A 72089-nucleotide genomic window follows, 5' to 3' on the forward strand; every position below is an offset into this window, starting at 1 on the left:
AATGTAGCCGTTCCAGCATCATCTTACTAAGGTGATTAGAGGGAAAATGGGAACAACCTAAAAGTCACAACTGAATAGTTCCTTTCTACCTTCCACATGTATGTAATCATTAAGAGATCAAAAAAGTGCTTTTATATACCTGAAGGGCCAGGGCACATGGGTTAAGGCCCTGGGCCATGGAGGTGCTTCTTAGTTAGAATCCTAGCTGACTAGCCTCTTTATCCGACTGAGCTTCCATTTCCTCATCTGTCAAACAGAGATAAAAGTGACAACTACCTCAAAGGGTGATTGTCATGATTAAATGTAAAAGCCTATTTAAAGTGCTTAGGGCAGTGTCTGGCTTATTGTACGTGCTCAAATAATATTAGTGATGATGATTGGCCCTGTTATGAATTCCAAGCACAAAGCCAGGGGCACATGGTGAGCATCCCATAAAGATGGCATGGATCCCTTGATTTGAGGATGAATCAGGACACTTGACTCTAGTCCTGTCTCACTAAGCATGGTGGGAACACAGTCACTTTGCTTCTCTGTGCTTCCATTTTGCTCCTCTATGAAATGGGGATACACTGTCCCTCTGACACAGAACACCAATGTTTGAAAATGCCTAGAAAAGTATGAAGCAGCATAGAAATATAAGGTGTTGTATTTCTATTACTCTCACATCTGTGATAAAGCCAACTATCTTCTGCCAAGCTAAGAAAGTTCTGCCATAGCTAAGAATTCTTGCTCTAATTTGCCTTCATCACCTAGGTCTGAATGTTTCAGCCCCCTCCTCCATTGACTGATGACCCTTACAGCAAAGGTACAGGTCCACAAGTTCAAGAACGTATCTAAATATATGCAGAATTTCTAAGCATATTATCCCTTCACTCTTTTTGTTTCTCAGGCACATCAGAAATGATCCAAATATTTGGAATCATGAAATGGGTGATAAAGATAGAAATGGCTTTGCAGACTGTAAGCTGCCTAGGATCAGGGACTGGGACTCTCTTGTTCCTCACAATGCCCCAGCTCCCCGCAGGGCCCTTTGGAACACAGGAGACAACCAGTAACCTTGTGGTGGATGAGTGACCATGGCAGAAATCAAGACTATCCACCCCACAGCCATTCCCAGTTTCACCCATGCTAACGGATCCTAGTCAATATGCATAGCCTAGAGAATGAATAATGATTGATTAATATAAGTCATCTTAGCAGTTGCATTCCCCTTTGCCAAGGTCTGGGTATGTGACCCAGTTTGGACAATCAAACATAGGAAATTCTTTTAGTAATGTCCCTTTTTGATAAAGCATCATATTAGAGGAAAAGCCCCATTGGCCACCTGCTTCCTTTCTTCCTACTTGGCTTTTCTCTTTTTTTTTTTTTTTTTTTTTTTTGAGACAGGATCTTGCTCTGTTGCCCAGGCTGGAGTGCAGTGGTGCAATCAGCTCAATACAGCCTCGAAATCCTGGGCTCAAGGAATACTTCTGCCTTAGCCTCCTGAGTAGCTAAGTGAGCAGGTACATGCCACCACCAACAGCTAATTTTTTAAAAAAAATTTTTTGTAGAGATGGGTCTTGCTATGTTGCCAGGGCTCTTTCTTTCTACTTGGGATGCTTTTGTGGGAGGGCATATCAGAGCTGTGGCAGCCATCCTGCGACCATGAAGAAAGTGCCAATGAAGACACAGAGACCTGATTAATACCTCATTCTCGTGAAGCTGCTGAACCAACCCTACAACACTCCTAAGTCCTGACTCTAGTTATGTGAAATGGTTCAAAGTCTTTGCTAATTAAATCATTATTTTTTCGTATTCTCTTACTTGCAAAAGAATACAGTCCTACTGAGACAATGAATGACTGCTTGTTCCCTACAGAAGATCTCCCATTTATCTAAGTACTAAAGAAAATATAGTTGCCTTTGTACCAAGTTCCTTATTGTGCAACAAAGATTACCACTTAACCAATCTCCCACGTTTCTCTTACAATCTTGGTGTCAAGACATCTTTCTGATGTCTTCTGAAGAGATTCATAGTGCCACCCTGACCCTAAGGACATTCCTCCTCTGATTGTCTTTTGTCTTTTCTCATTATCACTTTCCATAGACTAAATATTATATCTTGGTTTGTAACTACTTTAGTGGGCCTCTTCCATAGTAATTGGTCATTATCTTTATGCCTCAGATCTTCTTGAGCAATATTGATGATTTCCATATGCAAAATCACGTGGGGGTAGTAGAACCACATAAACTTAGGCCAAGCTTTGTTCTGACTAATTAGAAACATTACTTTCTGGTGCAAAGCTACCCCCTCTTTAGGGCTGAAGTTTGCAAACATTGCTATATATTCAAATCACCTGAAGTGCTTTAAAAACTGATGCCCATGTCTCCTCATTGTGAATCAAATCAGGACTTCAGATGGGAGCCAGGCATCAGTATTTTTTAAAATGTTTTAATTATTTTTTTATTTTATTATTTTATTTTTTGAGATGGAGTTTCGCTCTTGTCACCCAGGCTGGAGTACAATGGCGTGATCCCGGCTCACTGCAACCTCCACATCTCAGGTTCAAGTGATTTTTCCTGCCTCAGCCTCCTGAGTACCTGGGATTACAGGCGCTTACCACCATGCGTAGCTAATTTTTGTATTTTTAGTAGAGATGGGGTTTCGCCATGTTGGCCAGGCTGGTCTCAAACTCCTGACCTCAGGTGATCCACCCTCCTCGGCCTCCCAAAGTGCTGGGATTACAGGCGTGGGCCACGGCACCTTGCCTAAATTTATTTTTAATTGACAATAATTGTGTATATTTATGGGGTACAAGGTGATGTTTTGATCTATGGATCAGGCATCAGTATTTTTTAAGTTTCCCCATGTGGTTCCAGTGTGCAGCTGAGTTTGAAAATCAATGCTTTAGACTAGGACTTCTCAAACTTTTATGTGCACATGCGTGACCTAGAGATCCTAGATGTTACAAGGTGAATTCTGATTCGGAGGGTCTAGGGTAGGGCCTCGGATTCTGCATTTCTAACATGCTCCCAGGTGATGACAAAACTGCTGGTCTGAATCTCACTTTGAATACAAGGGTCTAGATATAAAATGTAGATCTAGTAGTAGTCTATTCTAACAGCGGATCTGAACAAACTAAATTCCATTTGGGTTCAACTGCAAAGTCACAGGAAAAGTGATCACTGCAATAAAGGCAAGAGCAGGGGCTGTGAGAGAACTGAGAGGATGGTTGTTTTTGATCTCTAGTTTATAGACTTAGGTTGACCAACCATCCAAGAGAAGCCATCTTTGCAAAATTATAACGGTGAGAGAAATCTGACACAGTCGACCCCATAGTTTCTACAGTCCCTTATTGCTCAGGAGTTACATAGCCAGAGATCACAAGATTTGTGACTTCCCCAGTTGCTCGTATAGGTAACATCACTATTGTAGAACCTAAGATTGGTTTTTTGAAATATTTTTTCAACTGATCCCACCCAGACTTGTGACTCATGATTCACCCAGTCCTGTGGCCCCACCCAGAGTTGGACTCAGCACACAAGGAAGTTTTCCACACCCCTATGATTTCATCCCCAACTAATCAGCAGCACCCTTTCTCTAGCCCCCTGCTCTCCAAACTGTCCATAAAAACTCTAACCTTCAAGCCTTTGGGGAGATTGATTTGAATAATAACTCTATTTCCTATTCTATTTCTGGCGTCATGTCCATTAAACTTTTTCTCTACTGCAATGCCGTGTTCTCAATGAACTGGTTTTTCTGTGCAGATGGCACAGGAAGAACCTATTGGGTGATTACACTAGTTTGCACAGGACTTAGGGGTTCCTGGCATGTGGGACTTTGAGTTTTAAAACCAAGAAAGCCCAGAGCAAATTGAGACAAGTTGGTCACCATAGTTATGGTGCTGCTAGGAGAGCAGCAGAGCAGCCAAGCTGTGCACTTTTTGCATTCTGATTCCTCTTCCTGGGGGCAGCAGCCCACTATAAAGCCAGGGGTGTGCTAAGAGAGATGGCTCACGGAAAAGAAACGCTAAATTGCATGGCCACACCAACAAGAACTTAATTACATGACTCTAGAAGGGCAATAACAGGGCAGATTCTGTGAAAACTCCAGAATCTTGGCCACAGAGACAAGTCTAGAAAACACAGTTTAGTGCTTTGCTCTAGCACTGGTTAACTGTGGGGCCTGGGCAACTCATGCCCCCTTTCTGAGCCTCAGTTTCCTTGGCTGAAAATGGGAGTGAAACTGACGGATGTGTGCGGGTCTTTGCTGTGCTCCCACCCCATTATTTCACATACAGTATGGATAATGCATATAACTGCACAATAGCCCCTTTTCAGCACAAGCAGCAAATCCACCTTCTGTTTTGCGAGCAGCCATTTCCAGTGCTCCCCAAACTCCCTCTGGATAGCATTAGCATTCATCTTATTTGGGAACACTTCCCTTCACTGTCCTTTGATGCTCAGAGAGCTGAGAACTCACAGTGCTTTTTTTTAAGGCTGTAACATATTTACAAATCTAAATGAAGCTCTATTTCCAGACCCAGTCTTTCGATTTTGAGTGGCTTCCTCCTTCTGCTCTCACCTCCACCCAGGGAGACCACTTCTCAACTTCCTGTTTTCTTTAGAGACACAAAGAGTCTCCCCAGCCACCCATTGCTGGATTCCTGTTAACCTTTCATTAAGCCTGCTGACAGCTGGCTTCGGCTCTTCATGAGTTAGTTCAACACATTCCCATTTAAATGTGTCCCACCTGGCTTCATTAAGGTTCCTGCCAGGTTCTCCCTTTACAGCTTCCTCTGCAAATGCAAATCAGATTCTGAGTAAATAATATGGGGACAAGGGAAGATTGAGCTATAATGGGGTTGTAACTGGAAAGCCATTGATATAGTCAGGTTGTTGTGGATCTGAGGACACCGAAATCCATTTGAGTCCAATGCAGGTCAATGTTACAGAGTAATATGCATGAAGTCTGGAATTGGAGCCCTCACTGTGAAGTACAGGGTAGTGGTTAGTGTGTGGAGCCCTTCAAGCCTGGTTCAAAACCTGGCTCTGCTACAGGAGATTGGATGACGTGACCTTGAGCAAGTTCCTTCACCTGCCTGTGCTTCTGTTTTCTTAGTTCCAAAGCCAAAATAATATACCTGCTTTATTGAGCTGCTGTCAGGAATCAATGAGATAATTGCCTTGAAACAGTTAATAGAGTACCCAGAATATAGTAGGTGCTCATTACAAATTGATAGTATCTCTTGTGTTTAGCCTAGAAAGGTCATGGTGAGGAATTAGGTTGCTTTAAATTGAGCTTGCATGTGGCCCAGGATGGCTTTGAATGTGGCCCAACACAAATTGGTAAACTTTCTTAAACATGAGATTTTTTTGCGATTTTTTTAGCTCATTCGTTATAATTAGTGTTCGTGTATTTTATATGTGGCCCAAGATAATTCTTTTTCTTCCAGTGTGGCCCAGGGAAGCCAAAAGATTGGAAACTCCTGCTTTAAATTGTGAGGTTTGATTGTGGATCCACCATATAATCATTAGCTGTAAGAACCACATACTGCATCAAATTCCTTCCTTATGGAAATGGAAAAACAACATTGATTCCATTCTATTGCATTACCTTTTTGTTTGTTTGTTTGTTTGTTTTTTGAGACAGACAGAGTCTTAATCCATTTCCCAGGCTGGAGTGCAATGGCACGATCTCGGCTCACTGCAACCTCCTCCTCCCAGATTCAACCGATTCTCCTGCGTCAGCCTCCCGAGTAGCTGGAATTACAGGCACCCGCCATCAAGCTTAGCTAATTTTTGTATTTAGGGTAGAGACAGGGTTTCGCCATGTTGGCCAGGCTGGTCTCAAACTCCTGGCCTCAAGTGATGTGCCACCTCGGCCTCCCAAGGTGCTGGGATTACAGGTGTGAGCCACCACACCCAGCCTAGTCTATTGCATTTCCCATGTGTGTATTGTGTCATTCAGATGTGAAGCTCCTTAAAAGAAGCAATTCTCTCTCCTGGGCCCCACATACAATAGATACCAAAAAGTTATTTATAGATGCTAACAATTCATCCTGATTACACAAAGAGGGAATGAGAGGAGCAACTACATCCACAGCCTCCTCTGATCAAGGAGTCTCAGTATAAGAATTATATATTTATTTTAATTCATCTTTTACTAAAATCCACCCCTTACCCCAGTCTCAAACTGGCTACCTTGTTTTAGCCCACAGCCATGTTTTGCTTGCCCAGGAAATTATTTTAACTAATTTTAAATTTTAATGCCCTTAAGTGGACATACACACACTCCGATTTATCACGGGCCACGTCATCTCCCTTTGACTCCCTCAACTGTATCAGCTGCCTGGCCTCTAAATTCATCAGAGTTTGCCACCTATGCCCCAGGCAGAACTAAGTATGCTGCTTCTAGGTAGGTCTAGGGGCCAAGGATGAAAAGGGCTGGAAGACAGGAGACAGGAGACCCATACCTGTATTGAAAGAGGGTATCTCTGCCACAGCATGGAGAACAGAGGAAAAGGAGTAAAGTCAGAGATTATAATTAGGAAGATACTGCAGGAATCTAGGCAGAAAGTGATATCAGCTTAAAGGAGATGAAGCAGCAGGACGTTTGCCCCCGGTACTGGAAGCTCCTGACCCTCTGTCTGGCCAAGCCCACCACCACACAGCCCTGGTAAAGGGAGATTCTTTTCTTGAACGCTTTATCTGTTAGGAATTACTACGGTGCAACATTTCTCAAACTCTAACGCACATCAGAATCATCTGGAGGATCTGTTAAAACACAGTTTGCTAGACTTTACCCCCAGAGTTTCTGATTCTGGAGGTATGGGGTGAAGGACATGAATTTGCATTTCTATCAAGTACCAGTGACGCGGGGGCTGCTGGTCTGAAGTGCATAGTTTGAGAGCCACCGGGCTAGACCAGCATTTTTCAGAACTTGGTTCCACATTAGAACCACTTTGGGACATTTTTCAAAAATTCAGATGCCCAAGTCATACCCTGGACCAATTACAGAAAGAATCTCTTAAAGGGTAGGACTCAGGAATTGGCATTTAAAAAGCTCCCCATTTGATTGTTCAGCTAACATTGAGAACTACTAGGACAGAGGCTCCTGGAGGCCATTACGAGCTCTAAAATACTATGATTGCTCATGTCAGTGTGTCTTAGTCGGTACAAGGAGTTTCAGAAATATATTTGGGAATCAATTGAAAATACCCCTTTGCAAAACAGAAAAGTAATATTCATTGAGTTTACATGTTCTGTTTAGGAAGTGTCTGTTGTCTTCTTTTTCTAGTCAGACCCAAGTTGGTAGTGACATTGATAATGGTGGTGGTTTTGGAAGGTGGGTAGGGAGCATGAGCTAAGTTAGGGTTGGGTGTATCATTACCTCCCAAGATATTATAACCTGACTACATACACAAAACCATCTAGCCCCACTCCATTTTCCAGATGGGGAAATTCAGGCCCTGAACCTGGCTCTAGACCCACTTCCCCAACGTTTCTAAATAAATGTTTGAGTTTAGCACACTAGACAAAGTCACTTTAAGTATCTTAAGCTGACATCAAAGCCAAGTTGACCAAAAAAAAAAAAAAAAAATTAAAAAAAAAAAAAAAGGGCCAGGCACAGTGGCTCACACCTGAAATCCCAGAACTTTGGGAGGCCAAGGCAGGCAGATCACCTAAGGTCAGGAGTTCGAGACCAGCCTGGCCAACATGGCAAAACCCATCTCTACTAAAAATATAAAAAATTAGCCAGGTGTGGTGGTGGGCACCTGTAATCCCAGCTGCTTGGGAGGCTGAGGCAGGAGAATCGTTTGAACCCACCAGGCAGAGGTTGCAGTGAGCCAAGATCATGCAATTGCACTCCAGCCTGGGCAACCAGAGCAAAACTCCATCTGGAAAAGACAAGAAAAGAAAAAAGAGAAAAGAAAAGAAACAGCTGCCAATCTGCTGCTCATTGTTTTCATCATTGGCGCCAATCATTCTGCCCAACCACAACTGAACAAGTCAGAAGTCAGGCTGCCCTGGGCCAGTTTTTCCAAGTACCCAGGTGAGGGGGATTTTTACTAACTGTTGGATCAGTGTTGTGTGAACTAATAGGACAAAAAAATCTGTATGCTTCACCAGTCAGGTAATTAGACTGACTTTTTTCTCTCTTAAATGTAATGTCAAGAGAGTTGAAATCCAAAGATGGCTACCTTTAGAGAACCACGTACTTATTCCATTAATGTTGCTATTGCTCTAAACATGCTGGGAAGTCCTTCACAGAAATGTCTTTCAGATCTGGTTTACTTTCCACATTTCTATCCAGCCAGAAGCCCCTCTCACTCAGGCACACATATTTTTTATTCATTCATTCAACAACTGTTTGCTTTAATCTCTCTCCCATGGCTCCTCGTGTTAGTAGTTATTAAAGTTTTAAAATAAACCTGTTGTTACTGAGGAGCACATTTCCCTGAATTATATTTAGAGAAACTTATTTGGATTGCCTTGCTTTCACATCCACGCACTGCCCCTGGTTGAATATCCCTGTCATTCACCACATTTTATTCCCACGGACTCTTCCCTGTTTCCAAAATTAAATTCCCCAAGCAAGAATTAGGATGTGACACTATGGTCACCTCTAAAGACACTCAAATGTGAAAAGAAAATAATAGAAAATTTAGGAGTTTTAGAAGTGAGTCAATGTTGGCCAAGTGCAGTGGCTCAAGCCTGTAATCCCAGCACTTTGGGAGGCCGAGGCAGGCAGATTACCTGAGGTCAGCAGCTGGAGACCCACCTGGCCAATACAGTGAAACCCCATCTCTACTAAAAATACAAAAATTGGTGGGCGTGGTGGCATGCACCTGTAAGCCCAGCTGCTCAGTCAGGAGGCTGAGGCAGGAGAATCGCTTGAACCCGGGAGGCGGAGGTTGCAGTGAGCCGAGATTGTCCATTGCACTCCAGCCTGGGCAACAGAGCAAGACTCCGTCTCAAGAAAAAAAAATAAAGAAGTGAGTCACAGTTACAGTGTGATTCCATGTCATTTCCTGCATTGTTAATGAACCATAGGCTCTGTGCTGCTCATATCATACCTGCAGTGAGACAATGAACTCTGAAAGCCGGGCATAAAAGGAGAGATACAAATACATATGAGATGAAGGCAATTAGGGTAACAAAAGAACCAGAAATTGCATCCCAGAAGCAAGGAAATTTGGAGAAACATGAGATTCTCCTTCCAATACCTGAAGAGTTAGCAGCTCTCCAGTACTTCCCAGCATGCTTAGAGCAATAGCAACATTAATGGAATAAGCACATGTTTCTCCAAAGGTAACCATCTTTTGGATTTCTACGCTCTTGACATTACCTTTAAGAGAAAGAAAAAAAAATCAGTCTTATTGACTGATGGAGCCTATAGATTTTTTGTCCTGTTAGTTCACACAACACTGATCCAGCAGTTAATAAAGAAGAGATGTTCTGTATAGGTATAAGGAGCTCAACTAGGACCTATAGGCAGATGTCATCCAGAGACAGATTTTGCTTTAAATATTTCTTAATCTCACAACTGCTCTGAGATTGAATGGACTCCCTTGGGTGTGGTAAGGAGTTCACCATCACCGAAAGTGTTTAAGTGTACTGTGAAAGATCACTTAGCAGTGATTCTACAGAGATGATTAGAGCATGGACAGAGAAGTTGTGGTCTCTAAAGTACCCTTCATTCATGAAACTAAAACAAGACTGGATCAATGACATCCATGGAATAAGTGAGTCTTTTTTATGAAACAAAGAAACCTACTAAGACTTAATGTGACACTGGAGTGTCATGCCCCCATCCTCAATCTAACACGCTACTGCATTGTTAGAGGGTAAAAAGGCCGTCTTCGTCTTCCCTTCCATGCTGCACGTCATTGAGGACATTTTTACTATCTCCAATGCAGTCTAGCCTGTAAACAGAAAAGAGGGGCTCATAATGGGAAACACAAGACTAGAAAACAAAACAAAAGACAGATGCTGCTAAGTTACAATGCAATTACCCTTAAAGTTCAAAGGGCTCACAGTTCATTTAGTCTAAGCTCCACGTTTTACAGATGGGAAAACAGGCTGCAGGGGAAAAACAGTTTCTGCCAATCCATTATAATGAGATAAAAAACATTCTTAGCAAAATATAAAATCATGATTTCAATACATTTATTTACCAAAAGGTCTCTAAGTGTGACCTTGAAAGGCCACCTTGCCGGTGTCAATTTTCCTTCTTGTTAATACATATTGTGGTATTAATGCAACTAATCAGTGAATGCAATTAATTAGGCAAGGCCTTCATTAATAATTTACATCTTTTTAAAAAATTTCTTTTCCAAAAGCTATAGAATAGGGCAAATAGCTAAAATCCCTTACTAGAGAATCTTCAAATACTGTTTTTAAAAAGGCCCCAAAACAAGCTGCTCCCATGGTCTAACTGGGCAGAGGAACCAACTCCCAGGAATAATATTCTGCATGCTTTTTTCATTTTCCATATTGCCAACTCTCCTCAATAAACTCTAGTTTAACAATGGCCTCTTAAACTAACTTACCCACAGGTGAACAAAAAATTTCAGAGTAAAGTGCCATATCACCTTCTTTCTTTTGCATGCTATACTTCTATTAATCCCACCTGCCTTGGTACTGGCATTTTGCTCAGACAGAGTGTTAACCAAGACATAGGTTAATGCGAGCTAAATCTGCACAACTTTTTCACTTCTAATGTCACATCTTTCCAACTCTACGTTTAATCGTAACACAAGCTCAAGTCATTAAACCACTGAGTAGTAGCTAATCATTTGTAACAGCTTGTACAATCATTACAACACCCATTCATGCAAGATAAATTACCTTGTGTGTTTCTGCGAACAATAGGTTTCCATGAATTTCCCTGAAAAGACAAGGCCACAGTGTGAGCAGAGTGGCTGCGGTGCATAGAACATGCAAAATGCTGGGGGAATTCCAGTGCTGCCTCCCAAAGGGCAGACATGGGCCAAAGGTGAGAACCAGTGGCTGGCTTTGGCAGAAAAAGCCATTCCCTTTCCCAGGTCAAACACTTGCTATTTTAACCACAGTTAGTGCTCATCAATTACAAAGTTGTTCCAACATTCTGGGCAATGGTGTTAAGCTATTTCATTCTGAGTCATCTGCCTATCCAGAATTCAAGTACTCACTTGGGTTTCAAAACACTTCTTTATGAGACATACTCAGAATTTTCCAAAACTGTAATCATGCCTTTGTATGAAGGCTAACAGCAGAATTCCAGTAAATTTTAAATTTCCTTTTGCACCTGGGGCAGGTGTTGAAATATACAAGTTTCACTATTATTCAAATCAGCTGAGATGGTTACTAGTCTCATCTCCTGACGTACTGCCCTGAAACAGCTTTTGTTAATGAGTACAGAACAATTTATCCCCATTTTACAACAGTACCAGGTGCCATGTGCCTATAATTTGCATGAAAACCATAAGCTGTTTCATGGCTGTTTTTGTACCATTTTAAAACTTTTGGGGGCAGGGGGCGGGGGTGGGATGGAGGTGCCAGGTCATGGAGCAGCTTGCGAATTTAATGAAAATTACAGACCTTGTCCCCTGAAAAATGCAGGCATGAACACATAAACACTTTTGCATGTGATTTCAAAGGATTCACATTACCCTTGAAGTCCATCTGTGGCCCCCAGGTTAAGAAAGCTTGCTTTTAGGGAACATATAAGAAAACCAGGATCAGGCCAGGCATGGTGGCTCATGTCTGCAATCCCAGAGCTTCGGGAGGCCAAAGTGGGTGGATCACCTGGGGTCAGGAGTTTGAGTCCAACCTAGCCCACATGGTGAAACCCCCTCTCTACTAAAAATACGAAAATTAGCCCTGTGTGATGGCGTGAAACTGCGGTCTCAGCTACTCAGGAGGCTGAGGCAGGAGAATCACTTGAACCCAGGAGGCGGAGGTGCAGTGAGCTGAGATCGCGCCACTGTACTCCAGCCTGGGCAACAGAATGAGACTCCGTCTCAAAAAAAAAAAAAGAAGAAGAAAACCAGGATTGTTCATGGTCTTTGTCCTGCAACAATCCTAGCCAAAAGAAGAGACAAGCTAGGGTTTTCTCAGCCAAAGAACAGAGAAAATGAACAAAGTAGGAAATAGTACTTTCCTCTTAAGGCAGTAATAGGGATAAAATGAATAAGGCACGTCAAGAGTATACCATCGCTCGATCTCGATCTCTCTCTCTCTCTCTCCCTCTCCCTCTCCCTCTCCCTCTCCCTCTCCCTCTCCCTCTCCCTCTCCCTCTCCCTCTCCCTCTCCCTCTCCCTCTCCCTCTCCCTCTCCCTTCTTCGGTCTCCCTCTCCCTCTCCTTTCTTCGGTCTCCCTCTCCTTTTTTTGGTCTCCCACTATTATCGAAGCTGGACTGTACTGCCATGATCTCGGCTTGCTGCAACCTCCCTGCCTCGGGCTCCTGTGACTCTCCTGCCTCGGCCTGCCGAGTGCCTGGGATTGCAGGCGCGCGCCGCCACGCCTGAATGGTTTTTGTATTTTTGGTGGAGACGAGGTTTCGCCGTGTTGACCGGGCTGGTCTCCAGCTCCTGGCCTCGAGTGATCTGCCTGCCTCGGCCTCCCGAGGTGCTGGGATTGCAGACGGAGTCTCGCTAACTCAGTGCTCAATGGTGCTCAGGCTGGAGTGCAGTGGTGTGATCTCGGCTCGCTGCAACCTCCACCTACCAGCCTCCTGCCTTGGCCTCTTAAAGTGCTAAGATTACAGCCTCTGCCCCGCCGCCACCCTGTCTAGGAAGTGAGGAGCATCTCTGCCTGGCCACCCATCGTCTGGGATGTGAGGAGCCCCTCTGCCCGGCCGCCCTATCTGGGAAGTGAGGAGCGCCTCTGCCCGGCCGCCCATCATCTGGGATGTGAGGAGCGCCTCTGCCCGGCTGCCACCCCGTCTGGGAGGAAGTGAGGAGCGCCTCTGCCCGGCTGCCCCGTCTGGGAGATGAGGAGCACCTCTGCCCGGCCGCCCCGTATGGGAGGTGAGGAGCGCCTCTGCCTGGCCGCCACCCCGTCTGGGAGGAAGTGAGGAGTGCCTCTGCCCGGTTGCCCCATCTGGGAAGTGAGGAGCGCCTCTGCCTGGCCGCCACCCCGTCTGAGAAGTGAGGAGCGCCTCTGCCCGGCTGCCACCCCATATGGGAAGTGAGGAGCGCCTCTGCCCAGCCGCCCCTTCTGGGAGGTGAGGAGTGCCTCTGCCCAGCTGCCCCGTCTGGGAGGTGAGGAGTGCCTCTGCCCGGCTGCCACCCCGTCTGGGAGGAAGTGAGGAGCGCCTCTGCCCGGCTGCCCCGTCTGGGAGATGAGGAGCACCTCTGCCCGGCCGCCCCGTATGGGAGGTGAGGAGTGCCTCTGCCTGGCCGCCACCCCATCTGGGAGGAAGTGAGGAGTGCCTCTGCCCGGTTGCCCCATCTGGGAAGTGAGGAGCGCCTCTGCCTGGCCGCCACCCCGTCTGAGAAGTGAGGAGCGCCTCTGCCCGGCTGCCACCCCATATGGGAAGTGAGGAGCGCCTCTGCCCAGCCGCCCCTTCTGGGAGGTGAGGAGCGCCTCTGCCCAGCTGCCCCGTCTGGGAGGTGAGGAGTGCCTCTGCCCGGCCGCCCCATCTGGGAGGTGAGGAGCGCCTCTGCCTGGCCGCCACCCCGTCTGGGAGGAAGTGAGGAGCACCTCTGCCCAGCTGCCCCATCTGGGAAGTGAGGAGCGCCTCTGCCAGGCTGCCACCCACTATGGGAAGTGAGGAGCGCCTCTGCCCAGCCGCCCACTCTGGGAAGTGAGGAGCGCCTCTGCCCGGCCGCCCACTCTGGGAGGTGAGGAGTGCCTCTGCCCGGCCGCCCCGTCTGGGAAGGGAGGAGCGCCTCTGCCCGGCCGCCCCGTCTGGGAGGTGAGGAGGGCTTCTGCCTGGCCGCTCCGTCTGGGAAGGGAGGAGCGCCTCTGCCCGGCCACCCCGTCTGGGAGGTGAGGAGCGCCTCTGCCCGGCCGCCACCCCATCTGGGAGGAAGTGAGGAGCGCCTCTGCCCGGCCGCCCCGTCTGGGAAGTGAGGAGCACCTCTGCCTGGCCGCCACCCCGTCTGGGAGGAAGTGAGGAGCGCCTCTGCCCGGCTGCCCCATCTGGGAAGTGAGGAGCGCCTCTGCCTGGCCGCCCCGTCTGGGAGGAAGTGAGGAGCACCTCTGCCCAGCTGCCCCATCTGGGAAGTGAGGAGCGCCTCTGCCCGGCTGCCACCCACTATGGGAAGTGAGGAGCGCCTCTGCCCAGCCGCCCACTCTGGGAAGTGAGGGGCGCCTCTGCCCGGCCGCCCACTCTGGGAAGTGAGGAGCGCCTCTGCCCGGCCGCCCACTCTGGGAGGTGAGGAGGGCCTCTGCCTGGCCACTCCGTCTGGGAAGGGAGGAGCGCCTCTGCCCGGCCGCCCCGTCTGGGAGGTGAGGAGCGCCTCTGCCCGGCCGCCACCCCATCTGGGAGGAAGTGAGGAGCACCTCTGCCCGGCCGCCCCGTCTGGGAGGTGAGGAGCACCTCTGCCTGGCCGCCACCCCGTCTGGGAGGAAGTGAGGAGCGCCTCTGCCTGGCTGCCCCATCTGGGAAGTGAGGAGCGCCTCTGCCCAGCCGCCACACCGTCTGGGAAGTGAGGAGCGCCTCTGCCTGGCCACCCCGTCTAGGACGTGAGGAGCGCCTCTGCCCGGCCGCCCAGTCTGGGAAGTGAGGAGCGCCTCTGCCCGGCCGCCCTGTCTGGGAAGTGAGGAGCGCCTCTGCCCGGCCGCCCTGTCTGGGAGGTGAGGAGCGCCTCTGCCTGGCCGCCACCCCGTCTGGGAGGAAGTGAGGAGCGCCTCTGCCCGGGCGGCCCCGTCTGGGAAGCGAGGAGCGCCTCTGCCCGGGCGGCTCCGTCGGGGAAGTGAGGAGCGCCTCTGCCCGGCCGCCCCGTCTGGGAGGAGAGGAGCGCCTCTGCCCGGCTGCCCTGTCTGGGAGGTGTACCCAACAGCTCCGAAGAGACAGCGACCATCGGGAGCGGGCCATGAGGATGATGGCGGTTTTGTTGAAGAGACGGGGGGGAAGTGTGGGGAAAGGAAGGAGAGATCAGATTGTTGCTGTGTCTGTGTAGAAAGGGGTGGGCATAGGAGACTCCATTTTGTTCTGACTAGGAGAAGTTCTTCTGCCTTGGGATGCTGTTGATCTCCGGCCTTTCCCCCAGCCCCGTGCTCTCTGAAACATGTGCTGTGTCAACTCAGGGTTAAATGGATTAAGGGCGGTGCAAGATGTGCTTTGTTAAACAGGTGCTTGAAGGCAGCATGCTCTTTAAGAGTCATCACCACTCCCTAATCTCAAGTACCCAGGGGCACAAACACTGCAGAAGGCCGCAGGGTCCTCTGCCTAGGAAAACCAGAGACCTTTGTTCATGTGTTTATCTCCTGACCTTCTCTCCACTATCATCCTATGACCCTCCCATATCCCCCTCTCCGAGAAACACCCAAGAATCATCAATAAATACTTCATAAATTAAAAAAAAAAAAAAAAAAAAAAAAAAAAAAAAAGAGTATACCATCAGGACTGGCACAGAAATGTCCAATAAATGAAGGTGCTCTTCTGCTTTTTTTCCTTTTCCAAAATGTAAATACACAGGTTAATATACAGAACCATTAGCTGCTTGTGGAGAATGAGCTTACCTGTTACCTCCCTGGCTGGGATGGGAACAATGGCAGAACTGAGCCTCTTTGGGGAGGGATAAAGGGGAAGGAAGTGGAGACAACTCCAGATCCTCCTGCAGTCGCCAGGGTTCTGAAGTGCTCCATCACCTGGCCCTCCCTCCTTACCTCTCAGGAGAAATGCCACGAGCAATGCCAAGAGCACAAATCCCAAGGAGGGGGCGATGATCATCAGTAGTTGGGAGATGGGCATTTCATTCTTCATGGACATGGGCATTCTGTCCATCTGATGGGACACAGGCAAGGAGATAGGCCCAGTCACTGCTAGATGCCAGCCTCACAAGATGACATCCCAGCCCAATAGCACCTTACAACCACCAGCAGTTTCACTACATTTCATCACGTTTTGTCAAAAATCTCTGAAAACCTAAAACACGTGACCCATATCCCAAAATTTTCCAAAGTGTTAGACATCAGGCATAAGGAGCTGTGGGGCTCAGGGGTCTGAGGATAAAATATAACTGTTGTGAGCTGTGTTCTCCATGGTCAAATCTCTTTCCTAGCAACTGCTCAAATCCTTTGAGCTCTCCCTAGCCCTGTGCCACTCTTTCCATGGCTGACTTAGGCTTCTAGAGAAAACAGGATGAAAGAGAAAATGAAACTTAATTTCACATTTTCTACAGCAGTCGTTCTCAAAGTCTAGATGGGGAACGCATGAGATCAAAATGATTTTCGTGGGACATTTTTTGCTATTTTCACTATCATTCTGTCATGAGATGTACAGTACACTTTCCCAGAGGCTATGTGATGTGTGATGTCATTGCTCTCACTTACACAGAATATGGAAACAGAGATGAGAATCCCTCTGTCTCCTATTAAGCCAGATATTAATGAGATTTGCAAAAAGTGTAAAACAATGCCATATTTCTCACTAATTTTTTCATTCATTTTTCTCACTAATATTTTTTTCAAAATAGAGTTAGTTGCCATAAAACATGTTATGTTAGCACAAAGTTAGTTTGTTGTTATTTTTAAATAAGTTAATTTTTTTAAATGTTTAAAATACAGACACCTGTATAACAAACTTGCACATGTACCCCTGAACCTAAAGGAAAAGTTTAAACTTTTTTCTTTTTTTTAATTTTTAAAAAATGAGATGCTGTCTCGCTATGTTGCCCAGGCTGGGCTCAAGCTCCTGCCATGGCCTTCCAAATTGCTGGGATTAAAAAAATTTTTTTTTTTTTCTTTGAGATGGAGTCTCACTCTGTCAGCCAGGCTGGAGCGCAGTGGTGCGATCTCAGCTCACTGCAACCTCTGTCTCCCGAGCTGAAGTAATTCTCCTGCCTCAACCTCCCAAGTAGCTGGGGTTACAGGCATGCACATCCAAGCCCGGCTAATTTTTGTGTTTTTAGTAGAGATGGGTTTCCACCATGTTGGCTAGGCTGGTCTCAAACTCCTGACCTCAAGTGATCTGCCCACTTCGGCCTCCCAAAGTGCTGGGATTATAGGCATGAGCCACTGCACCTGGCCTAAAAAAATTTTTTAATAGTAAAAATGTCTCGGTTTTTTCTGCTCAGCAGTCTAGAGAATCAAAAACAAAACAAAGTCTCAGTTTTAAGAAACTGATTTTTTTCCTTTTGTAGAGACAAGGTCTCGCTCTTGCCCAGGCTGGAGTGCAGTGGCAATGATTACAGCTCACTGCAACCTTGAATTCCCGGGTTCAAGCAATCCTCCCACCTCAGCCTCCTGAGTAGCTGGGACTACAGGCATGTGTCACGATGCCTGGCTATTTTTTTTTTTTTAATTTTGTGTAGAGACAGAGTCTCACTATTTTGCCCAGGCTGGTCTTGAACTCCTGGGCTCAAGCAATCCTCCTCCCTCAGCTTCCCAAAGTGGGATTACAGGAGTGTGCCACAAGACCCAGGCTGTTATTTTGTTTGAGACAGGGTCTCTCTCTGTTGCCTACGCTGTAGTGCAGTGGAACAAACAAGGCTCACTGCAGCCTCAACCTCCTGGACTCAAGTGATCCTCCCACCCCAGCCTCCCAAAGTAGCCAGGATTACAGGTACATGATACCACACTCTGCTATTTTTTTTTTAATTTTTATTTTTGTAGAGACAGGGGTCTCACCATATTGCCCAGGCTAGAAACTGAGTTTCAAAAGTATAAAAAGACCTTGTGAAAGCCCCCACTGCCAGTAACATGTTCAAGGTGGTTTAGAGGCCATGGGGCTGGCCAGCCTGAGCCTACTCACCTTCAGAGTCTATGCGGCACCAAAAAAGGACTCCCCTCCCCAAAATCCCATGAAGATTTATGAACTTTTACTCTACTAAGTTCTCGAGGGCTAACCTAAACATGCAGATGACTCAAGGACCCAGCTTAGGAAAGCGTCTCTCAGCTTTGACATTATCAAGAGCTATATAAAAGTTGGTGTCAGGAAAGGTACTCCTAAACGAAGCCCAAGATGTAAAGTTTGGTTCAGTGTGGGTGAGACAGCTATGAATATCTCCAAAATGCACCTGCTGGATTTTTTCCAGGACTGGGTGTTATTGGTTTTGCTGGCCTTGTTGGACTTCTTTTGGCTAGAGGTTCAAAAATAAAGAAGCAGGCATTTCTACCTGGTTTCATGGGATTAGCAGCCTCTATCCATTATCCACAACAAGCCATTGAGTTTGTGCAGGTCAGAAAGGAGATATTATATGACCAGGGTTTATGAGGATACATAGTCGTGGAAGATTTTTGGAAGGAGAACTTTCTAAAGCCAGGAAATGTGACGAATTCATCTGAAAATAAATAGAAAATTCCATGCTCTACACATTTTAATCAGTTACAGGTAAGCAACAGAAACTTCATATGGTCAATCATTATTTTTACAGAAAAATAGCAGAGAAGTCAGTATTGAATATATTAAACTGGCTTTCTTCTTCAGGAAAAACTATACTAGGTCTCTGTTGTCTTGGGTGATGCCATCCTACAAGCAAACGAATCTGAAATCCTTTCACTTTGAGATAAGGCACAAGCCTTAAAACTCCCTGTACTCATGTTGCTATTTACAGACATGATTAAAATCCAAGTTAAAAAAAAAAAAAGAGAGAGAGAGAGAGTGTAGGCCAGGCATGTTGGCTCACACCTGTAATCCTGGCACTTTGGGAGGCCAAGAAGGGTGGATCACTTGAGGCTAGGAACTCAAGACCAGCCTGGCCAACATAATGAAACCCCATCTCTATTAAAAATATAAAAAATTAACCGGGCATGGTGGCATGTGCCTGTAATCCCAGCTACTCAGGAGGCTGAGGCAGGAGAATCGCTTGAACCCAGGAGGCGGAGGTTGCAGTGAGTCAAGATTGCGCCACTGCACTCCAGCCTGGGCAAGAGTGAGACTTTGTCTCAAAAAAAAAATTGAGAGCTGCTGCTCTGCAGGCAGGCATTGAGGCATCTTGCTGGGGCTATACCATCTCCATTGACCAACATATGCTCTCTCCCTCTCTCCCTGTTCCATTCTCTAACACACAGAATCCCAGAGATAGTGGGCACAGCAACCAGGACAGGACAACAGACAGTATCTGAGAGAGACAAGGGGAAGAAGAAAGAGGGGATGGGGAAACTTATCCTTTACAGACTTCTGTACTGCCTGAAGCTTTCACTTAAAATGGCTGGAATCACTTTTGTAATAATAAAAATAGTACCCTCAGAAAATAAGAGAAATATTGATGGCAGGTGTTGATTCTGCAGTATGTCATGAATTCTGGGTCACGCAGAAGGAACACACCATGATCTTGCATGTTTTTTGTATTTTTTTTTTTTCTTTTCAAAGCATTGGCACATGCAGAAGTAACAATCAAGGTTATTTCTGCCAAGAGTACAAGTCTATAAATTCTTGGGCTGTTTCATAATCATTGCAATGAATTTTGCCACTTAGCAACATCCTGCTTTTCCTAGCCCATCTCTGCAAACTTCTGTGGATTTTTTGTTTGTTTGTTTTTTGTTTTGTTTTGTTTTAAGAGACACAGGCTCACTCTGCCACGAGGCTGGAGTGCAATGGCACCATCTCGGGTCACTGCAACCTCCGCCTCCTGGGTTCAAGCAATTCTCATGCCTCAGCCTTCTGGGTAGCTGGGACTACAGGCATGTGCCACCACACCTGGCTAATTTTTGCATTTTTGATAGAGATGGGGTTTTGCCGTGTTGGCCAGGGTGATCTCAAATTTCTGGCATCAAGTGATCCGCCCACCTTGGCCTCCCAAAGTGCTGGGATTATAGGCCTGAGCCACCGTGCCTGGCCACTACTGTGGATTTTTACTATTTAAGTGATATACTTCAAATACTTCACAGATTTGTTTACCTGTCCTGTTTCTGTTGTTTTGTTTTGCTCAGGAACTGCTGTATCAGATGCTGGGAAGGAAAAGAGAAGAAAATGGTTATATGTCTGGTTGGGAAATAAAACATCACATCCTGAAATAGGTAATTAAGAGCCCATCTGGAATTGCAGCTGATGTGTTTAATTATTTAATCCCGTGTTTTTTGTATAATCTATTTATGCATATTTGTTTTGATATGGTTTTAATGTAAATTGTATCTGCTGTACAACGTTATCCCTGGGAACATCTCCATTTTACAGATGAGAAGAGTCAGGCATTGGGCCAGTAGGCAATTGGCTCTAATTTTTCTGTAGGCTTCAGCAATTCATTCAGGATTTTTATCCGGCAAGAAAATTTGTCAGTTTTCTAGTTAACAAATATTTACTGAGCACCTATTACAGGCCATGCAGTGTGATAGCTATACCTTGGACCTCATAGAATTTACAACTTAGTGCAGAAAACGAAATGTAAAAATGTAATGTAAATAGTTGAAAACATAATTAGTTACGAGTACACAATTCTGGGAAAAATACAGTATAAAGGACATATCATGAGGGTGCCAGGCTTGTTCTGGAGGGTCAAGGAAAACTTCCTTGAGAATGGGAGTTTATGCTGAGAGGTGGAGTCATGTATTTATAATCTATAGTTGAGTTACAAGGGAACCATACTGAGAATCTACCAAATGCTAAGCACTGTTCCAGGCACTAAGAATATTGTGAGACTGCGGCATGGCCCCTACCCTCAAGAAATTTCAGTCCATTAGAGAAGAGAGACCGAAAGATGATTTCAGCCTAACAAGCCAAAGGTAGTGATGGAGCACACACAGGCTGCTGGAAGGGCAGGTAGAGGGAGAAGCATTGAGCTCAACATTGTAGTTCATTGAAAGTTTTATTAGAATAAAGTTTCATGAGGACAGAGTCCCTGTCTGCTTGTTCACCACTGGGACGCTGATACCACCTGGCATATACATGGTGCTCAATAAATGTTTGTTGAATAACACTTCTGAGTTAAGGTCGTGTAAGAATTAGCCAGGCAAGGAATGGTGGCAACGGTGTTTCAGGTGGACAGAACAGCATCAGCAAAGCTGTGGAAACAAGAAAGAGCATGGTGTCCTTAAGAGAAGGGGTCACAGAGAGACACACACAGAGAAGGTCATGTGAAGACTGGAGAGGTTGGAGTGATGCTGTCATAAGCCAGGGAATCCCTGGAATACCAGAAGCTCGGAAGAGGCAAGGAAGGGTTCTCCTTTAGAGCCTCCAAGGAGAGCATGGCCGTCCCAACCCCTTGATTTCAGTCAGACTTCTGCCTTCCAGAACCGAGAGAGAAAAAATGTTCTGTTGTTTTAAGTTTGTGGTACTTTGTGTTACAGCAGCACCAGGAAATAAATTCAAAGGAAACAACACACAAAGAATGAAAGCAACCCTAAATGGAGGTAACAACCTAAAAAAAAGTCAGGAAGTGGGTTGCTGAGCACAGGTAAGAAGACTAAATCCAGTGAAATATCCTAGTATTAAACTTCAAAGAGTATAAATCTAATGTCATATTATTATTAAAATTCCATTGAATATTATTTATTTATTTATTTTGGAGATGGAGTCTTGTTTGGTCACCCAGGCTGGAGTGCAGTGGCGCGATCTTGGCTTGCTGCAACCTCCGCCTCCCAGGTTGAAGCGATTCTCATACCTCAGCCTCCCAAGTAGCTGGGATTACAGGTGTGCACCACCAATTTTTTGTATTTTTAGTAGAGATGGGGTCTTGCTATGTTGGCCAGACCATTCTCAAACTCCTGGCCTCAAGTGATCTGCATGCCTCGGCCTCCAAAGTGCTGGGATAACAGGCGTGAACCACTGCACCCAGCCTCACACTCAATATTTAATCCTCACAAGCAACCCTATGAGACAGACATTATGCCATATTGCCAGTGAAAAAACTGAGGCCCATGGGGTTGAGCAATACGATGGAGGTTGGACAGGTGGTAGTTATGGAGCTGGGATTTGAACTGTTTCACTGACATAAATACCTATACTGTTAACAGCCTCATTATGCTGGAGCTCAAGTGCCTTGTACCATATAAATAGCATGTCCTACTGACAGAAGAAAGGAATGTTCAGGACAGTGATTTGCATTGAATGTAGAAAAAGGATAGTTTAGGACAGTGGTCTCTAAAGAGGGCTCGGTACTCACCATGAGTGTAGTAGGCAATCCACTGGCTGTGGGGAAAATGACAACTTCTATTTACATTTATTTATGCCTTATCTTTTAAACATTTTCCAGAAGGATATATTTCATAATGTACTGAACAAATTGGTAAACAATATAAATAAGCATCCTAATAACAAGAATACATTATTTTTCATCAGAACACACTATTAGTCTTGTCTAGAGAAGAAGAAGGAGTCATTCGTCTCTCAAAGGTAGTTTGGAGACTGTGGTCAGCAAAATAATGACACCCAAATATGTCCATGTCCTAATCTTCAGAAACTGTGAATATGTTCTCTTACATGGCAAAAGAGATTTTGCAATGTCATCAAGCTAAGGATCTTGTGATGAGAAGATTATCCTGGGTTATCTGGTGGGTCTAATGTAATTACAAGAGTCTTTATGAGGAGGCGGCAAGACGGTTAGAGAAGAAGTCAGAGGATGTGTGATAAAGGAAGAAGAGATCACAGAGAGAGAGAGATATTTGAAGATGCTATGCTGCTGACTTTAAGGATGAAGGAAGGAGTCACAAGCCAAGGAATGCCTCTAGGAGCTAGAAAAAGCAAACAAACAAATTATCCCCTAACAAATCCAGTATGAATATAGCCCTGTCAACACCTTGATTTTAGAGCTTCTACCTTTCCCAACTCTGAGATAATAAATTTGTGTGTTAAGCCAGTAAGTTTGAGGTCATTTGTTACAGCAGCAACAAGAAACTAATACAGAGACAGTGGTCCCTAAGACCTTCCAAAAGAACAGTTGTTCTGGGACAGGCACAAGATATGAAAGGAAGATTGACTTTTCATGTTAACATTTTTTGCATGCTTTGTACTTTTTCCATGAGTGTGTATGATGTATCTTAAATTAATTAAAATTTAAACAATAACAAAACAATCTTAACATTAACTTCACTTTTCCTGGGTCCATGGATTCACCAAACCTTCTGGTTAATATTAGATTTTTCTATAGGATGAGAATATATTTACAGGAAGATTACAGGTTAGATCTCTTGGCAGCTAGAATTCTCACTGTAAGTTAGTAAATTTTCTTTCTAGCTTGTATTTTGGTCTCTTGAGTTCTTGGTAGGCATGGGCACTCTGGTAAAATGAAATTCCTGTAACACTTAACCTTAGATCTTGGAGTATTGCCAAGTACTTGCCTCTCAGCCTTCCTCACTGTGGCATCGTGGGACTCTCTGCCATCACTTAAGTATTTATCTCAACTTTCCTGGCTATGCGACCTTGGCTAAGATACTTTCCTTCTCTGAGCCATAGTTTCTTCATCTGAAAATATTAATATTTCACCAACTGATCTCCTATATCCTTTTTAACCTTTCTAATTCTGGATATCTTTTTTCAAAGAATTTTACTGAGAAAAATTATCATTACACAGTATTCTTTTAAAAGGATATAAAACTACACTTAGTATAGGGAATGACTATGCAAATGCTTAAAAATACATACAGAAATACAATTATGTATTTTTAAATATTTGCATACTCATTCCCCAAAGAAAACTAAAAAGAAACATAAAGACTAAATACACCTGCTTTCAAGTAGAAATATCAAGACAATTAAAATTATTCTTCCTAGTACCATTTTAATTTTGTCTAATTTCTAAATTTTCTCAAATGTGACTTTTTAGTGGTAAAATATTATTTGTGTCATGTGTTAATCACTGGAAACTCCACGATGCTTGAGGCAAAAGCAAACTCTTGGGGTGTTTGTCATTTCCCTGAAGCAGCGTCAAAGCGACCTTCTATGTGAAACTTTGAAGACAGGTGTTAGAAACCCAGTAACCCACAGCCAAAAAAGGGTTAGAATGATGCGATTAGAAAAGGACACCCTCCAGGTCTAAGAGTACTGACATGGAAAGCTGCACAATAGATATATACTGCTTGTTTTTTAAGTCCAAAGAATTTTTAACAGTAAGTACATATAAAACCCAACAAAGGCCTGCGAGAGTTAATATACTAGTTAATTGTATTGTGCCAGAGTCAGTTTCCTGGCTTGGACAATGTACTATAGTTATGTAAGATGTGATCATTGGAGGACACTGGAGGAATATATAGGAGAACCTCACTGCACTATTTTTGCAAGTTCTCCTGAGACTAAAATTATTTGAAAACAAGCTTTAAAGAAAATGGTTTAAGGGCTGAGTGCAGTGGCTCACGCCTGTAATCCCAGCACTCTGGGAGGCCGAGGCGGATGGATCACCTAAGGTCAGTTCAAGACCAGCCTGGCCAACGTGGTGAAGCCCTGTCTCTACTAAAAATGCAAAAATTAGCCGGGCATAGTGGCGGGCGCCTGTAATCCCAGTTACTCCAGAGGTTGAGGCAAGAGAACGGCTTGAACCTGGGAGGCAAAGGTTGTAGTGACCCGAGATCATGTCACTGCACTCCAGCCTGGGCAACTGAGTGAGACTCTGTCGCAAGAAAAGAAAAGAAAAGAAAATGGTTTAAATATCAGCCATTTCACATTGTTCTATCAAATATATGAATGGTATATAGCAGCTTTGTGGTAAAGATTTCTTGAATGAAACTAATGAAATTTAAAGTGAGTTTAAAAGAATATAGAATGATTTTGAAAAGAAAAAATTGAAAGTTTTTGTGAAAAACAATAACCTATTGTTATCAGGAAAATTAAAAAGACTGGGCAAGGATGGTGACTCATGCCTGTAATTCTAGCACTTTGGGAGGCCAAGGTGGAAAGGCCGTTTGAGGCCACAACTTTGAGACCAGCCTGGGAAACATATCAAGATGCTCTCTCTACAAAAATTTTTTTTAACAAATTAGCCAGGCATTCTAGGCTGCAGTGAGCTATGACTGGGTCGCTGCACTACGGCTTGGGCAACAGAGCGAGATCTCGCCCCCTCACCCCCTCCAAATAAAAGCTGAAAAGTGAAAGGATATAGTCCAAACTGTAACAGTGATAATCTCTTTATCTATTCATGGGTGAGAGTGTTGTTTTGTTTTGTTTTGTTTTTTTGAGACAGAGTCTCACTCTGTCTCCCAGACTGGAGTGCAGTGGTGCGATCTTGTCTCACTGCAACCTCCGCCTCCCAGGTTCAAGCGATTCTCCTGCCTCAGTCTCCTGAGTAGCTGGGATTACAGGCCCAGCTAATTTTTGTATTTTTAGTAGAAATATGGTTTCATCATGTTGGCCAGGCTGGTCTCAAACTCCTGACCTTGAGGAGCTGTGATCCACCCACCTTGGCCTCCTAAAGTGCTGGGATTATAGGTGTGAGCCACCGCGCCCGGCCCTTTCTGGCCCTTTATAGAAAAAGTTTGCAGATCCCTATTGGCCTACTGGTACAAAAACAATCCCCATGGTATCAAGGAATTAAATTTAATTGTAAGAGCCTTCAGAAGTTAGGGTGATGATAGACTTCCTTTTCAACATGGCTATGCTTACCATGGTACACCAGAACCTGCTTTGTCACTTAATTAGAACTGTGCTATGTGCGGTTCTGAAATGGCATTACAATTTTAGACAAGAAGATCTTTTAATAATCCACTTTTAATTATCATCCCCGTTCCCATCCTATTCATAGAAACTTGCTTTAAAATTAGCAGAGACTTTCTCTTTGAATACGTTTATTGAGCGCTTACTATGTGCCAGGCACAGTTATAAGCACTTTGTATAAATTATAATTTTTTAAAAACCTTGAGACAGGGTCTTGCTCTGTCACCTAGGCTTGAGTGCAGTATGCAATCAGGGCTCACTGCAGCCTCAATCTCCCAGGCTCCAGCTCAGGGTATCCTCCCACCTCACCTCTGCTTCCCAAATAGCTGGGACTACAAGTGTGTGCCACCACACCTAGCTAATGTGTGTTTTTGTTTTTTTGTTTTTTGTTTTTCTTTTTGTTTTTGTTTGTTTGTTTGTTTTTTGGTAGAGATGGAGTTTTGCTATGTTGCCCAGGCTGGTCTCAAACTCCTGGGCTCAAGTGATCCTCCCAACACGTTCTCCCAAAGTGCTGAGATTACAAGTGTGAGCTACTATGCCCGGCCAAATTATCACATTTAATGTTCATAAACTCATTTTACAGATGGTAAACTGAGGCTGAAAGAAGTTACATTGCCCAAGGTGACACAAACAATTAAAGGAAATTTGAACCCAACTCTGACTCAAAAAAAAATGTTCTTAACGAATCTGACAGAAAAGAAAAAAAGCATATTATAATCCTACTTGAAAACACAAATTCTCGAACGAGTGAGCTTCGAGCCAGAAATCAACGGAAAAGAAGAGCACTCTGTCTTCTCAGTGGGTGCATTTTAAAACAGATATTACATATGTTGACTCATCATTGAATTCATAGATGCTGGGACTCATCTGTCCTATGTTTAAAACAAAATTAGTTCTGAAATAAGTCAACTCAAAGATACAACTTTAACGCAATCCTAGAATTTTAGAAGTGACAAGTGCAAGCCTTCAGAGAACAGTTTCTTTTCTTTCATGGGTAGCCTCGGGCTTACGCTGCCCCCTGTGGACCATGGGCGATGTGGTCTTAAAAAATCCAAAAGACAGCAAAAGAATCCAAAAATCACAATCTGAATGTTTAAGAGGTGGGAGGGATTTGAAATTTTCTCCTCCAATTTCTTTTTTTTTTTTTTAATTTGTGAAGAGGAAGCTGAAATCTAGAGAGAAAAGTTCATTTGTGCAAGATTTTACAGTAAATAACAAAGGAAGGGACTACGTATTTTGCTGACCTCTACTCAGAATTCATATTTTCTGAGCTTTCCCAGCAGCACTAATACAAATCTGGAATTTCAAAACTCCTTTTGAAAGTGGAAGCACACATTTATTGAATTTGCATGCTTGCTTTAAATTCTAAAGGCCTTTACATGTTTTTATACACTTAAATGAATATATACACTGAAATGAATAAATCAACAGAGCATTACATACATCAGTCAGGCGTTCCTTAGTTCCAAGGTAAGAATTGGATGGGGTCCATGTTGGTAGTTTTGAAAGAGAACAGAGAGCAAGTTGTGTTGGCACCCAATGTGGTTCAGAAAGAGGAAGAAATGGTGAGATAATGTCACATTTCACGCAGATTAGGTAGATAGAAGGAAACCAGAGACTCTAGAACACCATTGTTCAAGAGGCACCTTGGTTCTGAACCTTGGCCTCAACCTTCCACTGCTCTTGAGACACCCTAGCAACAAAATCTCATCAATGCTGTGAGAGCCTAGAGTCACCTCCTTAGGCTTCTGTTCTCGTGTGCCAATAGCCAAGGGTCTCAATAAAGCACAGATAAGACCTTATTCCTAATCCTTCATCACTGGACTCTCCTCTGGAGGGCAATGTCTAGCACTGGGCTTTGCCCACATTAGCTGATCAATAAATCTTCACTGAGGCCAGGCGCAGTAGCTCATGCTTGTAATCCAGCACTTCGGGAGGCCGAGGGAGCCAGATCTCTTGAACGCAGGAGTTCAAGACCAGCCTGGGCAACATAGGGAGATACCATCTCTACGAAATAAAAAAAATTAGCTCAGCATGGTGGTGCATGCCTGTAGTCCCAGCTACTCAGGAGGCTGTGGCAGGAGGATCGCTTGAGCCCAAGAGATTGAGGCTGCAGTGAGCCATGATTGCACCACTGCACCCCAGCCTGAGCTGCAGAATGAGACCCCATCTCAAAAACAAAAATAAATTAATTAATTAATCTTGATTGAGGGAGGTGGGAAGATCTGCATTTGACCTAAAACCCTTAGAATTATTGATAACAACAACAATAATAATAAATGGCCACCATATACTGAGCACTTACTGCATGACAAGTGCTATGTGAAGTACTTCTCATGTTCTTAGTTAATTCTCAGAAAATGCTCGGCAGTAGTTCCCATTACTGCCCTCATCTCACAGTGGGAAACTTGTGGCCTGGAGAGGTCAGGCAACTTGCTCAAGTTGCATAGTAGGAAGGGACAGAGCAAATCTTGGAGCCAGGATCATCTACCTTCAAAGTCCAAGCTCTTATCCTCTGGGCTCTATGGACTTTGGAAAATGTGGCAAGATGAGTGCTGGAGAGTGAACACAATGGGAAGAGTGGCTCACGCCTGTAATCCCAGCAGTTTGGGAGGCCGAGGTGGGCAGATCACCTGAGGTCAAAAGTTCAAAATCAGCCTGGCCAACGTGGTGAAACCCCATCTCTACAAAAGCACAAAAAGAAAGAAAAAAAAATTAGCCAGGCATGATGGCGGCTGCCTGTAATCCCAGCTATTCAGGAGGCTGAGGCAAGAGAATTGCTTGAACACAGGAGGCAGAGGTTGCAGTGAGCCGAGATGGCACCCTTGCCCTCCAGCCTGGGTAAGAGAGCGAGACTCTGTCTGAAAAAAAAAAAAAGAAATGAAACCTCAGTCCTGTACCACCTGGATGGGTACAGTTTTTGGAAAAGAGATTCTAATAATCATTATTATCGATGATTATTATTGTGAGTACAATGTAAGCATCCAAAAGTGCACAAAGCACTTTCATATACATTATCTCATTGGAGCTTTAATATGAGTCTATGAGCTAAGTAAACTTGGGCAGACTTATTCAAAGAGGAGGAAATGAAAGCTCTGAGGGGTCCATATCTTGCCCAAGGCTGCATAGCTAATAATGAAAGCTAGTGAATGGTAGGGCAATGACATCTGATTCCAGGTTCCGCTTCTTTTCCTCTCTACTATACTGCTGAGTATCACAGGGTTCAACAGCCCCCAATTACAGATGGTAGATCTTACCAAAGGGCATTTGTACGTTTATTTGTTGACTTGTTTATAGGGCAGAAAACAGAGAGAGACCACACTGCAGAACTCACTGAGGTTTACTCATTTATTCTACCCGCTGTGAAATCAGAGACCTCTCCAGTGCCTAGAAACCCCTCCCTGGATCTGCATCAGAGAGATGTTTTGGCCTACAGAGGGGCCACCCAGCTCAGTAGTTTGTTAGCCATCAATGAGGACCTATCTTGGGGCTGGCTTTGTATTCTATTTCAACAGCTCACCCCTTATTTCTTTTTCACTGTTCGTTTGTCTTACATGGACATACTTCTTTTAAAGCTTGGCAATTCTCTTTGATCTTATTTGGTTGACATTTCTGAAGGTGAGCTGTTAGATGCTAGAATTACGTGGATTCAATTCCAATGTTATTAATAAAAAATTGCACAGTTGGTAGACTAGAATGCTATTGTAAGAAAAAATAATAAGAATCCACTTTTGTCTTTTTCCTTTATCCCCAAGCTGGGCTACCAACTGATTCAAGCCTGTGAACAGCACTGGGCATGAGAGATAAAACAAATCTGTTAATACCTCATGAAAGATGTTGACTTTGAAATCAAGTGCATCCAATTTCTTTCTTCCTAACAATGGCATTGGTGAGTACAAATGTGGTTTGCTTCATTCCTCTGCCTTTCTCTGTTCCTTCTGCTGAACTTGCACTGAGAATGGCAATTCCTCCTACAACTTTTCCATGCCCTTGATCAGCAAAAGGCTCAGGAAATTGTCAGGTTCTGACAGGGCTCAATTTTATCTTTACTTTATTAAAATAGTGCAATGTAGGGCAATGAGCTCTAATTTGGGAGCCAGAAGAGACTCCTACCTAAGGACGAGTGCTCACTCCTCTTTAAACTTTTTAAATGTCTCTGTGCCTCAATTTCCTTATTTGAAAATAAGGAGAATGTACTATACTAGGAATTCCTAACTGCCTTCTTGGGACCAGGGTTGTGGCTTCAAAAGACTCATCTGAGGTTTGTTAAACATATGATTTCTTGACCCCATTGCCAGAGGTTCTCATCTGCAAGTCTTGGGTACACTAAGGAGACCTACATTTTTACTAAGTTCCCTGTGATTCCAGCGCATGATCAGGTCTGGCATTCATGGATTAGATGATCTCCAAGTTCAAGATCTTGTTTCCCCAGTCTTCTCCTACCTCCTAGAGGTCAACACGAAATCTGATTGTTCTCACACCTTCATTTATTCTCTCCTCATCCTCTTCTCTCTTATCTCCAGGTCTAGATCAAACCTACCTGTGCCACATTTGACTGCATCCTCCTATGCCATGCCAGAATACACCTTGCTCATTCAGCAGCTCCTTTCTTCTCTACCCTGCCTTCCCTCTAAATTTCTTGAAAGAATGTCAAACATTCATCCTCTAGCAATTGCTCACTTTGGGATTTCATGGAGTCTGCCCACAGAGCTCACACTCTCTGTCCACTTCATGGGGACCCTGCTGCAGTACACAGCCACCTCTCTAAATGCCTCATTCTAGAATTTCCTAATCTTTAACTACAGCCTCCCTAGGCTTTGCCAGCCCAGCTTCCTCTGCCCTTGTGCGCTTATGCATCCCATTCTAGTTCTGGTGTCTTCCTGTCTAGCTCCTTAGCTGGCTTAGGAGTAGCTCCTTAGTTGGCTTTTCTTCCTCCACCACAAGCTCCCCCAGTGTACTGCTCCTTTGTGGGGAGGGAGTCTCCCTTTGCACCTCTTAATCTCTCTCTTCATCTCACACAATATCTTCAGGTGATTATACTGGAGCTTCCATTATCCATCCTGTGCTAATGAGGCAAGACAATAAAGTGTGTAAGAGCTCAGGTTCAAGCACCAAAGAGACCTGGGATTCAAATTCTGGCCAATTTTTTAACCTCTTCAAACCTTAGTTTTTCTCCTTTGTCATGGACCTTATAATAGAACCTTCCTTGCAGATTCAGACAATTGCTCACAATGAGACAATGCACTGGACACATTGAGCCAAGCCTTGGCATATAATAAGTACTCAGTAAGTGTTATTTATGAGCAATGACCTCCCAAATTATATCCTTAGTCTTGCACTACCCCTTTTGAGAGAATATACATGAAAGTATTGGTATACTGGCAAGTCTTTATTTAGCACTTATAATGTGAATCATTGTAGTAATTATTTTGATCAGATATAAGTGCCAATTAGCAAAGACATCCACCCAGGCATCCATGAGTCAGCCCAGACCCACACTTTCAACTGCCTGTTAGACACTTCTCAGAGGCATTTCAAACTCAAGATCTCACACACAAACTTAACTCTTCCTCATGGAGCTGCTTTACCAGTTAACCCACACATTGACCCATTCTCCCAGCTGCAGAGAATTAGCCGTCCTTCATTCTCCATTTAGGCCACCAAGTCTTCTGACTCCTAATTGCTAAATGGCTGTTACTCTGTCCCCTCTCTATTGTTGTTGCTGCTATCATTCTAATCTAGACACTCACGCTTCACCTGAAGTATTGCAGGCGACTCCAGCCTTGCTCCCATCTAATACATCTTCCATACCCTTGCCACAGCAATTTTTCCTAAAACAACTGAAAATGCCACTCCCTACTCAAAAAACATGAACGATTCCTCATGACTCTGAAATAAAATATAAATTCTTTAGTCGATCATACAAGCCCCTTAAGAACCTAGACCATTACCAGCTTCCTATCTCTATTTTTCGATTAAACCAGACTGTTAAATAATCACCAAAGACATCATGCTTGCATTACATTTCTCCCTCTTTGCTCATGATGTTCTTCCATCCTGTTGGCTCTTCCCTCCTTAATAGCATTTTCTCCTTGAAGAACCAATTCAAAGGTCAATGAGTAAAATCAGCCCTGACCCTGGCCCTCATTTTCATTTCCACCTCTTCCGTCTTTGGGCCCCAGTGTGCCTTTTCTTACCTCTATCTCAAAGCAGAGCTCACTAAAGTATAGTTTGTTATGCACAAGCCTGTCCATCCCGCTAAAGTGTGATCCCTTTAAAGACGAAGGCCATGACTTACTCATTTTCACATGTCCTATGCCACATAAAGTGCAACCAAATATATTACCTACTGTCATATATCTAAACCAAATGCCACAGTTACAAGGTACAGATTTAAAATTCCATATCCAACCACATTTCCCTCCGAGCATGCCTTAACTCCATGGAAAGGCCAGCTTGTTTTGGACCTTGAAGCTTCAACTGGCTTTGCAAAATAAGAAGATATAGTAATAGAAAAAAATGTTTCTAAATTCATCCCTAACCCACTTCCCCATATTCTTGCCCCTGGGACAAAGAAATAACTACTGTTAAGTATCGCAAGGAAAGAAAAATGTTGTTATTGTCAGAGCAATCTTCTTTTTTCCCAATTTGAATATTGACAGCAAAGTCCTCGTGTGTTTTTCAGTGCATTCAGTTTGAATTTGTGCTACAGTTTTGACTTCCTGCTGATTGTAGGTATAATGATTCATTTGGGGCACAAGAAAAAGTGAAACCTCATATTTTAGGAGTAAATAAGGAACCCTGCCTTCAAGAAAGCTCTGTTGAGAAACAGTGGCTGCCAGTCTGGGAACAAAGACCAACTTTGCATGGGATCAGGACCACTGGCCTCTTGCCTTAGCTCTCTTCCTAACTCACTACAAGGCTTATCTCAATTCCCTGGCCTTCTCTGGGTCTCAATTTCCCATCTTCTTAGTTTCCCAGCATTCTACAGACAAGACTTCCCCACTACATCCCCTGGAAGTTCATAGACACAAGTTTAAAATCCCTGAAATGTGGATGTGAGTCCCAGTTCTCCCTCTGTCTAGCTGTGTGACCTTGGAGATCATTCTACATCTCTGAGCCCTATATCTAGCATCCAGAGAGTGGAGGCCAGAGTGGCATCCAGAGTGGAGATTAGAATTTGCCACACTAAGTAGGGCTTCTTTGGTTGATATCTGCAGACCAGCCACCTAAAAATTGGAGGAGAGCATTGAACTAGAAAACATGTACATGGAGTTGCTTTGTAAAATAAATAACACAAACCTGGAAGCATTCAAATGGCAAACCGGACCACAGCTCTTTTTCAGCTGTAAGTTGATTCTCAAGCCTAAATTATAGTGTGGAGCCTCAATAGATTGAGCAACATGAGAACAAAACAACTGAGAGGCCTTTGAAAATTAAAGATGTTCACCCACAGGAATAAAACCAATAATTGAGAGTTCTACAGAGCCATCTAAACAGAGGTCAGTGAAAAGCTTTCAGAATCTCAGAATTATTCTAATACTGAGAATTACTACTATGAGATTGTAAAAGCTTTTGTAACTTCTCTGGGTTTGTGATTTTGTCACTCCTCAGCTGTTTCCCTAGTGTGATTAGTAGTTTAAAAAAATCATAAAACCAAAAGGTATCTATATACTGATCAGGAACAGACAGTCAGTTAGGAGCTGGCAGAAGTGGTCTCTTGTTACCCTGCTGGACTGCCTGAAAATGAAGGTTTGTGATCTGGAATAGCAGCAGAGATGTAAAGAAAAGAAAAAAATAGAAGTCCTTCCTAATGACTATCATTTACAAGCCAGTAATTATGTACTAGGCATTTCTCTCATGCATTTTCTCACTTAACAGCCCTACACAATAAGTACTACTGTTATCCCCATTTTACATTTTGAGGAAACTGAGATTCAGAAAAGGATAGAACAAATAACTCACCTGAGATTCTACAAGAAAAACAAAAATCTCAGAAAATGGCAGAGGTAGGATATAATCAGGAGACTTTGCGCTCCCTGACTCAACTCTTTCAACTCCCACCTAATGCTACCCAACAGGCTATGAGAAGAAAGGACAAGAAAGAAAGGATAGGGATTTGGGATGTTGTAGAGGCAGTGAACATGAGCCTGAGATACAATCAGTAGGGAACTTAATCCCAGGCCACCTGATTTTATTTAGGAAATGGCATAGTCATGTAGCTTTTTATGCCCTGGCTTCAGAGTCCCTACCCAGTAGAGATGGGGCCTTTTGGGAGCAACTGGGGGCCATTTCACACATTCCTGCTACCAAGCAAGAAATAAAATTAATCCCAGCTGGGTGTGGAGGCGCACACCTATAATCCCAGCACTTTGGGAGGCCGAGGCAGGTGGATCACAAGGTCAGGAGTTTGAGACCAGCCTGGCCAATATGGTGAAACCCCGTCTCTACTAAAAATACAAAAAAAAAAATTAGCCAGGGGTGGTGGTGGGTGCCTGTAGTCCCAGCTACTCAGGAGGCTGAGGCAAGAGAATCGCTTGAACCCAGGAAGCAAAGCTTGCAGTGAGCCGAGACCATGCCATTGCACTCCAGACTGGGTGACAGACGTGAGATTCTGTCTCAAAAAAAAAAAGAAATAAAGAAATAAAATTAATCCCATGGGCGAAAAGGTATGATCAGAGTTCCTAGGTATCTTGAGGTATGAGTTTGTATTACTCTAATAGATTTTGGGGGAGTGGGACCTATGTCATATTTTCATGTGAGTTGTTACTGCTGTTTTATCTGTTTGTGCTTGTATTTGTTACTGAATTATAGTTCCTAGCCATTTGGGGTTTTGTAGAATATTTAGAGAATTGAATGAAAGTCCTGGACTTTGCCCCAGAAAAATGTGTGTGCACACATACATACAATTATGCATATAGTTTCAGGAGGGTCATGCCCTTCCTGCAAGAAGCTCATCTACAGATAACCCCCATTCAGGAGTCCTTAGACACAGTTTAAAATCTCTAAAAGCTGGGTATGACTCCTAGCTCTCCCGCTGTTCAGCTGTGTGATCTTTTCTTTTTTTTTTTTTTGAGACGGAGTCTCGCTCTTTCCCCCAGGCTGGAGAGCAGTGGCGCGATCTCGGCTCACTGCAAGCTCTGCCTCCTGGGTTCATGCCGTTCTCCTGCCTCAGCCTCCCAAGTAGCTGGGACTATAGGCGCCCACCACCACGCCTGGCTAATTTTTTGTATTTTTTAGTAGAGACGGGGTTTCACTGTGTTAGCCAGGATGGTCTCGATCTCCTGATTTCGTGATCCACCCACCTCGGCCTCCCAAAGTGCTGGGATTACAGGCTTGAGCCACTGCGCCCGGCCAGCTGTGTGATCTTAAGACAAGTCACTCTACATCTCTGAGCTCCATTCTAGGCAGCCATAAAGTGGAGGCAAGAAATTGCTACCCTGGGTCATGCTAATTTTAGAGAACAATGATTGACAAGACCCTCTTTAAGGATTTAAATCAGCCCACAACCACGGAAGCTTTGCCATCGAAAATTACATGAAAAAATGGGAATTGCGGATTGTTAGCCAGAGAAAGAATAACCCATAGAAGCCTGTAGGCCCTCTGAAGTGGGTTGGAAGGGTTTTCATGTGAATGAAGATGTAGTCTTATTCTGTAAGAGGCACCAGAGGGGAGACCAGGAGGAAGCAGAGTGGCATGGTGTTAGAGAGATTTAGAGTTGAAAAGACATGGGTTAAATCCAGGTCGGCCATTTACCGGACAAGTTTTTAATCTTCAAGGGCTCTAAAATGGAGGTGATAATGGTACCCATTTCTTAGGAATGTGTGGACAATCAAAATAGATAATACATGTAACGTGCATGGTGTTAAAACAATGGCAGACCTACAACGGTAGGTGTTAGCTTCCCTAATAAAGTCTCTGACCCTCCATTTCTTTACCTATAAAATGAGGATAATATCTGTAGCTGCCTAGGAGGTTGTTGTGAGATTCAAATAAGAAAATTAATGCAAAAACGCTGAGCACAGTACCTAATGCATAGATAAATCCTCGGTGGATGTTAACCACAACTATCACTATGAATGTTTCATTACCAAAAAAACGTGGGAAGAGAGGAAGTAGAGGTGAAAGAATTTTATTTCTATCTGTTTTTATGTACCCCTAACAAAAAAGCATGCGTGTAATGTTTGTGTAATTTAAAAGAAATGAATAGTAGTTAAAAGAATATGACTTTTAATTTCAGATTAGAAAACCAGATAAAACAAAACGATATCTAAAGAGTGTAGAATCAGAGCTAGACATCCCGGACCTGACACCTGAGAGCTGTGTGGCCTTGGGAGATTTTGATAAAACAAAAATATGAGCATCTGCTAAAGAGGGATTAAATGAAGTGGCCCAGGAAGATGGCTTGACACAGACCTAGAACATAACACGTGCTCAGTAAACCCTGCTTTTCATCCCTAATGACTAAATGTTCCATAGAGACTGACTGGCCTTCTTACACCAAGCTCCTCTTCAGCAGAGCAGCAAGTGTTCTCTCTTCTGGGATTTGGTCAAGGAGGGGAGAAATGAAAACTATCACGAAGCTTACGGAAGGTAAACATCACATGACCTCTTGTTCCCTTGTAATTCAATGTAAAATAGTACAAGATTTAAATGGAATAAAGGATGATGGTGTTAGAATGTTCTCCCTACTTTCCATCACCTTTCTAGTCACTGCCGTCTCTTTCTTTGTCAGAAAATAGTCCCCCACCCTTACCCCAACCCATAAACAAAGACAGTTTGGATCTTTGGCACCCCATTTCCCTTAAATTATCAACTCCTAGTCCAGATTTTCTGTTTTCCCACTGTATGAGTTAGTGCAGGCCAAAGTGTCTTAATATCAGGGCCCCCTTGCATTTCATCCTAAGTTACAGTCTTACTTCAAAACCTATCCCCTTCCATTCACTATTGTCTGTTTCCTCCAATTCTGAGCTTTCTTTGTTTGTTTGTTTTGAGACAGAGTCTCGCTCTGTCGCCCAGGCTGGAGGGCAGTGGCACGATCTCAGCTCACTGCAAGCTCCACCTCCCGGGTTCACGCCATTTTCCTGCCTCAGCCTCTCGAGTAGCTGGGACTACAGGGGCCCGCCACCACGTCCAGCTAATTTTTTTGTATTTTTTTTTTTTAGTAGAGACGGGGTTTCACCATGTTAGACAGGATGGTCTTGATCTCCTGACCTCGTGATCCGCCCGCCTTGGCCTCCCAGAGTGCTGGGATTATAGGTGTGAGCCACAGCGCCTGGCCTCTTCTGAACTTTTGAGAATGATGCTACATTGTCTCCTTCACAGAATTAAATGATGCCTGTTTCCTGGGTAATAAACATGTAGAAAGGAACTCAAACTCTCTGTTAATCAGGATAAGAAAAGAACAAGATGGGACGGGCAAGGTGACTCATGCCTGCAACCCCAGCACTTTGGGAGGCCAAGGCAAGTGGATCACCTGAGCTTAGGAGTTCAAGACCACACAGGGCAACGTGGTGAAACCCCATCTCTACTAAAATAGAAAAAATTAGCCAGGCATGGTGGCATGCGCCTGTAGTCCCAGCTACTCAGGAGGCTGAGGCATGAGAATCAGTTGAGCCCAGGAGGCGGAGGTTGCAGTGAGCGGAGATCGTACCACTGCACTCCAACTTGGGCTACAGAGTGAGACTGTGTCTCAAAAAAAAGAAAAAAGAAAGAAAAAAGAAAAGAACAAGATGACATTTTCTTCTCATAAGATTGAAAAAGTTAAGCAAATGGTCATATCAAGTGTAGTATGGGAAAGCAGATACTCTGTGGGTGGAAAAGTAAATTGGCACAGCCTTTTCTGAGAACAGTTTTCTACAAGCTATTAAATTTAAAGGTGCACATTTCTTTTAACCAGCAATTTTTACTTTTTGGTCACCATCCTAACTACACAAACACTTGCATGAATGGTTAGGGAAGCATGCACGTACTAGGATGTTCACTGCAGCACTGTTTATAAAAAGGAAACATTGAAACAACGTAAATGCCCCTCAATAGACAAGAAATACTGTCAGTACTCATAATATGAAATATTACACAGCAATTTGACATGTATCTACATAGATTAAAGAAGAAAGTGGTCCAATATATAACAATAAGTGAACAAAACAAAATGCAGAATGCCGCATATAGCATGATAACATTGTTTAAAGACATACACAAAACTGAACTATGTATTTCTATATCTATGTAGACACATAAGGGAAGGGAAAAAAGACCTAGAATGATCATCTTCAACTAATAACAGTTATTACCTCATGGCAGGGGGCTGGGATTGAAGACAAGGAGTGAAAGAGAATTTTATTTCTATCTGTTTCTATGCACCCCTAACAAAAATGCATTAGTGTGACATTTGTGTAATTTAAAATAAAAAAACAAAATTTGAAATATGAATAGGTGGTTTTCCTACTATCATTCCTGGCATCAGGTCAGCAGTTGCTAAGGAAGAAGGAAAATTTCAACAGAGGGACTTCAGAGATGAGCAGAGGAGAGGAGAAGCCAGCACTGATGCTTGCAGCATGTTTTGCTTCCACTCCAGCTGGCAGGAGGATGTGGTACGTGGCCACGAAGGAACCAGAATAGTTGAATCCCAAGACAACCAGACAGATGACAGATTGTTTCCACATCCAAAGACAAGCCACTCATGAGAACACAGCCCCAGGCCAGGCAAGGTGGCTCTAGCACTTTGGGAGGCCAAGGCAGGAGGACCACTTGAGGCCAAGAGGTTTGAGACCAGCCTGGGCAACATGGTGAGACCTCATCTCTACCAAAAAAAAAAAAAAACAAAAATTAATAAAAATAAAATAAAATAATCACAACTCCCTTACCTCCAGGCTGAGGAGAAGACACTGAATCACTCGTTTTCCACATTGACACGTGGGATGTTGATGGGAGATCCCAAACTTTGGACTCTTTGGAAAAACAAAGGAAAACAGAAAACAGACTTAGGTAAATGCTGGTCTTCCTGCTTTTGGTACTCAACTGTCCCTATACTGACTTCTGTCATTGAAAACAAAACAAAACCAAGTATGTGCCAGACACTGTCCTAAGTGACCTACATGCATTCTGTCATTTAATCCTTAGAAAGGTGTAAACACAGGATAGGTGTTATTCCCAGTTTACCAGTGAGGAAACTAAGGCCCAGAGAGATTAGGTAGCTTAGCTAAAATCACACAGCAGGAAAGACGCAGGATTTGTATTTACGCAGAGTGAAGCCAGAGCGCCCACATAAATCACTCTATCATGCTGTGCCCCTGTGTTGTACTATCACAAACACTGATTTACTTACCTTACAGATGTCTGTTTTCCTTTGCTAGATTATTAGCTCCATTACAGTAACACCTCCCATGTGAGTGCTTACAAATGTGCCAGGCACTCTTCTAAGTCCTCACATGCATGAAGTTATACAACTCTACAACAAACCTAGGAATAAACTGAGGCCAAGGACCCCCAGCAAAAAGTAATAGAACTGGGAGTCAACCCCAAGTGGTCCTCTCTAGCACCCCAATCGTGATGCCAATCGTGTCTTATTTCAGGGTATACCCGGTCCCAGGCCCCAGTAACTACCTAAAGAAGTTTTGATGGGTAGATGATAGGATAAATAATGAAAGAGTGACCAATTCTCGCTCCACTCTAAAAAGCCAATGCCTTGAATTAGTAAACCCCTCAGCAGTCTCAACAAAGAAGGTTTGCATGAATGAAATTAGAATGAGACAGCTAAGTGCTACTTAGCCTAGAGTCTAAAAGCAAACATCCTAGAGATGTACCATGAGCTACTGCAGAGAACTGCACCAATCAAGAAGGGCCTTCCTTTGCCCTCCCTCCCTCCTCTTCCTCCTCCTCCTTCTTCTCTCTCTCTCTCTCTCTCTCAGCCACAAGAAGGAACAAACTACAAAGGCTGCCCTGAGGACAAAGGCTGCCCTGAGGCCAATTTGCCGCAGGGGGATTTTATGGCACAAAAGACCCAAAGAGGTTGTCAGTCATCTGATTCAGCAAGACTTTTAGTAATTTCCTTCTCCTCAGTCCAAGGGGTGAGGGAGGACAGAGACGGTGAGTGTCTGCACACCTTTGGATGTCAGCAGGACAGTGTCAGCAGAAGTAGACTCAGCACTACTCCAGGAGTCACTGGGGAGGACAGTTTCTGATTCTGGAAGAGAAACAAGTTGGATAAAAGGCAGCTAAAAAGTAATTATTGTGTTTGTGGTGGGTGGTGGGATTTGGGATTATCTTTTTTTAATTAATTAATTAATTTTTTGAAACAGAGTCTTGCTCTGTCACCCAGGCTGGAGTGCAGTGGCACAATCTCTGCTCACTTCTGTCTCCACCTCCCAGATTCAAGCGATTCTCCTGCCTCAGCCTCCCGAGTAGCTGGGATTACAGGTACCCGCCACCTGGCTAATTTTGTATTTTTAGTAAAAGACGGGGTTTCACCATGTTGGCTGGGATGGTCTCGAACCCCTGACCTTAAGTGATCCACCTGCTTTGGTCTCCCAAAGTGCTGGGGTTACAGGCATGAGCCACACCTGGCCACTTTTTTTTCTTATTTATCTAATTTTTTCAAAGACAGAGTCTCACTATGTTGTCCAGGCTGGAACTGACTTCTTGGGCTCAAGGGATCCTCCTGCCTCAACCTCCGAAGTAGCTGGGATTACAAGCTCACATCACCATGTTCCAGGGTATTTTTATGGCTGTCTTTGTGCTTCTTTATATATTTCAAGTTTTCTTCAAGGATTGCAAATAATTTTTAGAATCAAGGAATAGAAACTACAAATGTTGTGTTTTACGGTAGTTATTTATTTTAAAGCCCAAAGGAATAAAAAAAATACATACAAGAATTGATTGGTTTAGGGTTCATGGATTTTAGGTACTATTCAGAGTATAATAGAATTAGCCAATTCAATTTTGTAAAGCTATTTGAATTATCCAAGACTTATTGAGGCAGCTGAAATGTCTAAGAAAGCCTTCAAGCTATCTCATGATTGCTTTCCCAATTCTTACTGCAGAATCAGAGTCTGACATATAGTGACGGCCTTGACAAGCCCCCCTAAGCAATGGAGCAAGTCACTCAGTGAGAGGTACAAGTTGCAGGGTCAAGAATTCCAGGGGGAAAAAAAAGAAACAAAGAAAAGAAACAAGGCTGGAACTAGTTCACCATCAGGGGATATTTTAAAGGCGTCTGGAGGTCTTTCCTCAACCAATCTCTAATGCTCAGGCAGTAACTTAACCCCTGAAAGAATGGAACTGGAGTCTGACCAGGAGTGACCTTTCCTGGTTCTTCAATAAACATCTCTTGCAAGACTCCTTAGAGGTCAATTGGAGAACCCAAAATGCTGACTTTTCAAAAACACAAAAGAAAAGGCAGAAGAAAAGAGAAACCATAAAAAAAGAAAAGGAACAGTTTGGTGAAAACACCTCCTTGTACACACACACACAAACACACACACACCCACACACACACCCATGCCTACTGCTAAGGAGTAAATTGTGTCCCCTCAAAATTCATGTGTTGAAGTGCTAACCCTCAGTACCTTGGATGCAAATGTATATTGAGATAGCGCCTTTAAAGAGATAGTAAAGGTAAAATGAGGTCATACCAATGGACCCTAATCCAATACGACTGGTATTCTTACAAGAGATTAGGACATGGAAGGACAGACAGAGGGAAGACAGCCACCTGCAAGCCAAGGAGAGAAGACTTAGAAGAAACCAACCCTGCTGACACCTTGACCCCAGACTTGTAGAACCCAGAGCAGTGTGAAAATAAATTTCTGTTGTTTAAGCCACTCAGTCTGCAGTGTTTGTTTGATAGGCCTAGCAGACTAATATACGCATGTGCACATGCACACACTCACACACACACTGAGAGAGAGCAAGTCACTGGGTTGCCTCATTCAGTGAGACAGATCTGTTCTAAGAAACCCAAGATACATCTGCGTACCTGCAGCGAGGATGGGCCCTTCCTTAGAAGGCTCAGGAGTCAGAAGACCTGTGGCTGCCTCTGGAAGGGTGCTTGGGGTTGGTGAAGGGCACGTGTTTGCTGTTGTGAAGACGGCAATGGTTGTCATCTGAAGTGGTGTTCCGGTTGTGAGATCCGGTGTGGTCACGACTGTTGTTGGAAATACAGCTGGAGTTGTTGTCATTTGTGGGGTGGTGGTGGGGCTCATTGTTGTTGTTCTGCGTGTGGTGGTGGTGGTTGTTCTGCGCGTGGTGGTGGTTGTTGTTCTGTGCGTGGTTGTCGAGGCTGTAACCAACAACAGACATGTCTGGCACCAAGCGGAGATGGAGGAAAAAGAAAATAATGCAAGTATAACTGGGACCCATCCATTTCTGTTGCCCTCACCTGGTCCACTGGCCTGGACCATTGTAATGCTCAATAAAATCGTGTTTCCTGCCCCCACCCTGACACGTTCCTTCCAATCTGTTCTTCACACATTGGCTACATAATCATTTAAAATGTTGGCCAGGCACGGTGGCTCACACCTGTAATCCCAGCACTTTGGGAGGCCGAGGCGGGTGGATCACTTGAGGTCAGGAGTTCGAGACCAGCCTGGTCAACATGGTGAAACCCTGCCTCTACTAAAAATACAAAAATTAGCTGGGCGTGGTGGCATGTGTCTGTAATCCTAGCCACTCAGGAGGCTAAGGCAGGAGAATCGTTTCAACCTGGGAGGCAGAGGTTGCAGTGAGCTGAGATAGCGCCACTGCACTCCAGCCTGGGCAACAGAGTAAGACTCCATCTCAACAAAAAAAAAAAAAAAGAAAAAAAAGTCAAATATAATTATGTCCATCCCCTGCCTAAATCTTTTACTGGGTCCTCCTTGCCCTTAAGATAAAGAACCCAGTCCTGTACCTTGGCCTGCAAGCTGCAAGCCTCCATTTGACCCCATCTTGCCTTTCTTTCCAATCTCATATCTCCACCCCCTGCTATCACTTTTTCCCACCCAACTGGCATTTATTTAGCTCTTTGAATATATCAGCAACCTTCCCACTGCACGAACCTTTGTGCCTGCTGCTTCCTATTCTCATTCTTCATGAGGCTGACTTCTACTTCACTCTCATGTCTCAGCTAAAAGGTTACTTCTGCAAGGAGGCCATGTAGATTCTCCAATAATGATTAGGCTTTATTATATGCTTCATAGTTTACCTCCACAGCCTTTATTGCATTTCATAACTGCACATTAATTTCATTGTTATTGTTTAAAGCCTGTTTATCCCATTAAACTTTAAGCACCATGAGGGAAAATCTGACATTTATTTTGTTCTATGCTACAAATCCAATAACTATCACAGTGTCTTGCATACAGTAGGTGCTCCAAAAACATTTCATGAATGCGTAAATGAGTGCATCAAAAGTGAGCTCAAAGTATGCAAACTAGAGTGAGAATGTACTCTTTCAGACAGTAAAGATTGGTTCATACCAACACCACTCACCTCCTAAACATCTGATTTGAGCTTCGTTAGCCACCGTTTATTCTACAGATCTCATCCTCCCTAGAATATGCCAAATTTTCATTGACTCTAATGGACCAGAAAGACACCATTTGTTCCAAGTGCACTTGGAAATGACCTCATAATATATTAAGGTCAAGTATTTTATAAAATAATAGCCGGTTATACCCAACTTGAAAAGAGAAGACTTGAGTGGGAGTCATCTAACTTCAATAAACCTCATTTCTCTCTTCTGCAAAATTGGAATACCTTTTATCTCAGAATGTTGCCTTAAGAGAAAGACATACTAATATGTATGTAAGTTCTTAAATTAGAAGCACCTACATCAGTTGGTCTCAAATTTTAGAGTGCATTAGAGTCACCTGAAAACTTAAGAATATAGGCTGGGTGTGGTGGCTCACGCTTGTAATCCCAACACTTTGGGAGGCCAAGGTGGGTGGATCACTTGAGGTCAGGAGTTCGAGACCAGCCTGGCCAACATGGTGAAACCTCATCTCTACTAAAAATACAAAATTAGCTGGGTGTGGTGCCAGGCGCCTGTAATCCCAGCTACTTGGGAGGCTGAGGCAGGAGAATCGCTTGAACCAGGAAGTAGAGGTTGCAGTGAGCTGAAATTGTGCCACTGCACTCCAGCCTGGACGACAAGAGCAAAACTCTGTCCAAAGAAAAAAAGAGAGAGAATATAGATGTCTAGACTCCTGTCTTCCAAGGTGCCCATCCAGTTAGGAATAGAGCCCAAGGATCCTCCAGGTGACACTGATGCAGGTGGAATACAGAGCTCACTTTGGGAAGCTCCATGCCAGACAAGCCCTAAAGGTAATTATTGTTAGCATTATTCAACCATAGGCTCAATGCAGCTCAAATTTTTGAAGTCCCACCATATTCCAAATTTCATCAAAAGCAACCGATAGTAACAGAAGAAAAAGCTCCTGAAAACTGCTATGACTGTGTCCAAATCTCATGCCCTTTCTTCCCTGCCAGAAGTGGCAAACTGTTGGTTTACTGGTTGAAGGTGACCCCTGAATACATTTTATTTAGTTCATGCAGTTTTTTTATTATTTTGAAATCTGGCAACATGTAAAAAATCAACAGAGTTCACATACAACTTGATAGATCTGAAAACACTGGACCCAAATATCTGCAAGGTGGTAATCCCCTAGATACGTAGCAGCTGCCTCTTCAGATTGACCCTGCAATTCACGAGTTCCCTTTCTACCTTCCACTCATTTCTGTGGCTGCTTTTGTATTTACTTGCCTACTTCAAACCACGGCACTTTATCTCAAATTCAATCTTCCCACTCACTGTGAAAGCAACTCCAGCCTCTTCACCACCAGCCACTGATCCCATTATCCATTAACCACTGAATCTCTCCTTCCGCAGGCATGAGGCCCTTCGTGCGCTTACCTCTCTGTAGATTCAGGCGCACGTTTATCTTTACATCGTTGAACCAGCCAGGCACCTCTATGCGGCAGCAGTAGACACCGCTGTCACTTTCACTGGGGTTTAAGATGGTCAAGGAGACATCACCTCTTCGGATAGTCCCCTGAAGTCTATATTTTGCTGACTTTCTTAAGGTCACCCTCGTTCCATCAGTGTGGATGAGCGCCTCCTTGCAACCGGAGTGGGGGCACTGGTCTTTCCCCCAGCACATGCTGTTGCTGTCGTGAGACCAGGATGAGTACAGACAGGGCAAAGTCACCCGGTGACCCAAAACCCCCGTCACAACAGTCTCTGAAGCGACTGGTGCTGCAAGGAAAAATGCGAAATTTAGGTCATGCAGTACTGAAATCTCTCAAATATGCTACACAGTTTTTGTGCTAATAGATGCTTCCAGGAAGATGAAGAGAGCTGTAGTCTATGTTTCTTTTTTTTTTTTTTTTTTTTGATACAGGGTCTTGCTTTGTCACCCAGGCTGGAGTGCAGTGGTGCAATCATGGCTCACTACAGCCTCGACCTCCCAGACTCAATCCATCCTCCCACCTCAGCCTTCTGAGTAGCTGGGACCACAGGTGCGTGGCAGCATTCCCGGCTAATTTTTGTGTTTCTTTTGTACAGACAGGGTTTCCTATGTTGCCCGGCTTATGTGGTTCTTTAGCATAAGTTTTGATGTGCCTTGCTGTGCTCCTGTGCTCCTAACTCCACATGATTCTATCCCCTAAGTGGCACCAGGTGACCAGTTGAGTCTCTAACCATGGCAAGACCTTTTTGCTGATTTAAATACTCTGATTTGAGTTCCATTCGCTAACCAGTAAACTCTCACATGAAAAATCCTGACCTTGAAACTCAATTTCACTTATTCATATAATCAGGTGGGCTGTTTTCCACAAATAGATATTGTGGACTACAGACTTAAAAGCTTCAAATGGCCGGGCATGGTGGCTCAAGCCTGTAATCCCAGTACTTTGGGAGGCCGAGGCGGGCGGATCACAAGGTCAGGAGATCGAGACCATCCTGGCTAACACGGTGAAACCCCATCTCTACTAAAAATACAAAAAATTAGCCAGGTGTGGTGGCGGGCGCCTATAGTCCCAGCTACTCAGGAGGCTGAGGCAGGAGAATGGCGTATAGCAGGGAGGCAGAGCTTGCAGTGAACCGAGATCATGTCACTGCACTCCAGCCTGGGCAACAGAGTGAGACTCCATCTCAAAAAAAAAAGCTTCAAATGGGTCTCCCAATCCAGAGAGTGCTACGAAAGAAAGATAGGCTGTAAAACTGTATTCCATTTCCTTCTCTCCTTTCAGTGGAAATTACTAGAATTGGAGATTACTTGCTTTGACTATTTGTTTGCTGTTAGATAATATGAAGTTAGGTGGAGTTCATGGACTATTTATTTATTTTTAATGGACAAATAATAATTGTGTATATTTATAGGATACAACGTGATGTTCTGATATACATATACATCGTAGAAAGATTCAATCAAGCTAATTAACATATCCATTGCCTCGCCAACTTAACAAACTTTTGTGGCAAGAACATTAAAAATCTACTAGCAATTTTGAAATATACAACATATGATTAATTACTGTAGTCACCATGCAGTGCAATAGATCACTAAAACTTAGTCCTTCACTCTAAATGAAACTTTGTACCTTTCAATCAACATCTCCCCTTTCACTATCCCACCCACTCACCCACACCCCCAGCCTCTGGTAAACACCTTTCTCCTGTTTCTATGGGATTAACTTTTTTAGATTCTGCATATAAGTGAGATCTTCTATTTGTCTTTCTATGCCTTGCTTATTTCAGTTCGCAGCATGTATTTTTTGTTAATGTTAGAGCTAGAAGGAACCACAGGAATTATCTAAAATGGCAGCTGTGCCATAAAAAAAAAATGCTGGAGGGTAAGGTTTACTGCATCAGCTACTTGAGATGGAATGTTTCTCCCTTTCTAAAATGAAGCATGAGTGTGTTCTAACCACTTCTACTCATTAGCATGACCTAGGGAGCTTGTTAAAAATACATAGTTTATTGCCCAAACCTGAGCCTGAATCCCTGAGGCCAAGGCCAGTGCATATGTACTTGAATCAAGTTCTCCAGGCCACTTTAATGTAGTTGACTACCCATCCAGTGTTCGAGAACCACTAGACAAGCTCCTCTAAGATTCCTTTCATCTCTGACAATCTGCAAAACATTTTCACTGTTAAAAATGTTAAGCCCATTGGTTTAATTGTGCATCAGAGATTATTCTAAACCATTTCCTTCCCCAAAAATGCTATTGAAGTGAAAGCCAGGCAGGCTGTAGATCTCAGATTGTTGAGACCACACACTGCTCCCCCTTGGGTACCTGGGTCCACGCTCGTTGTTTTCTCTGAGGCACCCTCCTGTGAGATTCTCCATTCACTAACTTTGCTTATTTAGTTGGCTAAGTCATAGAAGGCATGGCCAGCAGTGCTGTGCTCCTCCTTGACTCAGCTGGCAGTAACATCCAGGCATTCCTTTCTCTAGGAGAAGGTGGCCATGAGCCCTAAGAGTCACCCATATGGTAAGCAAGACTATGTGCTTCTGGGGTTTTTCACAGTTGGCTTTTTTTTTTTTTTTTTTTTTTTAAAGACAGTCTCATTCTGTCATCTAGGCTGAAGCGCAGTGGCGCGATCTCAGCTCACTGCAACCTCTGGTTGTTCTTATGATAAAAGATGATTCCCAATTTGGACCAGCCTGCAGCCTTCCCCAAATTTAGTCTCTTCACTTTGCCACAGTGGAAATGTTTCCCAGATTATAAATGAAGTGGGAGGCTGGGCACAGTGGCTTATGCCTGAAATCCCAGCACTTTAGGAGGCAGAGGCTGGCAGATCACCTGAGGTCAAGAGTTCAAGACCAGCCTGGCCGACATGGTAAAACCCCATATCTATAAAAATACAAAAATTAGCTGGGCATGATGGTGGGTGCCTGTAAGTCTAGCTACTTGGGAGGCTGAGGCAGGAGAATCGCTGGAACCCAGGAGGCAGAGGTTGCAGTGAGGCGAGATTGTGCCATTGCACTCCGGCCTGGGTGACAGAGCAAGACTCTATCTCAAAAAAAAAAAAAAAAAAAGAAAAAGAAAAAAAAAGTCAAGGCAGTGGGAAGTCCATTTTGCCTCCCATGAATCCAGGAGAAAAATAAGAAGTTTATTGTCATCACCCTCAGCTATGTTAACAACATAGAACACATGCACCTAAAATTAATAACTACTAAAATATGAACTTAGCCAAGTGTGGTGGCACATGCCTACAGTCTCAGCTACTCAGGAGGCTGAGGCAGGAGGATGGCTTGAACCCAGGAGTTTGAGGCTGCAGTGAGCTATGATCGTATCACTGGACTCCAGCCTGGGCAACAAAGCAAGACTGCCTCAAATTCAAGAAAGAAAAAAGAAAAAATAGATGATCTTGTTCCTATGAATATTTGGTAAATTAATAAAACATGTACAAGAAGTATTCCACTGGAGAGTCAACATTTTATTTTCCCAAGTACTTTCGCATAAAAGGAGGCATCCTAATTGCTAAATAAGAAAAGATCTGGCCGGGCGCTGTGGCTCACGCCTGTAATCCCAGCACTTTGGGAGGCGGAGGCGGGCAGATCACGGAGTTAGGAGTTCGAGACCAGCCTGGCCAACATAGTGAAACCCCATATCTACTAATAATACAAAAATCAGCTGGGCGTGGTCGTGGGTGCCTGTAATCCCAGCTACTTGGGAGGCTGAGGCAGGAGAATCCTTTGAACCCGGGAGGCGGAGGGTGCAGTTAATCAAGATCACACCATTGCACTCCAGCCTCGGCGGGGTAGGGGGGACAGGGCAAGACTCTGTGAAAGAAAGAGAGAAAGAAAGAGAGAAAGAAAGAAAGAAAGAAAGAAAGAAAGAAAGAAAGAAAGAAAGAAAGAAAGAAAGAAAGAAAGAAAGAAAGAAAGAAAGAAAGAAAGAAAGAAAGGAAAAGAAAGGAAGGAAGGAAGGAAGGAAGGAAGGGAAAGAAAGAAAGAAAAAGAAAGAAAGAAAGAAAGAAAGAAAGAAAGAAAGAGAAAGGAAAGGAAAGATCCAATAGAGAAACTAGCAGAGGACATAATAGACAATTCGTAGATAAGGAAATAGGAGCAGCCAATAAATGTTACCCATTAGACTGGCAAAAGCTTAGAACACTCATAATATTGAGTATTGGCCAAGGTGTGAGTAAACAGGACTCCAAGACACTTGTGGGAAGGGACTTAGGAAACGATTTAGCCTCCTGAGATAAACCAGAGTGAAATGGGGGTATGAATTGTTATAGCCACACTGTGAGGAAATTTGGCAGTTTCTATTAAGTATTCACTATACATGAGTCCTAGTATGCCTTAGCAATTTCACTTTTGTTATCCACCCTAGAAAAACACAAGTTGACAAAGATGCCTATTTGCAAATGTTTATTGCAGCCTCCATGTATATGTGAATGAAATGGACAATGTATATATGGGGAATGGCTAAACTGGTGCATATTTATTCCATGGAATTCTATGTAGATTGATAGCATTAGAGATAGACCTGCATGAATTGACAGGAAGACTCCAAGCCATTTAATGATGAAAAGGGGAAATTTCAAAACAAGACATAAAATATAAAACCCTTCTTGTAAAATAAATAAATAAAACAATTTCCTTTGTTTTTGTGGGCTCAGACTTTTGAAAGTAAATGCACAGAAAAGTGTCTGGTGGGATAGACACCAAACTCATTGTGTCAGTTACCCCCAGGATCAGAGAAAAGGGATTGGAATTGGGGATAGCAGTCCAAAGGGCATTTGGCTTTATAACATTTTAATTTTTTCATCAGGAGTGTTTCTGTGTTACTCATCTTATTAAAAATTCATATAAGAAAAGGAAGCAGGTGCTGCGTATGGCAGGAACAAAATCCATTAAGCTCACATTGTAAACCCCATTCTGCCATTTACTGCTTTTGTGTTGTTGGGGGAAAGCCATGATAATCCTGACCTCATTATCATCACAAGGCAAAGGGGATAATACTCACCTCGGAAATGGTTTTGAGCTCCACATGAAGACGAGTATTAAACGCCAAGTGAAATTAACAAAGTATTAATATGCATAACCAAGGACATTAGAATTTAGAAATTAGACAAAAAAAATGGTTCCTGTCTGTTGTAAAAGTATCCCTGAGTAAAGCAATTGTTGGTATCAAACCGGTTTCACTTCTGTGGAGCTACCTGGAATGGTGGATACAACCTAGGTCCTTATGCCAGCTTGGTTCCTTCCATAGCTGGTGAGCTTAAGCAAGGCTGGCCCTTCCCCAATCTGAGTCTCAAAATCGCTATCTACAGAGTGAAAGGCATCTTTTAAGAGTACATCCAGCTCTGATTCTTGGTGATTCTGAGCAGTCACTCTCTTTTAAGTTGGTTATCTTAGAAAAGGCACATATAGGCCGGGTGTGGTGGCTCACACCTGTAATCCCAGCACTTTGGGAGGCTGATACATGTGGATCACCTGAGGTCAGGAGTTCAAGACCAGCCTGGCCAAATATGGTGAAACCCTGTCTCTACTAAAAAATACAAAAAATTAGCCAGCTGTGGTGGCGGGTGCTTGCAATCTCAGCTACTTGGGAGGCTGAGGCAGGAGAACTGCTTGAGCCTGGGAGGCATAAGTTGCAGTGAGCTGAGATTGCACCACTGCCCTCCAGTCTGGGCATTGGAGTGAGACTCTGTCTCAAAAAAACTCAAAAATATTTTGAAAAACAAAAGAAAAGGCACCTATGAAAAAACAAAATAAAACAAAAAACAGCTCACCAGGTGCTGCCTCCTTCAAGCAGGATTAGAAAATCCCCCTCAACCAGTGTCCTGCTAGTAGCAGGACATGTAGACATAGACCCCTGCAACTTTCAACCTAACAAAACCTTCCAAACCTCAAGTTTCCAGGATAAGACAAAGACAGTAAAAAAAAAAAAATTGATGAAAAGGCAGATGGTAGTTTTCTTACATCCAAACAAACCCATACCAGACCCAAAATATAAGTGTGAAAGTGACAGGGACTGCTTTCATTTTGTAGATTTTTTTTTTTTTTTTTTGAGAAGGCGTCTCACTCTGTCACCCAGGCTGGAGTGCAGTGGTGCGATCTCGGCTCACTGCAACCTCTGCCTCTCGAGTTCAAGCGATTCTCCTGCCTCAGCCTGCCAAGTAGCTGGGATTACAGGCACATGTCACCACGCCTGGCTAATTTTTGTATTTTTAGTAGAGACGGGGTTTCACCATGTTGGCCAGGCTGGTCACAAATTCCTGACCTCGGGTGATCCACCAACCTTGGCCTCCCAAAATGCCGGGATTATAGGCATGAGCCACCACCCCTGGCCTGTAGATTCTTTCTTCAGTGCCTATAATGTATCAAGCGTGGAACTAGGTGCTGGAATATAACAAGCCACAAAGCAGACCTGGCCTGCCCTCATGAGGCCTGCAGAGTACCTAGGAAGAGAGTCAAGTGAGTGAGCATTTGCTATAGAGTGACAAGTTTGCAGATGCAGGAACTCCAAGGAGGATAAGAACTCATAGCAGAAACACCTAAACTATTCCAGGGGCTACAGGGTAGCCAGAAAAAGCCTGAATTAAGTAGGGACCTGAGGATGCATGGCACTACGGAGGAAAGAAAGGCAGAGAGAATAGTATAATATGAGTTTGAGAGGTGAGGAAATACATTTGTTTTCCTTCAAACATGGGTGTTTTCTCATGCACCATGTTGGAAAGGTTTCTGCACATACAAAGAGCCAAGAGGTAGAAGAAAAAATGTTTAACACTGCTAATCACTGCGGAAATGCAAATCCAAACCACAATGAGGTATCACTTCATTTCTGATAAAATGGCTACTATCAAAAAGACAAAAAGCAAGCATTGCTGGTGAGGACGCAAAGAAAGAGGAACTCTCGTACACTGTTGGTGGGAATGTAAATTACTACAGCCATTATGGGAAACAGTATGCTGATTCCTTAAAAAACTAAAAATAGAATTACCATATGATCCAACAATCCCACTACTGGGGATATATCCCAAAGAAAGGAAATCAATTAAAGAGATATTTACACTCCCATGTTTATTACAGCACTATGCACGATAGCCGAGATATAGAAGCAACCTACGTGTCCATCAATGGATGAATGGATAAAGAAAATGTGGTATATGGCCAGGTGCTGTGACTCACACCTATAATCCCAGCACTTTGGGAGGCCGAGGTGAGTGGATCGCCTGAGGTCAGGAGTTCAAGACCAGCCCGACAAATATGGTGAAACCCCGTCTCTACTAAAAATACAAAAATTAGCCAGGCATGGTGGCAGGCGCCTATAGTCCTAGCTACTCGGGAGGCTGAGGCAGGAGAATGGCGTGGACCCAGGAGGCAGAGCTGAAAGTGAGCCGAGATAGAGATCGCGCCACTGCAGTCCAGCCTGGGCGAAAGAGCAAGACTCCATCTCAAAAAAAAAAAAAAAAAAAAGAAAGAAGAAAAAAAGAAAATGTGGTATATAAACATAGTAGAATATTCAGCCATAAAAAAAGAGTGAAACTCAGTCATTTGCAACAACATGGATGGAAACAGGGTTTATTAATATTGTGTTAAGTTAAATAAGTTAGGCACAGAAAGACAAATATTGCATGTTCCCACTCATACATGAGAGCTAAAAAAGTTGATCTCATAAAAGTGGAGAATAGAATGATAGTCACTGGAGTCTACAAAGGATAGGGGAAAAGGGGTATGAAGAAAAGCGGGTTAATGGGTACAAAAATACAGTTAGTTAGAACATGTGGAAAAAGGAAAAAAATACAATTAAAAAGAAGGAATAAGTCCTAATGTTTGATAGCATAGTGGGGTGCCTATTATTAATAATTTCTTGTGTATTTCAAAATAACTAGAAGAGAACATTTGAAATGTTCTCAGCACAAAGAAATTTAAATGTTTCAAGAAATGAATATCTCAATCACCCTGATTCGATCATTGTACATTGTATGTATATATCAAAATAACACATATGTAGCCCATAAATATGTATAGTTATTATGTATCCATTTAAAAAAACATGGACTTTTGTAAAACTGCAAGGGTCATTCAATATTATCTTGTCCTAGAAGCATAGACTGTGACAACTTGTCATTTAAAAAGCCAGGTCTCTCATTTCAAATATGGGAGAGCCAGAGCAATTTAGACATATTCCTAGTATCAACAGTTAGTGCCCGAGACACAGCTGCAGCTCAGGCCACAACACTTGGCCCTATACCACCAGGATGCAAAGAACTTCACTGGCCAAAACTGAGTGTGTACATTTGCATCATCCAAAACCCAAAAACAACATGCAGAAAAGAAACCTTACCATAAAGCTTCACCCCAGCAGAACAAAACAAAAAGCAAACAAATACTTCTAAAAACAGAGGGAATGATAAGAATTATCACAACTCTCACCAAAACAAATTCTTCTGGCTTATTGATTATGTGAATAACACCCATAGAGGAAATCTCTTTTCCCCAATTTATTTGACCACTTATTTCAGTGTCTCTTCTTCAGTTGCCATTTCCAATATGAGCCCAAATTACCCCAGCTTAAAACCACCAGACCAGTCTCTGGATAAACCTCTGTGTAACAAGGCAGGACAGAGACCCTCCACAGAAGGAAGCCTGGTAGGGAGAGGGGAGGGATGCAGAAATGAAGTGAGCTTCTGCTTTACTGAGGCCCAAACCAGTGCATGGAAATCCATCACACAATAGCAAGTCCTCCGGGAACTTCTACATAGAAGGTTTCAGAACACTTACTCAGGTAAAGCCACCAAAACTCAATCAACAGCCAGAGAATGAGAGGTTCTTTGGACATTTTGACGGTTGACCGGACCCAGGAGTCTGTCTGTCTATCCAAAGCCCAACCTCTTATATCCCAGTTAATGCTGACAGGGTGGGACTATTTAGTTTCATTTCTCTTTTTGCCTCATAATCTTCCCTTTCTCCTGTCCTACATGGCTTCCCCCAATGGGCGATGCACGATGAAATGTGCTGAGCCCTTTTCTCCTGGTGACTAGCGTGTGTGTAGAGGGATGGCGTGGACAGACTTGTGCTTCTTTGTCCATGTGTATAGTGGGTTTCCTATATGTGCACGAGCATCCATGCATGTGCTGGTGCAAATATGCCTGTATAACCTGTGCACGTGCCATAGTCGTCCCAAGTGCTGTAAAGCCTGTCACAAAATGCAATTGACTCTCCACACTGGCAAGTGTTTACATGTAGATTCCTCATGGGGCCAAAGCATAGTTAGACTGAAAGTTGCCTCTATTCCCATTCTAGGTTCTCCTTCACCCTGTCCCCTGGCCTCCTTGCCCTAATAATAGAGAAAGAAAAGTGAGGACAGGCACAGTGGCTCACACCTGTAATCTTAGCACTTAGGGAGGCCAAGATGGGAGGATCGCTTGAGGCCAGGAGTTTGAGACCAGCCTGATCAACATAGCAAAACCCCATCTCAATTTTTTATTTAAAAAAAAAGTTTAATAAAAAAATTAAATTTTTTTAAGTTTTAGGAAGAAACTGAAGCCCAGAACGTCCTGATTCCAAAGCTTATGGTTAATCACTACATTGTCCTTTGACCTGTGACTGTAATGTGTCCATATGACAAGGCCTACCTGTGGCTAGCTCCTACTTAGTACCAGAGAGAAAATACAAGAATTCACAAATGGTCTAGATTTTTAAAAATCCTCAATTGATTGTAACCAGCCAACAAACCTCAAACATTCAACATTGCTTCTACTGAAGTTATCAGTGAAAAATCTAAATATCAGGTGAGGTTCTAGATCCAGAGAAGCCAGACTAACATGGGCAGGGATGAAAATAAGGGGATTCAGAGTGAATCTTCCCACTGAATGCCCACAGAACCAAGGGATCATTTCCCCATTCTATCCCCAGGAAACTGGAGGATTAATCTCTGGATAAACTAAGTGGTCCCAATAAAACATTTTCAGATATTTATAGTTTTGAGTGTTCCCCAACAAAACCACTCAACCCTCCTTCAATAAGTTCATCAGTGCGTGAGCCTCAGCCATGCATGCAGAACTTTTAATTAGTTTTTAGTGTCCCTTTCAGATATGAACAGATAACCACGGATCATCAGACATTTGAGGAAAGCATTTAACATAAAAAAGAGACAAAAATAACAGGGAGAGCTAAAGAGAACTTCAAAAACTTTTTAAAAAGCTAATATTTTCTCAGAAAGAAATATTTTACATTCATGAAAAAGAACACAGACATTATAAAAATGTCCCAAATTTTATTGAAGGTTTGAAAAATCAAGTTAAGAAAATTTGTTAGAAAGTATAACCATCTACAAAGCCAAAGGACTAGGATTGTTTCAGAACGTTAAAAAAGAAAATAGAGGAAAGGAAATTACTAAAGAAATAATAAAGGAAAGACTCTCGTAACTAAAGGAGATGAGTCTCAGTATTGAGAGGTCAATCAAATGCTAAACTCAATGAATAAAAATATCCCCACAAAACAAGACATTATCATGTAATATGAGAACATCAGACATAAAGAAAAGATACAAAAAGACTCCAGAGAGAAAGAACAACGTATTGCACTGAATGGATTTGGAAATAAAATGGCATTGGTGTTCCAAACAACAAAGCTAGAAAATAATGCATGAATGCCTTCAAAATTCAGAGGGAAGGCCGAGCGTGGTGGCCACACATCTGTAATCCAGCACTTTGAGAGGCCAAGGTGGGTGGATCACTTGAGTCCAGGAGTTCCAGACTAGCCTGGGCAACATGGTAAAAACCTGTATCAGCCAGGCACGGTGGCTCACGCCTGTAATCCCAGCACTTTGGGAGACCAAGATGGGCAGATCATTTGAGGTCAGGAGTTCAAGACAAGTCCGGGCAACATGGCAAAACCCGGTCTCTACTAAAAATACAAAAATTAGCTGGGTATGGTGGTGCATGCCTGTAATCCTAGCTACTTGGGAGGCTGAGGCAGGAGAATCACTTGAACCCAGGAGGCAGACGTTGCAGTGAGCTGAGATCACACTACTGCACTCCAGCCTGGGTGACAGAATGAGACTCCATCAAAAAAAAAAAAGAAAAAAGAAAAAAAGAAAAAGAAAAGAAAATCTGTATCTGCCAAAAATACAAAAAAATTGGCTGGGTGTGGTGATGTGCACCTGTGGTCCCAGCTACTCCAGAGGCTGAGGTGGGAGGATTGCTTGAGCCCAGGAGGTGAAGGTTGTAGTGAGCTGAGATTGTGCCACTGCACTCCAGCCTGGAAAACAGAGAACCTGTGTCCAATTAAAAAAAAAAAAATCCAGAGGAGAAATTTATTTTCAACCTAGAATCCTACTCCCAAACAATCTATTTCTCAAATGTAAAAGCATAATAAAGGCCTTTTTGGACACAGATTCAAGATTTACTTACTATACTTCCTTTCCTAGGAAGTTATAGAAGGGAAATCTGTAACAAAACAGGAGAAATAACCATGAAACAGAAAGTCATGGGGTCCAGAAAACACGACATCTAACTCCAGGGAAGAAAAATTTCACAAAGAAAACTGCAGAACAGACCTAGAGGGGAGCTGTTTCACTGCATCACAAACCACCCCAAAACCTAGTGCCTGAACAATGTACTTTTCATGATTCCCTGGGATGACAGTGTTCAGCTGGGTAGCTCTCACTTAGTGGCAGTGGCTATCTCAAGACTAGATTGGACTATTTGTCCAAGATAACTTTCTCACTCACATGACTGATCATCCAAAATGACATTTTTAGCTGGACTCATATGTCTAGCAAATTAATAGAATGACTAGAAGAGGTAGGGGCTGGACTGACAACTCTCTCTCTCCACATGACCTTTCTACATGGCAGCTTGGGCTTCCTTACAGTATGGTGGTCTCAGAGTAGTTGGATTTTTTACATAGGATCTGGCTTTCTCAAAAATTAGCATTCCAACATGCTCCATAATAATCCACAAAGGTTCTTATGACCTAGCCTTAGGTGACATTCAGTATCATTTTTACAGTATTCTATTGGTCAAAAGGCAAATTATAAAGCCATCCCAGAGAATTCAAGTGGAGGGAGCAATACAAGGGTGTGAATATGAGGAAGTGTGGTTCATTGGGGTGGTAGGGGAAGCATCTTTGGAGAATAATTACTTTAATAACCACCTCAGGCTGGAGCAGAAGAGCAGAGGAATAAGCCTTGGGGTGGTGGTAGTGAGTGTCACGAATGAGCTCATGTACTTAGGTATTTTGAAAATAACTTTGATAGGTGTTTGGCAGATATGATGGAATACTTGGGATGAATTTTTTTTTTTTTTTTTTGAGACAGGGCCTTGCTCTGTTGCCCAGGCTGGAGTGCACTGGTATGAGCATGGCTTAGTAAAGCCTCAACCTAGAGGCTCAAGCAATCCTGTTGCCCCAGCCTCCCAAGTAGCTGGAACCACAGGTGCGTGCCTCCATACCCAGCTAATTTGTTTAAATTTTTATAGAGGCAGGGTCTTGCCATGTTGCCCAGGCTGGTCTCAAACTCCTGGTCTCAAGTGATCCTCCCATCTCAGCCTCCCAAAGTGCTGGGATTACAGGCATGAGCCACTGCCCACAGCCGTGGGATGAATTTTTGATGGATACTTGGGAAATTAAGAAAAAAAGACAATGAAGGCTGGGTGCAGTGGCTCATGCCTGTAATCCCAGCACTTTGGGAGGCCGAGGCAGATGTTCCAGGAGTTCCAGACCAGCCTTGCCAACATGGAGAAACCCCATCTCTACTAAAAATACAAAATTTGCTGAGTGCAGTGGCACATGCCTGTAATCCCAGCTACTTGGGAGGCTGAGGTGGGAGAATCCCTTGAACCGGGGAGGTGGTGGTTGCAGTGAGCCAAGATTGTGCCACTGCACTCCAACTGGGGCGACAGAGCGAGACTCCATCTCAAAATAACAAACAAACAAACAAAAAAATGAGATAATTATTACAACCAGGAAAGATAAAATTTTGTACAAGAAAAGAAATGTAATTATGGTGCATTTGCTAAGTGTGAAAGATATTAATAGTTACATGCTGATAATAATGTAAAATCTGGCTACTGGCTGAATACACAATTTTTATTGTAATTAACTTATTTTTTTGACACAGGGTCTCGTTCTGTCGCCCAGGCTGGAGTGCAGTGGTGTAATCTTGGCTCAGTGCATGGAATACTTGGGACGAATCTCTGCCTCCAGGGTGCAAGCGATTCATGCCTCAGCCTCCCAAGTAGCTGAGATTACAGGCACGCACCAAAACATCCAGCTAATTTTTGTATTTTTAGTAGAGATGAGATTTTGCCATGTTGGCCAGGCTGGTCTCAAACTCCTGGCCTCAAGTGGCCTGCCTGCCTCAGCCTCCCAAAGTGCTGGGATTACAGGAATGAGCCACTGTGCCTCGACTTAACACATAATTTTGATTTGACTACACTGGAAAAAATTGGTAGAGAGGAAGCGGGGTGGGAGTGTAAGAAAGCCAAAGTCTATTCACCTTTACAGGAAGTTAACAAATAGTGTCTCAAATTGGTCAATCAGACAATACCAGCATAAACACACTATGAGTAATATGAAGGTAAAAACCAGAAGAACAAGCTCAAAAGAGTTTAATGCAAAGAAGTGAGAAAGAAATTCACTATTTTTTAAGTTATAAATCTTTTACACTTGACTATTAAAAATGCATATATTGAGGCCGGGTATGGTGGCTCATGCCTGTAATCCCAGTACTTTGGGAGGCCGAGGTGGGCAGATCACTTGGGGCCAGGAGTTTGAGACCAGCCTGGCCAACATGGCAAAACCCTGTCTCTACTAAAAATACAAAAATTAGCTGGGTGTGGTGGTGCGAGCCTGTAATCCCAGCCACTCGGGAAACTGAGGCAGGAGGAGCTCTTGAACCCAGGAGGCGGAGGTTGCAGTAAGCTGAGATTGCACCACTGCACTCCAGCCTGGGCAACAGAGGGAGACCATCTCAAAATAAATAAATAAATAAATAATAAAATAAAATAAAATAAAATGGCTATATTGAGCATACTTAGCACCCACATCTTAATTTCTAATTCCATCCTCCCATAAAAAGAACCAGGGCTTCTTGGAGAAATGGCTGATTCTAGTACTGAGGTGAAAAACATACGGGCTGAGCCTGGAGCATCCTGCAGTGTCAGTAAGTAAAAGCAAGAAAGTGCTAAAAAAAAAAAAAAAAAAAAAAAAAAAAAAAAAAAAGAAAATTAAAAAATATTCCCACAATAATGAGATTATTTTAAAGGGCAAAGGAGATTATCAAAAAAGCTTCCAAAAAGCTTTGGCTCCACCTCAAAGCTGGAACAACCTGAGCAACAAAATAAATAAAAGAATACTGGATTATAATCCAAAGTATAAAATAAGTATCTGAGTCCATACTGACAGAAGTAAATTATGACTCCATAAATAAATAGGGGAGAATAGACAAATCTTCTCCCCAGAAGCATTATAAATAATTTATGTAGATACTCCCCATTCAAGGAGATAAAGCCTAACTCCCCACTCTTTCAGTGTGGGTTTGACCTAGTGACTTCTTTCAAAAAAATACAATGGGGAGTGGCAGGGGCAGGAGTAGCTTTACAGTAGAGAAAACTGACAAATACTACCTCAGGGAGGCAATCAAGATCAACATCAACAATAAGTTGAGTTGATAATATGTACCCTTGACATGATGTAATATAAGAGTCACTTAACTTCTATGGACTTCCTCCTCAAAACCCATGACACTGAATCATGAAGAAAACAGGCAAAGTGAGGAGGCTCACACCTGTATTCCCAGCACTTTGGGAGGCTGAGGCAGGAGGATCACTTGAGCTCAGGAATTCAAGACCGGCCTGGCCAACATAGTGAGACATTGTCTCTATTTTTAAAAAAGATAAATTAAATAAATAAATAATAAACATAATGTAGTATCCCAGGTGGAATCTTGGAACAGATAAAGGCCATTAGCTAAAAAGTAAGAAAATATAAATAAAGTATGGATTTTAGATAACAATAATATACCAATCTTGATTCATTTATTTGATTTGATTTGATTGTTATTATTATTTTTTGAGACAGAGTCTCGCTCTGTTGCCCAGGCTGGAGTGCAGTGGCATGATCTCGGCTCACTGCAACCTCTGCCTCCTGGGTTCGAATGATTCTTCTGCCTCAGCCTCCCAAGTAGCTGGGATTACAGGCACCTGCCACCACGCCCGACTAATTGTTTGCATTTTTAGTAGAGATGGGGTTTCACCACATTGGCCAGGCTGGTCTTGAACTCCTGACCTCAAGCAATCCACCCACCTTGGCCTCTCAAAGTGCTAGGATTACAGGCATGAGCCACCACGCCGGGCAGCTTCATTAATTTTAATAAATATATCACACTAATATAAGATGTTAATAATAAGGGAAACAGGTGTATGGTACATAAGAACTCTGTTGTATTATCTTTGATTTTTCCGTAAATCTAAAACTTTTAAAATAAAGTTCATTTTTAAAAATGCACATATTCCTTTGTTTTAGGAATGTAAATGTTAAAAGTAATCTAGTATCTGGAGGGGTCAAACACTGGAAAAAGAGACTAAACTTGGTTGTCTCTTCCTAAGTTAGAGTCCATGATCAAGCTTCAGAATATTCACAGACATCCTAATATTTGATGCTCAGTTTTTATTAAAGCATATTATTGAGAGAGTTCAAAGCAGTGCTGGATATTTCATGTCTTTGCCACCTTCATTCTCTGCATTTGGAGGTTTGCCTCTGGAGAACCGGACTTCCTTCACTCTCAGTCAATGCGGTTCAGGTGGCATTGATTTCATTCATGGGCGCAATTGGCTCAAGGATAGGCAATTGACTCAAATGAAGTCAAGGATACACAATGTTGAGATGTTTATTGTGACTTTTAAGAGATAGAGACCCTCTCTATTTTCCTCTGGTCTGAGCTATGAGGAAGTGAGCTGGAAGCTAATGGCAGTGGTTTTGCCACCAACGAGGAAAGACTACCTCATAAGAGAACCAATCAAGCAGAAGGCAAGTGAGGAAATAAAGCAAGTCTAGGCCTATGACATGAGTGGAATCCCTGAAACAAGGCACATCAATGAGGCAATACATTTCCTTTTGGGCTTAAGTCAATTTGCATTGGGTTTGCAGTCATTTGGAACTTAAATCTGGAAAAAAAAAAAAAAAACAAAAAAAACCTCTGCAAAGTGAGAATTTGTCTGGATGATTTTAAAATTTTTCCTATTCTAAGAGTTTAGGACTGGGCACCGTGGCTCACACCTGTAATCCCAGCACTTCGAGAGGTCAAGGCAGGTGAATTGCTTGAGCTCATGAGTTTGAGGTAAGCCTGGGCAAAATGGCAAAACCTCCTCTCCACAAAAAATACAACAAATAGCCAGGCATGGTGGCATGCGCCTGTAGTCCAAGCTACTTGGGAGGCTGAGGCATGAGAATCACTTGAACCCTGGAGGCAAAGACTGCAGTGAGCTGAGACCATGCCACTGCACTCCAGCCTGGGCAACAGAGCAAGACCCTGTCTCAAAAAATAAATAAATGAATAAGTGATACAAGAGTTTATACTAGTATCTGGTCCAACCACCTGCTTCATCAAACACCTGATTCACCTCAACCTTTTAAGCACTCATCAAGTGCCTGTCAACCTATTATGCTTAGACATTGTGAAAATTCTGTTAGGCCCTGAGAATAAAGACAAATAAGGCATAGATTTTACCTTTACAGACCTGACAGTTCCAAATCTTTAAACAAAGAAGGGATTATCAGACCCCATTTTACAAATAAAGCCATGACGCCAGAGAAGATAAAAGACTATTATGTAATAGGATGAAAATGGAATCCAGGATTTCTGGATAAAGAGTCCTTTATAGTACCAATACTTTCTTTCTGGTAAATGGCATTATTAAATAAAATCCCATTTGTTCATTTTTATTCATTTGTTTCTTCATCATCTATACCAAGGGTCAGCAAATTATGGCCCATGGACCAAATATAGCCCAATACCCACATTTGTAAAGAAACTTTTATTGCAACACGGTCACATCCATTTTTTAGCATATGGCTGCTTTCACACTATAATAATAGAGTTGAATAATTGGAACAGATATCATATGCTCCACAAACCCAACAATATTTGCTATCTAGTCCTAACAGAAAATGTTTGCCAACCCATTGAGTTCATGTTATGTGTAGGCGCTGTGCTAAGCCCTGAGACTGTTATATCAGATGAGCCATTCTTGCCTTCAATAAGCTCACAACCTAGGCGCTAGGGAAATGGAAAAGGAACGAACATTCACTAAGCTGTGGCTATGTGCTAAACACTCTGCTAGGTCTTGTTCACATGTAATCCCAGCAACAAACCCACAAAGGAGGTATTATATTTGGCACTATACGTACAAGGAAAGAGGGATTGGAAGACACTGAAAACTTAACTCGAAATATAGTTTTACTGCCTAGTATATTCGAGCTGATATCAGGACAAGAATAGAGATTCACTCAAATTGCCCCAAGGAGGAGGTTACTCATGACAAGGTCACATGCAATCTGGAATCAGCACCTCATTAGGAAACATCAAGGTGTTACTTCCTCTGCTCTTCTCTGGGGTATCTCTTTCTGTCCCTCTCTGAACCTCTCCCCTGACCAGCTTTCCCATGAGGTCAGCTTTCTCATGGTCCTTATTATACACCCTAGCCCCAAATCCTCTAAGTAACCCTCAACCCAGCTCTCTGAGCTCACTCACTCATTCTTTCAATTCTAAATGCCAGATTCCTGAGGGAGAACTTGAGCCCCTCTGGTTCGCATTTTCCAAGGTAGGCCTCAGATTGTTTTCCACTGGCTGCCCTCTGCGACTGGCTACCCTGAGATCAGCCTTACCCTGGAGAAGAAAGATCCCACCGTGCAGAATGCCACCATTCCATTTGCAGTTTCAGCAATTGGGCTGTGGATGGAGTATGGTTGCTCAGAAGTGGCTGGGTTTGGTAGGCAATGACTAACAAATCTAGTACAAATAGAAATTTTTTTATGAGTCTGTCGCCAGAACAATCATTTAAGTCACTTAGGAATCCAGTCAACTGGAAGGAACAGAAAGTCCAATTCACAGAAGCCTAAACATATAAGGGGTTTGTTTTTTCTTTCATAAAAAGAAGCCTGGATGTAGACAGCCCAAGGAATCAAAAATATCATCAAGGAGCCAGACTCTTCTCTTTCTGTTCCTCCATGCTGGTTTGTCACACCATGGTCACAGGAGGGCTGAGGTACTTCTAGACATCAAGTTCATGTTTGGGAAGGGCAAAGGGGAGACAGAAAGGCTTTCGCATTGTTAGTCTTTGACTTTTTATTTGGGAAGAGAAGCCCTTCTCAGCAGACTTGACTTATCCAGAGCTAAGCCACCAGCTTACCTTCAAATCTATTGTATGAGATGGCTATGACTGGTTTATTTATTTATTTTTATTTTTTATTTTTCCATAAGTTATTGGGGTACAGGTGGTATTTGGTTACATGAGTAAGTTCTTTAGTGGTGATTTGTGAGATTTTGGTGCACCTATCACCCAAGCAGTATACACTGCACCATATTTGTAGTCTTTTATCCCTTACCCTCCTCCCACTCTTCCCCACAAGTCCTCTCCAAAGTCCACTGTATCATTCTTCTGCCTTTGTATCCTCATAGCTTAGCTCCCACATATCAGTGAGAACATATGATGTTCAGTTTCCCATTCTTGAGTTACTTCACTTAGAATAATAGTCTCCACTCTCATCCAGGTCACTGCAAATGCTGTTAATTCATTCCTTTTTATGGCTACATAGTATTCCACACCACAATTTCTTTATCTGCTCATTGATTGATGGGCATTTGGGTTGGTTCCACGATTTTGCAATTGTGAATTGTGTTGCTATAAACATGTGTGCAAGTGTCCTTTTCAAGTAAAGACTTCTTTTCCTCTGGGTAAAATCCTACCCAGTAGTGGGATTGCTGGATCAAATGGTAGATCTACTGTTAGTTCTTTAAGGAATCTCCACACTGTTTTCCATACTGGCTGTACTAGTTAACATTCCCACCAGCAATGTAGATGTGTTCCCTGTTCACCACATTCACGCCAACATCTACTGTTTTTTTTTTTATTTTTTAATTATGGTCATTCTCACAGGAGTAAGGTGGTATCTCACTGTGGTTTTGATTTGCATTTCCCTGATCATTAGTGATGCTGAGCATTTTTTGTATACTTATTTGGCCATTTATATATCTTCTTTTCAGAATTGTCTATTTATGTCCTTAGCCCACTTTTGATGGGATTTTTTTTTCTTACTGATTTGAGTTCATTGTAGATTCTGGATTTAGTCCTTTGTCAGATGTATAGATTGTGAAGATTTTCTCCCACTCTGTGGGTTGTCTGTTTATGCTGCTGACTGTTCTTTTTGCCATGCAAAAGCTCTTTAGTTTAATTAGGTCCCAGCTATTTATCTTTGTTTTTATTGCATTTGCTTTTGGGTTCTTGGTATGACTGGTTTAGACCAATCAGGCCTACGCCTTGAGCCTGGGGTAGGGATCTAGGGTCCTTCAGATCGGGAGATGAAACATGCTGGTTCCCTGAAGAAAATTAGAGTTCTGTTAGAAGAAGAAAAGGCTGTTGCCTGAGCAATGGACAGCAGAGCACAGAGACCAAGTACATACAACCCTGTGGCTGATTCAATGCCAGGCTTCTAATAGATAATAAGTACCTGATGAGTGAACGAATGAGTCAACATTTTGATTCATTAATAGGAGAAAATAATACAAAGTGGAAAGAAGGTAAGAGTAGCTGTCAGAAGACATAAATATTTCAGAAATCTTCGTGAGGCCCTGTCTCACCTCTGAAATTTATTTTCTTTATTTGTAAAAAAGGATTGAATAATGCCTTCAGTGTAGAGTCTATTTGAGAATTAAGTGAGATTACTTATGGGCAAGTTCTTTGAAGTCTTAAGGACATAGGAAAAAGTTTCAACTTATAAGCAAAGGAAAAAAGATGGGAAGAAGCTGGCATGAGTCAATTGGCCTCATAAATCAATCTGACAAAGGGAGGATCCACAAATAGAAAAGGAGAAATGGAGCTTGGGTGGATACATGTTGCAGTTGGGTCAAAAAGTCATTGTTACATTAGTTTTACTGTCGGAAGAGGAAAGAGTTTCCATCTGAAGAAATACAGAAAGTACTGAAATATTGGAAACCCAACTTTTATTCTCCTGGCAAGGCCAGATGTTTGTCAAGAAATTGAAAGTGGATCATGCATGGCGGCTCATGCCCATAATCTCGGCAACTTATGGAGGCTGAGGTGGGAGGATTGCTTGAGCCTGGGAGGTTGACGCTTCAGTGAGCTATGATTGCACCACTGCTATCCAGCCTGGGTGACAGAGCAAGACCCACTCAAAAAAAGAAAAAGAAACAGAGAGTGAGAAGAAAAGAGAAAAAAAGAAGAAAAAGAGAGAGAAAGAAAGAAAGAAAGAGGTGAGGGAGGGAGGGAGGCAAGAAAGAAAGAAAGAGAGAGAGAAAGAAGAAAGAAAAAGAAAGAAAGAAAGATAAAGAAAGAAAGAAAAGAAAGGAAGGAAGGAGGGAGGGAGGGAGAGAAGGAAGGAAGGAAGGAGGGGAAAGAAAGAAAAGAGAGAAAGAGAGAGGGAGGGGGGAAGAGAGAGAGGGAAAGAGGGAGGGAGGGAGGGAGGAAGGAAGGAAGGAAGGAAGGCAAGAATTGCAAGTGGAAGAATTGGATGTAAGAATGAAAAAGTACAGTAATAAACTCCCCTGGAAATATCCTGGTTGGTGCAAATATAATGAAATTACTTCTTCCAGGTGCCATAGTGTGGAACCTCAGATGAATATAAATGGCTGCCATTGGCAATTGAGTTTAATTTTATTTCATATAGCCTTAGTTATTTTTACAAATATTGTAGTTTTCTTCTAGGCACATAATAGTGTAACATGCCCCATCACCATGATGTTCATTATGGACACATGACTGGATTTGGCAAGTGCATGTAACTAAAAGTGTCATGAACCACTTGCAGGTGGAAGCCTAGAAGAATTGGTGTACAATTCACTACGTTTCCTTTGTCTGGCTTCAAATAGTGAAAGACCCCAAACCTGGGTCTCTGATTAAGAATGATGTTAAGTAGAGTCCCACCCTCCACCCCCGTGATCCTCAATGGAAACATGTAAAAATAAAAAGCAAACTTTGTTATTCTTTTTTTTTTTTTCCTGAGATGGAGTCTCACTCTGTTGCCAGGCTGAAGTGCAGTGGCACAATTTCAGCTCACTGCAACCTCTGCCTCCCGGGTTCAAGTGATTCTCTTTCCTCAGCCTGCAGCTGAGACTACAGGCACACCCCACCACGCCCAGCTAATTTTTGTATTTTTAGTAGAGATGGGGTTTCATCATGTTGGCCAGGATGGTCTCGATCTCTTGACCTCGTGATCTGCCACCTCGGCCTCCCAAAGTGCTGGGATTACAGGTGTGAGCCACCACGCCTGGCCCAAACTTTGTTATTCTAAACCACTAAATTATTATTTGTTTAACCACAGCATAATCTTACATATTCTGACTAATACCTCAGTCATGTGGAACCAGTAATGAGAAGTGGTTAAGAACATTCTTTGGAGTGAGACAGTCTGGGATCAAAGACTTTGACACCAGGCCAGCTGTGGTGGCCCACGCCTGTAATCCCAGAACTTTGAGAGATCAAGGCAGACAGATTGCTTGAGCTTAGGAGTTTGAGGCCAGCCTAGGCAGCATAGCGAGACCCATCTCATTATTAAAAAAAAATTAAAAGGTTCTGACATTAGCTACATCTCCAACCATTCTGCACCCTTGTGCCTGGCTCCTGTTTCTCTCTCAGTCCAGAGCTGTGGTTCTCAGATCTGGTTACATCTTAAAATCACAAGAGGGATGCAGATTCCACCTCTAGACATAACTTCATTGGTCTGGGCAGGGGCCTAAGCATCAGTATTTTTTTTTTAACTTAAATGTATAGCTAGGTCTGAGAACCACTTGCCTAAAATTCCCTAATCTTATTTAATTGATTCACCCTTCAACACATCTTCTTAAATGCAAGTTCCCACTTGAGCTCCAGTGGGAACTTCAGCTACCTGGGCACACCTTATCTCTGTAATTAGAACATCATATTAAGATTATCCATTTTCATATCTATTTTTTTTTTTTGAGATGGAGTCTTGCTCTGTTGCCCAGGATGGAGTGCAGTGGTGCAATCTTGGCTCACTGCAACCTCCACCTCCCGGGTTCAAGCAATTCTTCTGCCTCACCCTCCCCAAGTAGCTGGGATTACAGGTGTGCACTATAATGCCCAGCTAATTTTTGCATTTTTGGTAGAGATGGGGTTTCACTGTGTTGGCCAGGCTGGTCTAGAGCTCCTGACCTCGTGATCCACCTGCCTCAGCCTTCCGAAGTGCTGGAATTACAGGCGTGAACCACCGTGCCCAGCCTTCATATCTATTTTCTAACCACAGTGTGATCTCCTGGAACATAGGAACTGTAATGAAATCATCTCATAGCCCTAGCACTTAACATAGACCCTGCCATCATATATCAAAGTATATACCCAATAAATACTTATTGATCTCAACAGAGAAAAGACCACTTGATTAAAAATTAAGAAACCATTGATGACCTTTGAGAAAATAGCTTTAAGGGAAGGGTGGAAGAAATGACCATTGTTGGCCAGGCACGGTGGCTCACTCCTGTAATCCCAGCACTTTGGGAGGCTGAGGCTGGCAGATCATGAGGTCAGGAGTTCAAGACCAGCCTGACCAACGTGGTGAAACCCCATCTCTACTAAAAATACAAAAATTAGCCAGGCGTGGTGGTGCCTGTAAAAAAATAAAAATAAATAAAAAATAAGATAAGAAACTGTCAACAGGTGTGTTTCAGCAGAAAAGGAAAATTATTTTAATCAGGATTCAAAATGGGAGATGGAGGTGGAGAAAAGAGCACAGGTGTACAAAATGTCAAATATGGTTATTTTTATGTGGTAGGATTTGGGTGGTATGTTTTTTTCATTCTAGCAGGTGCTCACTAAGTAATAGTCAGATGAATAGATTTTCCTTGCATGAGTGAATGCATGTATTTTCTTCACAGGTGTAGAACTAAGTTCATCATACATTTTAAGGCACAGTGTCATCATGGGTCTGGTAAGCCTCCTCAGATTTTCCCTGATATCTCAATACATAATGCAAATTTTTGCTAATGTATTAAATCAATGTCACTGGATATGTAAGTAACCTTGAAAGATGCACAGTATTGCTTTGTATATTATGTTTTCAAATTACAAAATATTTTGCTATGGATCTCCTTCTGCTTCCTTTTCCACCCAACTCTATGATCTTAAAATCTAACTGTGTCCACATATGTATATTTAGCTTATAGCTCCTAATTGCTGCATAATATATAATACCACTGTGGACATATCCCCTATTTCATTCACCCATTCTCTTTTTTTTTTTTTTTTTTGAGACTGAGTCTTGCTCTGTCGCCAAGGCTGGAGAGCAGTGGTTCAATGTTGGCTCATTGCAACCTCCACCTCCCGGGTTCAAGTGATTCTCCTGCCTCAGCCTCCCGAGTAGCTGGGATTACAGGCACACGCCACCATGCCTGGCTAATTTTTGTATTTTTAGTGGAGACGGGGTTTCACTGTAATGGCCAGGCTAGTCTCAAACTCCTGACCTCAAGCAATCTGCCCACCTCAGCTTCCCAAAGTGCTGGGATTACAGGCGTGAGCTACCACGCCCTACCTACATTCATCCATTCTCTTAATAAGGAATATCTAAGTTACCTACTAACACAAAAAAAGTTTCATTGAATAACCTCATACATGTCTCTACATGGACCTGAGAAAGAGTTTATCAGAGTAGGCATCCAGAAAGGGAACTGTTACATCATAGGCTAGCCACACACTTAATTTCACTAAGTACCATCAAATCTCTCTCCAGAGCAAACTGGCCAGCTTTACTCCAACCCCCTGCACATGAGAATTCTGTTAACCCAGGTACTGGCTAGCACTAGTACATCTCTTTATAATTTTTGCCAAGCTGTTGGATATGTTACTTTGTTGTTTTTCTCTTTTGATTTTTTTTGATGATTGTGGGGGTTTAATGATTTGTTCACATATTTGTTAACTGTTTATGTTTCCCCTTCAGCAAATTGACTTCTCACATTTTTGCCCATATTTCTATTTTTCTTCCTCTCCTCCTCTTCTTCCTCCTTCTTTTCTGTTTTTCTTTTCCTTTCTCTTTCTCTCTCTTTCTGCCTGGGTATCTGTATAACGTCTTCTGTAAACATTAAAAGTAATTTCTTCTACTCCATCATCCCTCTGCCAAATTTGTCCATTGAATACTTCAGTGAACAGAAATCCTTAATATTGATATATTAATATTAGAAATCATCCATCTTTATCCTATGGCTCCTGCTTCGGAGATCTTGTTTAAGAAATCTTGGCTGGGTGCAGTGGCTCACCCATGATCTCAGCACTTTGGGAGGTCAAATTGGGAGGCTCACTTGAGCCCAAAAGTTCAAGACCAGCCTGGGCAACATAGCGAGATCTTCTCTCTACAAAATTTTTAAAAAATATTACCCAGGTGTGGTGGCAAGTACCTGTATTTCTAGCCAATCAGGACACTGAGGTGGGAGGACTGCTTGAGCCCAGGAGGTCAAGGCTGCAGTGAGCCACGATCATGCCACTGTACTCCAGCCTGGGCAACAGAGAAGACCTTGTGTCTATTTTAAAAAAAGAAGAAAGAAAAAAAAATCCTTTCCCACTGCAAGATTACCACAATATTTGTCTATAGTTTTTCTATTAACTTCTTAGTTTTGCTTTCCCAATGAGTCATTAATCCCTCTGGAGTTCGCCTTTGGATATAGTATGAGGTAGGAATCCAACTTTATTTTTTCTATATAACAATATAGTTTTCCCACTACTTTCTGCTAAAAATCCATATTTTCCTCATCAATATATGATGCTATGTCAATCATATGCGATGAAGGATATTAGATAGGTAGATAAAGGTATGTGCTGTATGCGTGTCCTATGCTGTTTATTCTGTGGCATTGGAGTTTGTTCTTGCGCCAGTATCTCATTATTTATTATGAAGGCTTTGTAACAAACTTCAATATTAATAAAGGGTGAGTCCAACCCTTCCCACTGCTTTCGGTCTTTTTAAACAATTTTTAAAGCTATTTTATACATTATACTTCCATGAAAATTCCAGAGTCAGCTGTTGAGTACCCCCAAAAATCCTATTAGATTTTCTTATTGGAGTTTCCGTGACTGACCCAATTGACCCAAGAAGAACTGACATCTTTACAAATGTTAAATCATGCCATCCATAAACTCAGCATATTCATATTTTCTTATGATTCTTAATAAAGTTTTAGATTTTTTACCATAAAGATTCTGTGCACTCTTGATAAGGTTAATTACTACATACTTCAGGCATTTTATTTCCAATGTGATTTGTATGTTATTTTTACATTTTCTAGAAAATTATTGGTGAGATAAAGAAATGCTATATATTGACTTCTTAACTATTTTCTACTTTGTATTTAATCAGCATGGATTGCTTTCCCGAAAAGATTTTATGAAACAAATGGAAAAAAGAAAACACAGGTGAAAAGTTTGCCTTTGCAAAGGAACAAGGCTATTTCTTTCTCTAAAATAAGGAGTGAAACAAGAAAGGTTAAAGATACAGAAAAATGTAGTCAATTAAGTGGAGAAAGCCAAACAGTTCACTCCTTAAGTTGAAGTAGTCCTGAGGGGTCTAAACCTCATCCCTCGAAGAGGAAAATACTTTCCTGTTAGAAAACTCAGTTCAGTCATTATGAATTAGAGAGTTACTAGTTACTAGGGAAACAACCCTTTTCAAAAATGGTTACAAAGACCAGGTGCAGTGGCTCACACCTGTAATCCCAACATGCTGGGAGGATCACTTGAGCCCAAGAGTCCAAGACTAGCCTGGGCAACGTAGTGAGACTCTGTCTCTACAAGAAATAAAATAAAATAAAAAATGGTTATATAAACCAAGAATTGAAGAGCCAAGCCTTTACAGCAAAAAGAAAACAAAGATCAGAATGAAATCTAAACGATACATTCTCCACATACTCCCTCATGTAGAAAGAAGAAGAGTCTGTACTAAATGATACCTAAACTTCCTTTTGTCTCAAATCTCTGAAAATAGTCTTTTTAGAAAATGAACAAGTGGGGGTGGACAATAATTTTGTGTGAATTAATCTCCACCATTGAGTTTTCTATCATTTTCTTTGTCAAGAAGACTTTGAGAACAATTCTCTTTCTTTCTTTCTTTCTCTCTCTCTCTCTTTCTTTCTTTCTTTCTTTCTTTCTTTCTTTCTTTCTTTCAGACAGGGTTTTGCTCTGTTGCCCAGGCTGGAGGGCAGTGGCCCGATCACAGCTCACTGCAGCCTCAACTTCTCAGGCTCAAGCAATTTTCCCACCTCAGCCTTCCAAGCAGCTGGGACTACAGACATATAACACCAGGCCTGGCTAATTTTTTAATTTTTTTGTAGAGACAAGGTCTCACTATGTTGCCCACGCTGGTCTTGAACTCCTGGGCTCAAGTGATCTGTGCACCTCAGCCTCCCAAAGTGCTGAGATTATAGGCATGAGCCACCACACCTGGCCAAGAACAGTTATTCTTTAAGGGAACTTGAGGGGAGTAAGTTTAGTCTACATAAGTGCACAGATACAATTCAGGAATGGATATTTTTGGACAGGAATTATTTTTACCATTGTCATTTTGGCTAGTTACTGAACTGGCTCTTTCCCTGTCATCAGCTTATCAGCTATATCACCCCTCCAACCCCCCACTCTAATACTGAAGCTCTTTTCAACTGGGCCCATGTATTTTAAGTGTTTCCTAGTTTGAAAAGAAAAGAGGAAGAGGGAGAAATGAAACTTCTGGAGTTGTATAGCTAAAGGAAGCTTGTCCTTTCAGACACTTTTCCACCAAATTTTTACTCAAACTTCCTCTTTTGTGGGCTAAGAGAGTTTTTTTCATATTCAGATAAAAAATATATTAGAGAAAACATGCAAAATCCAGCACCTGAGTGTCTTGCATAACAGATGTATTTCTTCACTTAGATGAGGTTCATTTCTCCATCTATGCACCAGGTCCAATTTCTTCCCCAACATCTCTAGGGTACCTGGGAAAGAAACCAATGTTATACTTTTAAAGAACAGCAGATCTTAAAATCAAATGATCATCTCAAAATGCAAAAGTATGGTTTAGAAGTAGGTGGAGGTACAATAAATTTCTTAAAAATGAATACAAGACTAGTGTTAATATCATAAAATTGCAAATAATCTAAGTCTCATGTGCCATCAACATGAATCAAATAAAGATTCTGAGTAATCAAATAAAGATTCAGCAACCATTTATAAGAATATTGTATCACTGATCATTAGAGAAATGCAAATCAAAACCACAA

The 72089-nt window shown here is 42.8% G+C and overlaps 1 protein-coding gene and 1 pseudogene across 1 annotated transcript; one reads left to right on the forward strand and one right to left on the reverse strand.

The window, feature by feature from the left end:
* Positions 1-9721: 9721 nt before the first annotated feature.
* TIMD4 (T cell immunoglobulin and mucin domain containing 4) lies at positions 9722-44887 on the reverse strand. Its single transcript, XM_063724338.1, has 8 exons — positions 44552-44887; positions 41636-41938; positions 39764-39844; positions 38526-38609; positions 19978-20027; positions 15804-15921; positions 10833-10872; positions 9722-9907 (listed from the first exon to the last, which is right to left on the reverse strand). Exons 1-8 carry the CDS (start codon positions 44796-44798, stop codon positions 9823-9825), a joined length of 1008 nt encoding a protein of 335 aa, XP_063580408.1. The 5' UTR covers positions 44799-44887; the 3' UTR covers positions 9722-9822.
* Positions 17861-18432, forward strand: LOC134761444 (MICOS complex subunit MIC26-like; annotated as a pseudogene).
* Positions 44888-72089: the final 27202 nt, after the last annotated feature.

The sequence above is a fragment of the Pongo abelii genome, chromosome 4 (genome assembly GCF_028885655.2).
Source record: "Pongo abelii isolate AG06213 chromosome 4, NHGRI_mPonAbe1-v2.0_pri, whole genome shotgun sequence".
Classification (NCBI taxonomy): domain Eukaryota; kingdom Metazoa; phylum Chordata; class Mammalia; order Primates; family Hominidae; genus Pongo; species Pongo abelii.

Excerpts from the sequence above, each read along its gene's own strand:
- TIMD4 (XM_063724338.1), bottom strand. The coding sequence starts at position 44,798 with ATGTGCTGGGGGAAAGACCAGTGCCCCCACTCCGGTTGCAAGGAGGCG. Across the intron at positions 39,845-41,635 it reads AGGGCCCATCCTCGCTGCAG|AATCAGAAACTGTCCTCCCC; the intron begins GTACGCAGATGT and ends TTTCTCTTCCAG. Across the intron at positions 38,610-39,763 it reads TGTCCTGCTGACATCCAAAG|AGTCCAAAGTTTGGGATCTC; the intron begins GTGTGCAGACAC and ends GTTTTTCCAAAG.